A 54259-nucleotide genomic window follows, 5' to 3' on the forward strand; every position below is an offset into this window, starting at 1 on the left:
AAATCAGATGTAGTGTAGTTATACTCATGTGTAGTTATACTTTCTTATTTCTGATAGGAAATAACCTTAAATGCAAAGGTCAGAGCCAAATCTCCTAGTTCAGGGGAACAGGAACAAGATGTATCCTAGTACAGATATCCCTGCAAATTTTAATCTTTTTTCATTTTTAAGCTCAGGAAATTCTTACTGTCAGAGAAGGCTTAGTTTTCAGCTTTAAACTTGCTACAGAAAAGATTTAAAATGTGAAAATTAGATGCAAAACACTCATTGCTCCCAAGTCCAGGATTAAAAACAGGCAAATTCTTTCCTTTTACTGTAAGTTTTTATTGAATAGGGATCTTCAGACTTAGAGATAGCTATTTGGAGTAGAAAAAATGTGCATAAAATATGTGTATAGATATTTTTCAGCATTCAGTTAAAATATCCAGGGCACACTAGACAGTTTTTCACTAATGAGTTGTATTTTCAAGTGTTCATTCACTCATTGCTCACTTCATCACAACTATAAAGCCTCAAATGTTGCATTTTGTAATTACCTCATTAGATTGTGTGCAGTGCTGGGTCCTGTTCCTAAAGATACCTCTGGATAAACCTTACTGTCTCTGTGGAGGCCCCACAAGATGGATTCATGCCAGTGTGAGACTTGGTTTGTTCCTACAGTACCATTTCTTCCCACAGAGAGCATACCAACACTAAGGTATGCTATGTAAAAACAGGAAAGCCTGTTGCTACAAACTATGAAGATGTTTACACATAAGTGACTTAGCAAGACAGAATATTCACTTCCAAGATTATCATGGGATAAGTTTTTAATACACTTTGAGTCCTGGGCTTGTAATGAACAAGAAAGGATGATAAGCAGACATCTTTGAAGTGAAAAGTCTAGGATGACTTTTGAAGCTGGAAAGAGATGAGGAGCAAGTACAATGAGGAATTGCAGAGGATGAGAAATGAACCAAATTACTCTGAAATATACTGACGTGTCATTGACTTCTGTTAGCCGGGCAGGTAGTTATGGTGGTGAAAAACAAACTCACTACATGGCTCTTGTGGTGATGCTACATTTTTTCAAGTTTCACGGTCAGCACAGAAAAAAAATAAAAAAGAGAAAAATAATTCTTATAGTGGTTTGCCAGCAGTGAAGAAAAGGAGCAAATTCAGAGTGTGGCAAAGAACATTCACAGTACCAGGGCATGAGTATGTGACCATAATTATGACTAAAAAATACTGCAGTTGTCACAGGTTTTTTTTGTTATTCCTTAGTGTTTAGTAAAGAAATATGAGTTAAGAAATATACCCATTTAATATGCATTAAAATGGGTATATTCTGCAGATGTTATCATATTTGTAATGTTAGAAAAAAGCACAAAAAGAACTGTGGAATACTTTTAGAGCATCATTAAAATATCAGCACGACTGAGGGCACATCAGGAATCCTGCGTTTCGTTCTGGGCTCCTCAGCAGGAGAGAGACAGGGACATTGTGGAGTGAGCACAGCAAAGGGCCATGGGGTTGGTGAAAGGATTGGAGCATCTTTCCTATGAAGAGAGAGCTGGGACTCTTCAGCCTGGTGAGGTCCCTCACCTGAAGGGAAGGTACAAAGAAGAGGGAGTCAGGCCCATCTCAGTGATGCCCAGTGACAGGACCAGAGGCAATGGGTGAAAACCTAAAAACAGGAGGTTCCCTCCGAACATCAGAAAGGTTTGTAAAGTTTGTTTTTTTTGTTTTTTTTTTATGGTGAGAGTGACCCAGCACTGGTACAAGTTACCAAGGGAAGTTGTGAGTCTCCAACCTTGGAGATACTAAAAAATCTCCAGAACTTAATTTTGGACAATCTTAAGCATGGGGGTTGACTAGATAACTTCCAGAGGTGTCTTCCATCCTCAATCATTCTATGATATGCAACTTAAAAACAACCTAGGTTTTCAAAAACTGTTTTTTGATTAAAATTGGCTTTTTGTACACTAAGAAGTCTGCCTTCATGGAATAACAGAATGACAGTCTGCCCTGTCCCCTCTACCCCCTCCCCCCTGAAAAAAAAAAAAAAAAAAAAGAAGAAGTATTCTTTCAACATAGGAATAAATAAACATAGAAATAATAACATAGGAATAAACATAGAAAGCTTATAGAAGATTCAGTTTGGATGCCATAAGCTTAGATTAAACAGCACCAAGGCAATTTAGTTGCTGAATTATATTGTCCACAAAGAGTTTTAATGTTCTTTGGTTTCTACCCTGCACTTCTGTGGTTTTGGTACCTCAAGGGACTCTGGAGAGCAGATTTACTTTCACTTCTTAATAGAGCAGAGTCATCCTGCCCTCTCGTGGGTGAACAGGCACCCAGAGATTCTGACCAGCTGGAAATCCAATAGGGTTGAAATTTGATGTTCCTGCAGCTCACATGGTTGTGAAGCCCGAGACTTACCACTTAAAGGAAGGTTTTAGAAGTTTTCAAGAGTTTTCTTAGCAAGTCATTATTTGTTATGCAATATTGATAAACCATTGGACAAAACCTGTTTGGAAGATGATGTGTAAAATTGATAGTATATTAAATTGAATGTACAACTGTATGTTCCTTACTCTTTAAAGGGTTGAAAAACTACAGCTGTTGTTTTAGACACAAATCATGCATATCCAGATGTGTTTCAGACCTTGGGAAGACACTGGATACTGTATATCTTGTAGTGAGCAAGGTCCTTGACACAATCTCTGCTAGACAGACAGATCCACAAAAGTGATCAGAAAAACAGTGGGACCTGTGGGACCTGGGACTAACAGGTTGTGACCAGCAAACCAGCTCACAGCTAATCACTAGAGGTGTCCCTCAGAGAGAGATATCAGCACCAGGAATGTTCAGCATCCTTATTGATTACCTTGACGATGGGACAGAATGCACAACCAATGAATTTTGAGACAGAAAATCAAACTGGGGAGGGATAGCTGACCCACTGGAGCACAGGGCTGCTCTTTTAGACAGCAACAGGCTGAAGAAATGGACTGATGGGAAACACACAAAGTTCAACCCAAGGCATCTGCAAAGTGCTGAGATGGAACAAACCCATTCAGCAACGCAGCCTGGAAGTCAACCTAATGCAAATTAGCTTTGCAGAAATAGACTGGATGTGCTGGTTGACATTAAAGTGAACACAATTCAGCAGTGTGACCTTGTGACCAAGGTGACCAACAGCAGTCTGCACCTTACTAATGAAAATGTAGTTGTGGAAAGTGATTATTCCCCTGAATGCAGCATTTGTGAGATCATCTTTAGGGCACTATGTCAAGGCTTGGGCTCCTCAGCACAAGTGAGTAGGTACTGACATATTGAAGTCCAGGGGAAGATCACCAAGAGCACAGATCATACAGGAAGAGGACAAGTGTCCCTGTTTCTACCTACAATAATCTAATGAAAAGGCAGAGAGAGAATGGATGGAACCAGAGTCTTCTCAAATGAGCCCAGAAATGGGACAAAAAAAAGTAACTGTGACTAATTAGAACTTAGGAAATTTATATTACATATTAGAAAAAAAATTCCACCGTATGCATGTTCCAAAGCTGGAACATGTGCCCAGAGAAGCTGTGGAATCCCCATCCTTGTAAGTGTTCAGGTCTTGTTTGTGTGCACCCTGAAGAGGGGCTGGACCTGAGGACTCCCAGAGGTCCCTTCAAACCTGAATTATCCTGTGATGCTGTGATGTGGAGGAACATTTGAAAGTGTCCAACATCTGTATTTTAAAATTTCTGAGAAACATATGATGCTCTAACAGACACATTATCAGTTCATAACCTGCTTTTTTGACATCAGGGGAAGATAATGCTAAAACTATTGAACATGACTTAACGTATGCTAAGAATCAATATAACTTGTATATAGAGATAATAGATGAAGTTTAGAAAGGACTATTGCCACCTAAGAGCAAACAAGTTTAAACTGTGGTTACAAGAGTTGGATATGTTGCAATTTATGATGGAAATAATTTCAGTTTTTTCAGTTAGCACCTCTATATAGCTTATGTTGGATGGAAAGGAACATGTGAAAAACTGTGAAATAACTGGTCTTCTCTAACTGATTCTCAACTGGTCAGGTCATCAGAGCTTCATTCAAAAATCTGTTTTCCAATCTTAGTGCAAACTTTTGTGTTCATCATGACATTTTCAAAATTAACATCTAAGATGTAGCTATTTTTAGTCAAGTTACATATCTATTATCACACTATGACTTCTCCATTAAAATTGTATTAGTCAGAGAACTAAGAAGTGTAAAGTTTACTCTCCTTTCACTTATGTTCATGTATGACTATGACATTAGTTGAAAGGACCAATTGAACACAGCATTTTCTGCAATGCAGATTAAATCTTGAAACTTGAGAGTATTTTAAAAGAATATGAAAGCAAATAAATGTGAGAGAAGCTCATGGAAAATATTGCTGTAAAAGACTGAGTCAAAAAAAGAAGTTTCCAAACTGTAACTATGAAGACAATCTGTGAAAGTAAAAAGCTGATGACATTTTACTTTACCATTTTTTTGCTGGCTGCTAAAAAGTTTCCAGGCTGTCATATAAAATCATTATCATCTTTATGATATCTGCTTTCTTTTAGGTTTTGAAATCAGGTACTAAGTCATAAACCCAAAAGCACTGCAAAGTATCTTCTACACATTTTGAAATCAGTTATATTTAGTTAGATCCTTAGCTTACTTTCCTGGAGTTGTGCTGATTTACATTATGCAAAGGTCTAATTGTTATAGACATATGCTTCATTCTGTGATGAGGAAAACAAACAAGGTTAGACAGTAAAACACTCCAGGGTTTCTTCTCTTCACCTCTGCAATGAAAAATAGGCAAGAAAGCCAGCCCTGTGTAATCCCTCCCTCCTTTTAAGTGTAGCCTGCTTGTTTTACCTCCAAATAGTCCCCTCCAGTTGAAGTTGGGAACTTTTGCATTAGCAGTTGTCCTGGGTAAAAACCCCAAAATGTAGCTGTCACCAAACAAATGTCTGAAGATGAAAAGGGTGATATGCAAATAAAAGGATTCCTGAGGGAATGACTTTTTTCCTGATGTTATCAAACTAACTTTATTTAGAAGTACAGTGAATCATTGTGCAGTACTTAGGAGAAAAAGCATTCATGGAATTAACAACGGCAAGCATGCATTTACTTAGGAACAGGACTCAAACAAGAAATATGTCTGTCAGAAACCCCTGACTGAACCACAGTTCCAATATAACAACATTTGGCTAACAAGCAAACTCAACTAATGGCATGATGGCTTATTTAGACGTTAGACGTTAATACATACAATCACAGTGCAGCAATGGAGCTACAAACTTTTTAATGTCCTGAAAGTTAAGTTTCCATTATTATCCCCTTGAAGGGGATGTTGTCATAAAAACTTAAGAGAACTGAAGAACTTAAGAAGAACTACACAAGAACTTTTTTTTTTTTTTTTTTTTTTTTTTTTGTGTGTGTGTGTGTGTGTGTGTGTGTGTGTGTGTCTTTTGACGTCTTTGCAGAATATCGGCCTTTCAGTGTTAGCTCTTTGCACTGCCTCATTCTCAAACCAGGCAGCGGGATGGGGAGGAAGCTGTAGCAGAGGCAAAACTTGGTATGCTCAGCCCAATATACTCGTTCCTAGCACTCCGTCCTGCCTCCAGGACGCTCCTACAATGCGCATTCAGCGGAAAAGCGGAGGAAGAGGCGTTTCGGCCCAAGACAGCGGAAGGCATCACCTCCTTAAGCCTTTTCTTCCCCTGAAAGGCTGTGAGAGGGAAGAGGCGCACACACCCCACCCCTCTCCGCCTCCTAAAAAAGCCGAGCATCACTCGCTGTGCCGGCGGGGCGCACCTCGGGGCGTGCGGGGCGCGGCTGGCACCGCTCCGCTCCGCTCCGCCCGGCCACGCTGCAGCCAGGTAGGGCAGCGGGCCGGGGGAGGCCGAGGCTGGGCGCGGACACCTCATCCCCCCTCGCTCGGAGGAGCCGAGCGCCCGCCCCGCTCACGGCATCCATCCCGGCGGGTGTGCGGGCAGCCGCTCTCGCTGGCCGGAGAGCCCTCCGGGGCACCCTGCCCGTCCCCAGCCCTGCCCGTCCCCAGCTCTGCCCGTCCCCAGCCCTGCCCGTCCCCAGCTCTGCCCATTCCCATCCCTGCCCATTCCCATCCCTGCCCGTCCCCAGCTCTGCCCGTCCCCAGCTCTGCCCGTCCCCAGCCCTGCCCGTCCCCATCCCTGCCCGCCCCCAGCTCTGCCTGTCCCCAGCCCTGCCCGTCCCCAGCTCTGCCGGTCCCCAGCCCTGCCCGTCCCCAGCCCTGCCCATTCCCATCCCTGCCCGTCCCCATCCCTGCCCGTCCCCAGCTCTGCCCGTCCCCAGCTCTGCCGGTCCCCAGCTCTGCCCATTCCCATCCCTGCCCGTCCCCATCCCTGCCCGTCCCCAGCTCTGCCCGTCCCCAGCTCTGCCCGTCCCCAGCTCTGCCCGTCCCCAGCTCTGCCGGTCCCCAGCTCTGCCCATTCCCATCCCTGCCCATTCCCATCCCTGCCCGTTCCCAGCCCTGCCCGTCCCCAGCTCTGCCCGTCCCCAGCTCTGCCCGTCCCCAGCTCTGCCCGTCCCCAGCCCTGCCCATTCCCATCCCTGCCCGCTCCAACCCTGCCCGTCCCCAGCCCTGCCCGTCCCCATCCCTGCCCGTCCCCAGCTCTGCCTGTCCCCAGCCCTGCCCGTCCCCATCCCTGCCCGTCCCCATCCCTGTCCGTCCCCAGCCCTGCCCATCCCCAACCTCTCCCTCTCCCACCCAGCCGTGTTTCCCTGCCCATGGCACTGCCCAGTGCTCCCCAGAGTCACCTGTCTCGGACACCTTTGTCCAGGGCCCACGCTGTATTTTTTCCTTATTACCCAGCTGTCATAAACAGTTCAGCTCCTGATAAAGGCTTATTTCAACCCACAGCCCCTGTTGCCATCTCTGCGCTGTCCGCAGCCCTTTTCCTCACACCTGGGTGGCTTTGGAAGAGGATGGGCTCCTTCAGCGCTGTTGTAAGTGGTAGGAGCAGAAGATTATGCCTAAAACATTTGTGTATCAGCTCTCAAATGCCCTATTAAAAAAATATTAATATTAAGGACTTGCTATTAAACTACTCATTAATGCTAGCAGAAATGAATTTCTCCCATCTCCCTTTTCCATTTTCCTTCCTGCAATCAACAGTTCTCTTTTCCTTTTTCAGAAGGTTTTTCAAACTGAAATATCTATGTATTGAATCACTTGCTGAGAGAGACAACTCTGTTTCAGTGATGAATGAGATTCAGAAGAGCTGTAAGTTCAAATTGCAGCTCTCTGGAGTTTGGAAGACTCCCTCTCCATCCACTTTCCACCTGTCAAGACTTGCATAGTAAGTAAACAGCTTTGCTTATGTTCTTTGAAATTAAGACAGATTTTAATTTTTACCAGTAAACTGCAATCCTGGCAGAATGCTGCTTGGATCTAGTATGGTTAAGACAACTGTTTGCTAAATATTTTTGTTTTCTTCATCAATGCTGCGTAAATTATGGCACTGTCTGGTAATACTTAAAAAATACTTAAATTCCATAGCTGTTCTTAAAGAGGAAAGACTAGTGCTTTCCTTCCTCAACCCCCAAGATGATGTTTAGAACAGTCACATGTTTAGAAGAACCTGTTGAGGTTTTTTTTTAAAAGAAAGTCACAACCCTTCAGGACCAAATTGAGTTTTCCAAAAGTGTTGATCAAAATTAGTTATTTGTCCAAAACTGAGGATCAATCACTTCTGTGTATTGGCCTAATTTCATTCAAAAATTTTCTGGTGATTCTTGAAAAGTGGGGAATAATTTTAATGGTGCATGATTTTCTAATTCATGAGACATTGGTAATCCACTTTACAGAATTTAAACTTTTGGTTTGTTTGAAATTTTTTTGTGGTTTCACAGTGGCACAAGCATTTCAAAGAACCATATTTTATTATTAAAACTCCATCAGTGGTTTTAAACATGTATAAAACATAAATAAAATGCCTAAAGATGTTGTCACTTTGAGCCTTATAGACAACTTGTAATTTAATCAATTTTCATTGAAACTGTCATTTCCATCTATTACCTTAGAATTTTGCCCATTAGTATTTCTGTACTCCTTTATTAGGTAGAGAATCTTTGCTTTTATTTTAAAATGTCTCATTTTTTTTCTGAAAATTAAAAATCTTACTCTATTTCTCAAAGATTCTCTCTGGATTAGCTGACTTTCACTAAAAGCACTTTTCTTTTTTTTACCTTTTTTGCCCCCTCCTAACTTTTCAGTGAAGAGTATTCAAACTGTATGGCTCAAATTTTTTAGCCTACAGTAGAACAATTTCAGACAAATTGATCAGATTCAACAGCAATGAGAGAGTAAGACTGAGGTCTTGTGTCTTGATTTTTAGTAGTCATGAATCTCAAACATGGTCATTACTAAGTCACTTTGATTGTGTTGTGTGCATTCAACCAACCTTCTACTGTGTGCTGATGTGATATACCAAAAAAGAAGTGGATTTAGAATTAAAGATCTGGCATTAAATGATTCTATCTTTATATAGTGGATCATAGTCTTGTAGTCACTAACAGCTGTATTTCTTCTGAATGTGATAGGATAGAAAAGGAAAACAAAATTCAAGAATTTAAAGAGAGAGGACCTTCTTTCCTTATGAAGTGTAGGAGTTTGAATCTCCATGTGTAATAAGGAACTGAAATTGTGTGTTGCAGTATTCACCATCCAGATTCTTTTAGCTTTCTAAATCTGGATCTGCCTACCAGGCTGTATAAAAAAGGGATGTGACATACTTCCTTCATCTCCTTGCAGTGCTTTAAGGGATGATGGCACACTTGTAAAGAACAAAGAAACGCAGGGGAGGGAGGGCAGCTACCCAGTTTGGTGTCCTGCAATACTGCTGGAAATGCAGTAGCCTCCTGCCTCCAGACTCTTCAGGTCACAGGAACTTTCTGACTTCAAATCTTAGGGCAGTCTCTCAAAGTTTGTGTTTTCTCAAATTGCAACAGGTTTACCCAATAAAAAAGAAATGGATTGCTGATGAGAGTTTTTAGCAGATTTCCCAGATCTCTGAAATACATTTCATGTGTTTTTGTCTCATCTATCCACCCATGTTTGTGTCACACTAAGCAAGGTTATCTGTTTTGGATTCAGGGGTTGAACTGAGCTGATTGTGTATCTCACCTGCTTTGTAAGCAAAACAGAGGCTGAGTCTCAGAAGCAGCTCTGTCTTTGGTACCTGCTGTTCTGAGGAACCTCAGAATATGCTGTAAGCCAGTCTTAGTGGTGTTTTTCACTTGCCATTGAAATCAGTTGACTACAAATGAAGCAAGTGAATATAGGCTGCTTCTTGTCCTCCCCCTCAGTGGAAATGTTAGCACTCTCAGCTGGAGCTTATTGCCCCACAGAACAAGTTGTGAAAGAAATTACACGTCCCATTGCTTTCCAACAGGCTCAAAGTTAGCCATCAACATATTCAATCTACACCATTGTGCAGTTCTCATTGAAGGCAAGGGAAGTTTCCAGTGGCTGTTTCTACAAGGTCCAGTCTTGCAAAGTTTATTCTCTTTGTGGGAAAAAAAAGCACTGTCCTGTCCTGTGGTAGATATCTGCTGGCTCAGGATTTGAGTGCTCTTGTAATACTGCAAAATGCATCCATGAAATAAGAAAATGGCACAAGGAAATCCCGCAGTGCTTTCTGAATTTGAAATGAAATTGCAAAGAAAAATCTAGACACATGACCTGATGTATGAAAATAGCTGTTATGATAAAAATATGTATCTTCCCATTTGGAAAGCCCTCTTCAGCAGCAGGCAATAGTTACACTGCTCACATGCTCAAAGAAATCTGTTTCACTGGACTTGTGGTGAACTGTGAATCTTGTTGGTTTTTTTTAATAGGCTTTCAGAACAAGCAAGAGCAATTCAGTTTCTTTTTTTTTTTTTTTGGAGAAGAAATGAGAAGCAACTCAAGAAAATGATTCTGATGATTTTTTTAGTAACGTTGATCATGGAATCTGCCCCTGGTAAGTAAAAGTCTCCAATTCAATAATAGAACATTCAAAATATGTGCCAGCTTCTTGACAGTTGCTTGGAGTAGGACAAGTTTTGTTTTTGCAGCCAAACCTTGTAATTGCCAAGGTTTGGCAATTACAGCCCAGCTCCAGACTTGGGAAATTTGGTCCTAAACACCAAAATTATGAAATGAAAAAACAAGGATGCTACCTGGAGAAACCTGATGATGTTGTATGTGGCCATAACTGTATGAAGAGATATGGCAAACAAGAGAAAGAGTCTGCTTCTTTTTGTGCCATTCAGAAGTGTGGTCACAATAGTTGCTAATCTCTGAGAACCTCAGGAGAAAGAGAGTCTGAAGTCTGATTTTATTTTTGACTCTTAATCCTTGATCATCGTTCCTTTTCCGTACTTTTAATAACTTTTGTATGCAAAAGTAAATTTGGGAAATTTGTTTGGAAAGGCAGACTTGAAGACTAAATTTTACACACATAATCTCATTCCAAGGCAGTTTTCCAAAGATATTTGAAGTTTTTCAGAAATATATCTACATAATTATTCAGTTTTAATTAAGAAGATAAGGAAATGCAAATGTTAATTTATAGGATCTGTGCTTTTATCTCAAACATGTTTGTCAAGTCAAACCATATGTGAAGAATTTCTCCTCTCCTCTTCCATTTGTGGCAGCTGCTTTAATGTACAGTGGGGCCAGATTCTGCCTTTTGAGCCAATGTAATTCTGACACTGTTGAACTCATGTGAAATAATCATAGAGATAGGGAAATGTCCTATTTTCAGTCCTTTTCTCCTTCTGGTGTTGCTTTGGTAAGATAAAATAAAACCTTGAAAAAGGCTGTTTTTTAGCAAATATTGCAGGAATAAATAAATAAATGCTGCCTAACCATTTTGCTGAAAGAAGTCTTTTCATAAAATGCCATCAGCAAGAAAATCACTTTAAAGTCAGGCTAATGCAATTTTCTGAAATAATAAAATAATGGCTTCCTAATATATTTTTTCCCTTTTCTCTGAAGAGAAACTGTGTCCCCTTCGTGCCTCCATTGATATTCTGGAAGGAGAATACTTTTTCCTTTGTTATCTTGAGTCAAGGCAAGAACATTGTCAGGAAGAATCATATACAATAAACTGGTATAAAGAAAGTGCTGGCAAGCAGCAAGTGATAAAGCAAACACGCAGAATTGTTTCACAAATGAATTTTCTGGAGTTTTGGCCAGCTGAACTCAGTGACTCTGGGAATTATTCTGTCATTCACAGGTGGGTACACAACACAGTGGGTAAATGTCTTGCCTGTGCACATCTATGATGAAGATAATTTCTTTGTCTTGTTTTTTATAGCTAGTGGCATTCATATAAAAGGGGCTTAGGGAACTGCTTTAACTGCAGTGTCATTTCCCACTTCATTTCACAATAACTATCAAAGTAGACCTGAAATATTTACAAATATCTATAAGGAGTTTCAGCCTTTTAAGTGTTCTGTAAACCTTTTGATAAGGCAGGTAACATTTTTGCTGGCTTGTGATTAATTACCAAAGAAAAATGAGTGTCAGGCAACCCTTCTGTCCACTGCCAAGAAAAAGGAGACATTTGCTTGTCTTCTTCCCCAGACTTGTTCTTGCTTGCTGTGTTGAGTGGATCTCATGCTATGAGGCTTGCCAAATCATCTAACTGTATAGTAAAGATTAAACATAGCATAGCTGAATTCTGCTTTCTATGCAAACCTTTGCCTGCATGGAGCCATTCAAAGAACAAATGAAATAATTGGATTTGATTTCTTACTGCTATAGAACACCATGGGTTAAAAGGAGAAATGAGGATGGGCCTCCATTATTTGGTGGAAATTTTCATTGGAACACCTTGAAAGGGATTAAATCAAAAGTTTGCAGCACTGAGTTCTTATGACTAACCCATAATTCAGCATTTACATTTGAAGTAATGATTAATTTGAAGAAGATCACCTTGCATGTAATGATTTGTGCTGTTCTCCAAGTAATATTTTTAAGGTTCTAGGCAGGTTTATAAAGGGGATGGGACTGTGGATACTGAAAAAATGCTCTCCACTTTATTCCAGAAATATCTCAAGTTTGATAGTTTACAGTTCTAAGACAGACTTCAATTGTAACTTCCAAGTCAATTTGGAAGCTGAAAATGTTGGTTTTTAAAAAATTCTTCCATGTATCATTACTGTTATCTCCTTACTGGTATTATTTTAAAAAGTACTGACTCATGGTATATGAAATGCAAAATATTTTTAATTGTAGGGTAAATACTACGAAAAATTCTATTCATCTATGATAAATTCAAGAGGATTTTCTTTAGGGATGATGAATATGGTAGTCTGTCTAGTTTGTTGTGCTGTTTTGTTGTGTTGATCAGTTTTCTGTATGGTCACTTCACAAAAAAGCTATTAAATCTAAAAACTCACTCCAATGCCACCTAATTAGTGTCACAAAATGCAGACTGACTAATTTTGGCAAGGGGAAAGGTAGGTGGAGGTCATACCTGAATTGCCAGGCTATTGAAGGAGACTGCCATAATGAGTCCTAAATACTCATAAAGGGCAAAAGAGAAGAGAGCTGTGATAACCTCAGCTTTAATTCATGATCATTGTGGTTTTCTGATTACTTTAAGGACGTGGGGTAATGACAGTAAATCCACAGTAAGTCACGAGATTTCTACAAAATTTCTATGAAAAAGTGTATACCTCAAAACCAAAGGAAGCAGCCTCACGTACAGAAGGAGATGACACAAACTGAAGTAAAACTATCAAAATAAAGTTTTTTAAAATGAGGACTTGTTGGAAAACAAAAATGTCAGAATCTTTTATGAAATTTCTTGATTTACTCATTTGCTTAAGAGAGAAACTCAGAAAAAAGTTTTGTTTACATCAAAGCATTCATTTGGAATTGAGAGTTTTGATTTTCTCCTTTTTTGTCTTGTCTTCTAGAACTGTTACATGCTGCATTTTAAAAGTCAGTTTTGAAAGAAAGTATTTTTGGGGAAAAAATTTCTTATTCTGAAACATCTTTTCTTCTTTTTTTTTTTAATTTTTAAATTTTTTTTAATTTTTAGATTTCTTTGTTAGGCCCATATTTTCTGTTAGGATCAGAATGATGCCAGAATCTGGCAATCCTGTGGAAACTCTTCACAGGTCTCACTGCTGGAACAATAGGCATTAGGGGATTTTTTCATGGGATTTTAATGGGATCTTGGGTTTCGTTCATATGGTGGTTCTCAGTATTGGCAGGCATATTAAATGAGTTGTATTTCAGTAAATACAGAAGGTTATTGCAAAAACTGTTTACTGCAGAGACAGAGGACTTTTAGAAGTTTCTGTAAGGAAAAATTATGGGCTGTTGTGGGCTACTGTACTTGTTTAAGATTTAATAAAAATGCCTGAGTGGAATTACTTTAATTTCAGAGTATTTATAGTAGGTTAAAAGTTTTACTTTTGAAAGAAGATATGCTAAGTATATTTTTATTTATATTGTTAATTTTAAACTATTTAATTTAGAGTTAGGTGTTTGTAAGCTACATGGGAAATAATTTTATAACTTTAGGCAGTTTCAGGGAAAAATGTGACAATTACATATACTGCAGATTTTCAAGAAAAGAAGACAACATGTTGACAGATTTTGCAAACTAATTAAATGTAGGATTTTTTTTTGTAGGATTTTTTTTTTTCTGATGTGTTACAACTGACAGTATGTAAGAAGCAAGAGGTGAAAGTAATGTAACAATGGTTTTATGATGTTTTAACCACATTTTTTTTTTTTTGCTTAAAGAGTAATCAGAAGTTTTACAGTTAAACCAGATGTGTCCTGCTGAGACATACATAGACAGCTGAAGTGTGCATATATGTGTGTTGACATGCTCACATGTGTTTGTTAGTACACTAGACTTAGGATACAAATTCAGGAATCAATGGACATCACATATAGGCTGAATGTGTCCATCTTCAGCAACATTCTTGAAAATAAAAACTGAACTTAGAGTAAGTGTGGTAAGCAGCAAAAACTGTGTCACAGGTCTTTGCAAAGATTTGTAATTTGTATGTTTTTTTTTTTATAGCCTGTATCCTGTGGCTGTCAAAGAGAAAAACAGAGTACAAAAAATCAGGTCATCAGGTTGCTCTATTTTGGTAACCTTGAAATTGAGAGAACTTAGAGGTCTCTGAAAAAACCAAAAAACTGCAGAGGACCATGATAAACACATGATAAATTTTAAAATCCAAATATTGCTCAATTTTTCAATATGTTTAGAACAACTGAAAGCCATGGGAGCGTACATATAAAGTTAATACTGCAATTTGGAAAGTGGAGTGATAGCTTCTGCAGAAAATTGCAATATGAGATAACACTGGCTGGTTGCAGTAAAACAGCTAAGGGATTACTTAGAATTGGCTATGTATCCAGTAAGCTTGGTTTATATTCTCTGAGGGCTTTCACTTCCCTGTATCATCTTCTGAGTCAAGCTGGATTTTGTTGTTCCTTCTTGGTGGGTTTGTTGAGGGGGGAGATTGAAAAGCTGTTAAACCAGAAATGGTTTTGTTCCTGACAGAATATCACTGGAGACTCTTAACAAGTCAAAACAATGATAAAAATATATAGCAATTCAGACACTAGCAGTTTAAAAAATCCAACTAAATGGGTTTTTGTGTGTGTGTGTGTGTGTGTGTGTGTGTGTGTGTGTGTGTGTGTTGAAAACCATGCTACATGGCAGACAACTAGAAATTATGTATGAAAAAATTCATCTTTTTTGCACTGGTATGGTTTTAATACCTTCCAGGGGCATTCTCCTTGTCAGATGTTGGCTCATCAGGTAGAATATCTTGATCCCCTTTGAGTGGTTTCCCAGATAGGATCACAGAATAAATCCTCTGTGGAGTAACAGTGATGGGGAGAACATGTGGCTTTACGGACCTTTTTCTTTCATCTGCTGAATCTAGCGAGTAAAATCCTTTGCATTTCATGGCTCGGTCTGTAATTAATTCTCTGACAGTATTCAGATTAGCAGTGATGCCTAAAGAAACACACAGACTCAGTGGAATTAATTGGAATTAATGTTTATGTCCACACCTAAACTTATCTTAGGTACCTTTGCTGTCAGGGAGGGAAAGGCCTTTCTGGGTCACAGGTGATCGTGTCCTAAACAAAATATGTAAAATAGGCCCAATAAACTGCACTGTAATAGGGTCACTTCTGATGTGGTCCCACTGCTGACTGTGATTAGTAGCTCTGATTTAAATGTGTAAATAAAGTGTTTTGTAAATAAGAATAGGTGAGAAGACCTCCACCCATCGTGAATACCCACATGAGCTCGTCTCTGATGGAAAAGCTTTGGTAAGGTTTTTCCTGTTTGTGACAGCATAGTTAGCTCATTTACCAAAACCACTATGTTTTGGTTTAAAGAGTCAATTACAGCTAGGAGTAATGAACATCTCAAGTGAGTAGAGAACCTCTGTAGCTGGAAAAAGGGCTACAATGCAAAGAGGGTGAGCAGAATACATAAATACATTTGTTTCAGGAGCTTAAAAAGCAGAAAAGAAACAACCCAAGACTTGGTCTAAATTCATAATAAAAATGATGTTGTGATAGCTCTTCTGAATCTTGTACACTCAAAAGACATGTCAAGAATGGTGTTTAAGCTGATGTACTCACCAGGGATGCTTTTCCATTCCAACTCCTTTGTCCTCTTGGACTTTCTCATTGAAACAATTCTTGACTAGTTGCAGTTCTGGAAGAAATTGGTTTTTCTTTTCTTGGAGGCAGGAAGATTCAAACATATTTATGAAGACATGACTGACATTGGAGGGAAGTTCTCTGTGATTGCTGCTTTTCCTTTGTCAGGCCCTGCTTGTTCAGAAAACAAATGAGAGCTCTATGCACTAATTGCAAAATCTCACCCATTAACTGACAGAATCTCACCCACTAACTGACAGCAGCATATGGCTTTCTCTTAAGTTCTAACTTTGCCAAATAAAAGTTCTTCAGGTTCCTTTCCCTTGGTAGTCATGTATTTGGATATATCAAACAGTGAAATTACAGCTATAATCTGATTCTTTCAAGGAATATATGGATAGAAGCTAGTAGATATCTAAATAACAATGACCTATCTCATTTCTAATTTTACAAATATATTTTTCTGTCATGGCTTTTAATCTTAGCAACACATATGAAATTAAACCTGCAAATTCTTCAGCTGATTCAAGGTCCAAAATTCTTTGATGCTGTCATGTAGCTATGGATGATGTCACAGATTGTTGCATCCTTGTTCAGGTCAATGTAGCATATACTGTCATGTTCCATAGATATAATTGTATTGTCAAATGTCTTGTGATAGTGCATTTAGTTTAGGTAACCTGTTTGGTTAAAGGAAATTACACTTATTTGGGAGTGGGAAAGTGATAAGGGGAATAAATGTAATTTGCTCACTGTAGAAGTACTTTTTACCTAACAGATGTATTTGAGAATTTGTGTTTTGTAACTCACCAAGCTGCATTATTTTAGAAAGCTCCTAAAACTGATTTTGATATTTTTTTTTCTTAGCAATGGAAAACAAAATATCACAATTCAAAAGTGGACATTGAATGTACTTGAAAGAAATAAAAGCAGCTGTTTCAATGAAAATCATTTAACTACAGAAATTAAAAGTGCTGGAACTGGTCATTCACTGAAATGCAGCGATTTGTCTGTCCATGAAAATGACAGCATAACATGGTATAAGGTAATTACTGAAACAGTGTCACTCAAATCATTGGCTGTAGAAACAAAACATCTGATTGCAGGAAATATTAATTGCAAACAAATTTTTAGAAGCATCTACAAATATTGTAAAGCCTTAATTTCTCATGGGATTAGGGGGAAAAACTTTAGACAGATACACAAAACAAAGCTTTTGTCTGCTTTCCAATTTGTTTAAAAAAATACCTGTTTCAGAAGTTATTAAACTAGTAGTTTGGAATGATAAAAGATGTGATGTGCATGTCTGTTTGCTGATTTTGGCAGCAGCTGGTTTAGCCAGCTGCTACTTTGCTGATACAGATATTGTACTGATGCTAAATGAGATGCCAAGATTTTTATTTTACAGTTGGCATGTACTTGCAAAGTAATTGCAAACTTTTCAATTTTGCAGTTTCTGAACAGTGTGTAACAGATCCACTTCTGTTCATTTTTGGCAAATCATCTCTTTGGGGTGTGCTCCTTATTCCTCTCAGGTCTCCTGGTTGGAGTAACAGGCCCTGTTTACCCCAAGATCAATCAGCTTCAGGAAGGGATTTTGACTGATGTAGTACAGGCATCTGGAGTAGCGTGGCAAGAATGAGCTACAGCCCTGTTCTCTTGTCTTTGGGGGCCTGGGAGGATGGGACCATTGATGGATAGGGCCACAGGTTGTTAAGCTTTCCACAACTGCAGTATTCTCAACTTCTAATGGGTTAAATGTTCAAATGTTGCATTTAAGTGACCATGAATAAAAATTGGGCCTGCACTTCTTTTGGGTCAGATACATGTAATTGAGAGTGTGAAAAGGTGATGGCGGCACTGTTTCAAAAAAAAAAAAAAACAAACTTAATTTCTTTAATATTTTGAATGCATGTTTGCTGCAGAATAGTATTTTCTGGTTTTATTGATGCAGGACTGTAAGAATTATGAACATGAAACAGAGAGAGAGCTACATTTTAGAGCCTTAACAGTACAGAACTCTGGGATATATACCTGTAAAATTTTAATCAGTCATGAAGGAACAATATACCACAGCACAAATACAATTAAACTTGTAGTAGAAGAAGGTAAGAAAGCTTTCTGAAATTTTGAAGTGTAATTTTTGTTCACTTAACTAAGGAGATTTTAAATTGCAGTTCTTGTTTGATAAATATATACCAGGGGGAAAAAGTCTGGTAATCTGAACTACTTCAGAATAATTTGAGAAGTAAAAAAGGGGAAGTTGAGATATTACCAGTTTTGGAAAATGTATTTAGCATGTTTTCCCTACAGTTTTATTTTTTTTTCAAAATAGCTGCTCTAAGTAAGCCATACAGACTACTAAGAATTGTACACAAGAGCCTTTCCAACTATTGCAGATTGTACTCTGTATATATATGTATGTGAAAAAAATTCAACAAGACATACTGGGTTTTAAGCTACTCAGTAACACCAGAACCCAGATATTGTTCTGTGAATTGAATGGAATGTTTGTGATTAATTTTACATATGGAGCAATTATGTAACTTTTACTGTGGAAGAACACAGGTGAGGTATTACTTCAATAAGAATAATTCTATTTTAGATGCACCAGAGGCTTTCACTTTGGAGATAGTTGGACGTGATGAAGAAATTGAAACAGAAATAGGTATGAAATTAATACAAATATCTTTGAAGTAGCTACTCTACCTATATACTTTTTTCTGATTTCTTTATGGTTGATGGTCTGGATAAGTGGAATCAAACTAATTGTGCATCATCCAGTATGGGATCTAACATCACATCTGGTAATGCTTTGCCTAATGTATTCCATGATTGATACACAAGTACATTAAATGTACCCTTTCACAGAGGCTGAAGCTGAGGCTGCTGCTACAGCCTGCAAGAGAAGGTGGTGATAAAACATCTCTCCATGGCTTTCTTTTGTAGATAGCAAACCTCATGAAGGAATGTGTAAAAGATGTATGGTTTACTCAGTGAACAGCAGTAATGAGTAATCCTGCTGCTACCTGATGTGGTTGAGAATGTTATTCTTCAGGGAAATGAGGAGTGTGACGTGTGACAGCCCTGGCAGTGTGTGCATTTATATCTGTATTGTCAAGAGACCTTACTTGTGCTTCTAGCTGGAAGTAGGTTAGATAAAATGATCTGCAGGCTTCACACAGTCTTGGACAGGATCCAGTATTTTGTGATTGAGGCTGTAATTAATTTCTCTTCTCTTCTCTTCTCTTCTCTTCTCTTCTCTTCTCTTCTCTTCTCATTACCTAATCTTTCCTTTCTCCAAGTCTTACTCCCTCTATGGCTCATACCTGTATCTCATTTACCTAATTTTCCTTCCTTCCTATCAGTACTGCTTGGTAAGTCCTTTTCCCAATGGTAGTACCAATCCTATGATGCCCCATACCTCCCAACCTCCCAGAATGCCCTTTCTGCACATTTCCTCCTCATTACTGTGCTTGTCCCAGCCCTTAGAAGTCAGCAGGGTTTGGCATCAAATGCTTATGAAGTACCTGTCTATAGTAGAGGAAATGCATTGTACTTGAATATCTGTACTTGAATATCTGTGTATAGGCTTTGGCCCGGGAGGTCCTGGTTGCCCTTGATGGGCTGCAGCTGTGATGTCCTTAATTGGACTGCAGCTGTGACCAATGAAGATGACTGGGATAAAAGGGGGTGGGTTAGCTGGTCAGGGAGAGCCTTGGAGGAGCCCTGACCTGGGAGAGAACAGCATGCAGGAGGAGTCTGTGAAGATCTGCAGCTGTAAGAATGCACCGAGGAGGTATGGACTTCAGAAATCTGATAACAACAATATGAGACTCTAGAAATAAAACAACAACACCTGTCTTCCATCCCTTATCTGCCTTGATAGGATCATTTGATAAGGTCATTGAACTTCCTGCTGAGTGATGAGACAGGTGGCATGGTGGAGAGTGAAGGGAATTTAGGATGAGCTGTGTCCATGATCTTTAAAATCTATCATTGCTTAGGATAGTGTTCTATGATATTTTTCTCCATACAACTGTTGTGTATGGTGGAAATGCTAGAGTTGCAAGGCCAATGATACTAGGTTAGGTCTGTGCAACTGTAATTTGGATTTCTAAGGTCTGAATCTATGATGGCCAGTTTTTCAGCTGGCTCTTGCTTTGAAGGTTCTAGAAGTATCTGATAAGTCTTGAGAAGCTTTGTGTGCTCTTAGAGAATTGCTGGGTAGGCCTTGCTTAGTGGAAAGTGTTTGTGCATGATGGTCTGAAGAAGGAATAACATGCATTTTTCCTGGCTTAAAGAGCATTCTGGTTGCTAGAAATGATGCTGCAATAACCAATTTCCCTAGAAATGATGCTGCAACCTAGAAACTGTAGTTGCAGCTAGCTTCAGGTCAAGCTTCCCTTGGCAGAATTAAAAAATCTCACACTCCAGAGCTGCAGTCTTCTGCCCTTATTTATTCCAAGTGTATAATTGTCCTCTTAGTTTTGCAATTTCTTGAACCTATTGGAACTTTATGGGGTGGCTTCTCTCAGTTACACTTAGTGTTTTGAAATGGAACAAGTAGCTGATGCATTAAATGACTTCTTCATCTGTTCAGGAATTTCCAGTTGCGATACTGAGATAAGAATTTGTTCTGTGCATGTTCAGCAGGTGCTTTGGTTTTGTTCAGTAATCATATATAGTTTCCATATTACAATTAGTTGTGTGCAATTCCCCTTACCAGTTACTTACTTTTACCTGGCCCTGGAGCACTGGTGATAGGTTTTCCTCTTCTGTTCTCAGACTGCAGAACACAGTCTGGTTTATAGAATCATGGAATATCTCAAGTAGAAGAGACTCATAAAGATCATCAAGTCCAATTCCCTTTAGGTTTCTAAAGCCTGAAATTCTCAGGTGTATTTAAACCCACCTGGCTTTGATGATTAATCTCAGAGAAAGCAATGGATGATTGTCACTCTGCTGCAATGCATGATTGCTGAGGCCACCACCAGTGCAGGTGTAACACCTATAAAACATTGAGCAGGGGCTACAAAATTTAGAAGGGAGCTCAGCTTATAGGTTATGTTTTCTGGAAAGCTTTACTGTGCTGTGTACATGAATACTACTTCTCACTAAATCTTCGCATGCTATGCTTTTTTTTTAGGTAAAGAAGAGATATTCAATTGCACAGGTTCCTTGGGTGATTATATGCAAGAAGATGCCAGCCTCTACTGGTTAATTAACCAAACATTTCCAGAACAATGCACAGGTATCCCTGAGAATGAACCTTCAATATGTGAAGAAGAACTCAAAACACTACAGTAGGTTTCCTGAAAATGCTGCATTTAGTATGTGATAATGTCCTACACTTTGTGGAACTGCAAATTCAGTAAAAAACACACCCTGAGTGTTTTCTCCAGAAACTTTTACTCAAAATCTGCCTCTCAGGTGGTTTTAGGTTTTTGCACAGATAGTGTTGCTAATGCCATTCCTTATTGCAGGTTGGGAAACAAGTTCTATATCACAAGGCTCCTACGGATTAAAAAAGTAAGAGAGGAGGACATGCATCATAATTTCACCTGCAGGTTGCAAGCTGATGAAACCACACAGATAAAAATAGTAAAACTGAAGAAAGGTATGGCATAATCTAGAAATAATTTATTAATCAGTCTTCTCAATCCTGAGGGCATTTCAAAACACTGCTCCAAATACTGTCTGCTTATGAAGGCCCTCACACATCTAGTGCTGGACCTAACAACCCCGGGTGATTCTTCCTGCTCTCAGACAGGGAGAGGAGGAGTGCAAAGCAAAAGAAATACAGACTACAATGAGCATGTCTTGAGAATGTCTTTGTAAAAACTTCACAAAGATTTAAGTGTTAACAATCTGTTTTTGGAACTAAAACCCTCAAAGATTAATAATAATAATAATAATGAAGAAAGGCCTGAAAGAGACTAGAGCAAAAAAATGCAGAAGTATCTTGGCCAGAGATTAAATGGGACTTTAAGGACTTATGGATGGGACTGAGAGAGGGGTGAAAGGTAGATAATAAGAAGAAATAATAAAAAACCTGAAGGAAACTCATCACAAAAGTGACCATCATTTTAAGATGCTGTACATCCATGAGGATCTGCAATGTCAGTCCTGATCTCACATAACCTGCACACACACAAATGAACTGTATGTGATTTGTGTCCAAGATTGTTTCTCCTGTTTTTGCATTAAAGGATGTTTTCTAGTTTCTCTCTTAGTGTGACATGTATATGTGCTTGAACCATTAGCAGGAAAGGATTCCCATCAACATTGTGGGGTTTTTTTAGGTGATTTTTAAGTGCCATCAGTATTTGATACAGTAAACTTGCTAGATAATACTCTTTATTAAGGCTGTAATTTGCTTTTTTTCTCTCTTCCAGGGAAGATCCAAGACTTGCCAGTGCACGTATTTACCACTGCAATGGTCCTTGCTCTGCTATTTCCATTTGTTGCCATAGCTGTGGTGTTTGTGTTTGTGATGTTTAGGGTCGACTTCGTTCTATTTTACAGAAATATTTGCAGGAGAGATGATACTGCTGGAGGTATGACTTTGCTAATGCTGACATTGAAATAAGCATATCGATGAAAAATATTTTCTGGCAGGTTCTATGAAGAAATCAGCTTTGAGGAAGATAAAAAAAAATTATCTTAAATCCAGGACTAGTGTGAGAAAAAACAAAGAATATATAAAAAAGAACTTGATGGTCAGGTGCTAACATGTGTTTGTTGTATATGTGTGGCAATGACAGCAGATAAACAGAGTGGAGAAGCTACCTCTGGAGCAGGCACTGGAAGGGATGTGGTTGGATGCTGTTCAGATGAGCTCTGTTCTGCCATGTTCTTCATGGCAAAACACAAAAGTTGATTGGGTTGGAGAGGTTTTCAGTTGTCCATGAAGGTTTTCAGTTGTCCATGAAGAGGATGAACACTCTGGAGTTTTCAGATAGGCAGACCGACACAAATTCATTTTTACCTCACTGATGCCCTTCAGTGAGGTGAAGCTTAAAATATTTCTTTGGCTGTAGAGGCCATTGCACATTTATAGGTTTGTCACTACATGCTCTTAAGGAGAGCAGGAGTGCACAGTCCCAGTATCTTACCAGGCAGCATCTCTGTGGCCTTCACAGCAAGCAAACATGAAAATGACTCAATTTAAGGAATAATTTTTCTGAAAATTGTGGTGACAAAACTTGCTATATATATGGGTCTGATTTTCTTGGTCTTTCTTGGTCTCTAAATCAGCTTGAATATAACTTGAATAAACTGCAATGCTTGGAAATTTTTGGATAATGGGTGGATGTAACTGGAGCCTGCCAGTGTTGTTATCTACTTGTTGATATCAGCTACCACAGTAACTTACACTCACTCAGGGAGGGTCTCTGAGGACCTGGACTGTGCTGCCCTGGAGGAGCTGCCTGTTGGGTACTAGGCAGTGGTTTTCCTATTCCTAGAGCTCTTGAAGGTGTGGGTTTCATGGTGTTTACTTTGTGCTCTCTCTTATGAACTACATGCAGTAAAGTATTCAGAAAGGGAAGCAAAGAAGTGCAGTTTAACAAGCAAAAGCATATGTGCTGGTGTATCAGCCCTGATAGTTGCTCTGTGGTGCAGTGTGGTGGACCTGGCCTCTGGATTGGTCTTTGATTTTCTGTCTGTAAATTAGTGTCCCAACCCAGACCAGACATGCCATACTCTCATAACAAAAATAATTAACTGGTTTGTTCTCTCTTTTGCCAGTACCCATTCCACTTGATACTGTTCTACACAGTGTACAATTAATGTTGAAATCTGCAACATCACTTAAACAGCAATTAAAAAAAAACAACTAATTTTTTTCAGTTAACAGACATCTTTTTTGCTTCCCTTCATATCTTGATTTTCACAGATGTGACATTAAATGGTTAAATTAATCTGATTTTATTTAAAAAGCACCTTAATGTAGAAAGGAAATATTTTCAAGTATTTTCAAATGCAATCAGAATCTTTTGTATCAACTTTAAATTTCTTTTTTGAATCTCAAAGAGAGTGTTTGAAGACTCTTCAAAGTCTTCAGAAGAAAGATCAGGAATTTCTAGATGCTTTACCATGGAGATACTAAGTTTGGAAACCAGAATGGTGAATCAGATACTGGATTTCTAGTGGTTGATAACAAGGCAACAATTGTTGATTTATTTTCAGATGGAAAAGAATATGATGCATTTGTGTCTTACCTGAAAGACTGTGTTTCTCCTACTGAAGAAGAGAGAGAATTTGCTTTGAAGGTGTTGCCCATGATATTAGAAGAAAACTTTGGGTACAAGTTATGCATATTTGAGAGGGATGTATTCCCTGGAGGAGGTAAGTGTATTGAATATTCTTGTCATTAAATAGGCTCATCGTTTTCACACAAAGGTAGAAGTCTATAATTAGAAGGAATTCTGTCACATGTTGTGCATTGAAAGGTTACATTTTTCATTTAATCTGGACTGTGTGCATGCAAAGTTTGGTTGCAAACATTTTACACATTTTATAGTTATATTTATGAATTCATATACCCTCACACATGCATACGTAAATCACTAATTGTAAAGAATCAAGATGAAAAGATCAAAGAGCAAGCATCAAGAAAGTTAAGGTGAGGACTCAGAAGATATCACATTTTTCCCAGTAACAGTGCTTTTGCTCTGATTTTGCTGAGGGCTAATGAATGAACTCACATTTATTGCACAGAGCAGCTGATGACTCTGGTACTAGTCATTCTTAGGTAACTTGTATGTTTTCTGTATCTTCGATGTGATGGTTGAAACAATTTTCTGGATGAAATGGGTGCCATAACAAAATAGAAATAAGAAATGGAATTTTGTTTGGCCTATGGATGTATCTGGCACCTGCCTTTTCCTTGGACAAAAGGTACTATGAGTTTCCATTTAGTCCAAAGATCCAGCTGATGAATGAAATTTCATTGTGCAAACCACAGAACAAGAGGATCAGTTACCCTCCTTCATTAATCAGGATCTTGTCCCTTTATATCCATTCCTGAAAATTTTTTCTATCCTGAGAGGAGCCACAGCTCTTCCAAGCCCTTTCTCTTCTTACCTATTCTCATTCTTTAAGTATTAAAAAATTGTTTACTGAAGTGTGCAGTCTGATTCTTTCAATAGTTTTAGATTATTTCCTTTTCTCTGTTCTGATCCATTGTGAACACATAAAATAGAATATTTCCTTCTTTTTACAGGAGCCTTTGGTGTTGTAATACCCTTGTTCATACCCTCCTTTTACCCTCAGTTTTCTCTTGCTTAGGTTAGTTATGCAGTTTGCTTTGCCTTTCTCTACAAGTAATGTTTTTCTAGATCTCTGGTTTATGTAGACTCTGTCCCCTGGTGTTAAAACAAGCACTGGAAGCTGTTAATGAAAATTCAATTTGATATTTAAAGGATATCACCATTCACTTTCATTCATCACTTTTCATACCAAAAGTCAATCTAAAACACAGTTGGCACTCCTTTTGTCATCACATGCTGGTCTTCTCAGCCCTGGATTACTGGAAATAGATTTGGATGTTTGGTGTCATAAAGGAAGGTGTAACCCCAGGGTTACAAAATACTTGGAGAGAAGCTGCTGTTTGTGCCTTTCTGTGGAATCACTCCAATGGTATCTATTAGGAAAGAGCAAAGAGATGTCTGGTTGGGGGAAACCTAATTTTGCTGTTGCCTTCTGTCCATGTGACTACTGCCAGACAGCAGTCTAGGGTAGATGGAGATTATCAGTACGTTTATGTCTGCTCTAGAGAACAATCTTTCACTGTACCTGAGTTAATTTTTGGAGACTCCGAATATTTAATACATATTAATCTCTTCATAAGGACAGGATACTTACACACTGTCACTTTATAAGAGGGACATTTTTAGTACATATGTGAATTTAAAAGATAAGTTGATTTTGTCCCTGTCCTTTCAATTTAATATAACAATAAATTTATCTTTAATTTGCAGCACTTGTTGATGATATCCACTCATTCATTGATAAAAGCAGAAGATTAATCATTATACTGAGCCAGAACTACGTTTCTGACAGAGCCATATATGAACTTGAGAGTGGACTTCATAAAGCTCTAGTTGAAAGGAAAACTAAGATCATATTAATTGAATATATGCCTATAAGTGACTACAATTTCTTGCCAGAATCACTGTCACTTTTACCATCAAAGAGGGTGGTGAAATGGAAAAAAGATAAATCTCTTCCCGTGAATTCCAGATTTTGGAAGAACCTTCGTTATCTGATGCCAGCAAAGCCTATCGAGACAAAGACCAAAGGGCACTATAGTAACCTTGAATCAGGCTCAGAAACTGCTCAACCCTGGACTGAGGGCTGTGACTTTAATGCAATCATATAACAATTCTGGAGACTGAAGATGTAGCAGAAAACTGTGTTTTTCTAACTAGTAGAACTAAATAATCTAATATTTTTGGAAATAGTTGATTAAGAGGCCAGCTCTGAGATCTGAGAAGAATGCAGAAGTCATTGCAGGGGCCAGGACGTCAACCCCAATTGATAAATCCTATCCCAGAGAAGGTTTCCTCAGCAATCTGCACAAGGAACAGAAGTTTTGTTCTGCTTAGGACTTAGCACATGGCATGAAGCACAATGAAAAACATTTTTATTTCATGATTTTCAGTGATGTAGAATGATACTATTTTTACTTGCATATGCTTTTTAGGCCCTTCAATAAATAAACCAGTATTTACAATCTCTTATTATTAGGATGCTCTTTGTTTTATATTTTGGTATTTTCTAAGGATTGTAAGTAGACCCAAACAGCTCCTGCCTTAAAGAGCTTGGCATTCAGGCTTTGGGCAACATCAAGTAGAAAAAAACCCAAACCAACAGAGAAAAGGGAGGTTATAAAAAGTAGGGCAGTTTTGGACGGTTTAACAGTATTTACTACTGAATCATACATGGTGTACAACTGGGAATCATTTGAAGGTATGATGAAGGCTGTTTACATCCTATTTCACTGAGAAGATTGCAAATGCTCATTTTGACTGGGAGAAGAGGGGGGTGGGATAGAAATAACGGTATTTTGTTAATGTGTGCTGATACCACACTGGAACCAATTGCCCAGAGAGGTTGTGGAGTCTTCCTAAATGGACATATTCAAGAACTGACTGGACATAATTCTGTGCAATATGCTCTGGGATGACCCTGCTTGAGCAGGAGGTCAGACCAGATGTCCCACTTTGGTCCCTTCCAAACAGACCTGTTCTATGATTCTGTTATACCCTGAGCTGCCTTCAGCTATTGCATGTAGGGGAATTAGGTGAAAATGAGGTCTCTGGCATGTATATACACTCCTAATCCTTTGGAACCCTTGTCTTAATATTATTTTCTAAAACAATGTTAGAAGAGCTATTCAAAACTATGGTAATCCTCCCTTATTATTAGCTGCCTGACAGAAGATACTGAGCTCACATAAATTCCTGGATAAAATGGAACCATATTTCCTCCTAGCATGAGTGGGGAGAAGCCAAGGGAGAATAATTTTGGAAGATCTTTTGTCAAGTTGCTAGGAGATCATCAAGGCTCTGCCCATTCTTGTCATTGCTTTGTATGCCATTACTGCTGGTTTTGAGAAGGCATCTCTTTTACAGTGCCACTTAATTCACAGAGGTGGAGGAGCTCCATTACCTTCTCAGTGCACTTGAAAATACAATTGGAGTGTTGGGTGTCATGACAATGTCTCAAGTTTCATGGGAATGAAACATTGTTTGTCAAATATCCTTTGATCACGCATAGTTTCTGGAAGATGTTTAGATAAAAGAAAAGGCTAAGTATAGATTTCCAAAATGGAGACAACACTGTTGCCAGGTTAACCGGTAGATGGAAAAGGAACGAAGAAATAAAGCAAACATCTGTAGGGACCTTCAGATCAGCTCTAGGAGGTCTCCTCTCTGTCAGACAACTAAACAGCTATGTAAATATGGTTCATAGGCAAAAGCCATTCTCTGGTGTAAGCTTTTACTGACAAGGATTTCTCCTCTGGAGATGTGTACCTTTACATTCCAAATCTCAAATCTTTCACAATGTTCAGTCCTTCTTTACCTGTGTTTCCCATGTTCTCTAGTCACAGAAAGTTTTAACATTCTCTGTCAGCACAGAAATGCCATCAGACATACCAGGCACATCAATTTTCTGGCCAAAGATCTTACAAAAGTGGTAGTAATTTTCCTAATACTTAATTGAAGTATTAAACTTTCTCCTCAGCCATGTAGTTTTTCATATACTGTCATCAACGTATTGCCTAAAACATTACATGTCAAATGTGTTTTACTACTCATGTGACTGTGGATGGTGCCCATGGTTTGTTAATAGGTCTGGACCAAGCCTACCCTCTATGAGAGTCAGCTGCTATAAATTGAAATTGAATTTGCCATGGATGCCCCCTCACCTCAGCTTGGAGAGACAACATGACTGCATATACCTGCTAGACCTCATGAAGACATGCCCTAAAGCCTGTGACACCATACAGAATTTGTCTGCCCTGAGATTTTACAGATTAACAGAGGATTATACATAAGGAAGGTTGAAAGCTAAATGGCATTAACTCCCAAGTTTTCTGAATGCCAGCAAAGCAGATGCACATTGAATGACTCAACATCTGTAAAAGGGGAAGTGTTTTTGCACAGAGAGGTATAATGACACAGACACTTTATAGATGATCCTCACTGCCCATGTTGCAGTGGTAAAGGAGGACAAGGGAAATTAAGGATATACATACTCATACTAATGCCAGATGTTGTTCTTATTGCTCTTGTATCCTGAATTACTGACATTAATCAGACCTTGGAAATGTCTGATTTTTGTTTGGCAGTCCATAGAGAAAAGGAACTGCTAATATTTCCTTTATAGATTGTAGTTGTAATGACTTGCCTCATCATGTATAAGTGAATTCACATGATAGTTGGTTTGAGGTAATGGGTCATTTCAGCGATTTATACTGTGGCTTTTGTTCACTTTTGCACTTAATAAAACTATATTTCTCCTTCTCCACATCTGTGGCTTCCATTTTTGCTGCAGCTAGACAAGTAATATCATGAATGAGTGCTTTAAGGTTGCTTATAGAATCACTGACATATGTATTGGCAAAAGTAGATTTAATATAAAAGTGAAAGGAAGAAAAAAATTAATTGGCAAGGTTCATTCTACTACTTACTGGACAGCTAAAGCACATAGAAAAAATCAGATTAAAACCTAATATCAATCAATCTTACCCCAAAATCAACCCAAAAATTATCTATGAGAGGCTGGAGGGGGAGTGGGGGGAAGAAAAGAGCTAGGGTAGGAAAAGGTAAGGATAAAAAGGAATCAGGAAGATGCTCCCATTTAGGTACAAGGTTCAGAGCCACAGCTAAATTTATCCAGTCTTGATCAACAGTTTAGGCCCAAAGGTTTAACAGCACTTAAAAGCACTTAATTGATAGCTTAAATTAAACAATTTAACAAAAGATTTATATAGAATTTACTGCAGCAAAACAGTAACTCATTTACAAGCCTAGCTTACAAACGTAAGTCTTTTAGGAGAGCAACATTCATAGCACATTTGCTATTAAATATTCACACTTGCATGCACACAGACCTGGAGAAGTATGTATCAGATATCTCTGTGAAAAATGCCCCTTGAATTCAGTGAAGTGCTCCCATCAGATGATTTTGGATCTTCTCAGTGGACAAAGGGTTGAGCCTCGAGCAGTGGGGGCATCAGCCCAGGATCTGTCATTGCCGGGTGGTCCTCCAAGTGTGGCAAAGCTGGGAGTTCACTGGCTCTGAGAGGGAGGGTGCTGGCTGCAGCCCACTGTGGTCCTGGAGAGCTCAAAGGGTCCTAAACAGGACTGCCTTTTATAGGGTTGCAAGAGAGTGAGCTTTAGTCATAGTAATATCACATCCTAGGCACAATTTGGGTTGGAAACTTTCCTCAAGAGAGCTCAATCGTGGTGCTGTTCAAGGCCGAGGCCTATTGAACATTTCTCAGCTCATAGTGTGACCTGAGGTGCTGGAGGGAGGGATGCACCATCACAAGCAAGAGTCAAAACTCAAGGGTATGAAGAAAAATTGCAGGAAAAGCAAATGTGGTTAGACCACAAGCAACGAATGTCTCATTTGTAATTTAGGAAGATTAAAACAAAGCCAAATCCAAAAAAGCTATTGAAATATGTAATTTCCCTGAGGAGAACACAGATGGGATCAGTAAGGAGACAGCTGTTGCAAGCCACCAGTCTTGAAATTTCTTGTCTCTCTTTCTATGCACTATAACCTAGTAACTGGCTGTGAGAGCATGGTCTGTCTGTGCATTTTTTTAGTGTTGCTGGTTGACCACTTTCTACCAGACACAATACAGGCTGGAAGCAAAACAGTATCAAAGAACTCTTCTTGTCTATTGATAATTGTAACATAAACATAGGAAGAATTTGGACTATTGTGCATTATTGCTGTAGGGTAGTACTGTGTAAGGGCAATTACTGCAAAAGGTTTGGCACTTCAAGGGTTTTTTTCCTACTAGAAGTGCTTCTGTTCCTTCATGACCATCTACATCCTTTAGAGATATTGGAGACATAGAACTTGTGAAACAGGAATAAATTCCCCCTCCTAAGCAGCTGTGTCACTCCGAATCCAAGCATAAGGGAGTACATAGTACCCTATGTAAGGGTACATAGTTGATTTATGCAAAATGGCCCAGAATTTTATGTTTCACATCCAGAATTCCGTAGATTGAGTCCTCAGATAATTAAAAATGGATAGAAAACAGAGATTAGCAGTTATGAAGATAGATGCGTGTTTCTGACCTGGAAGGTTACTCTAGAACTGTGGTTATATATTGAAGTTGTCCTTTTCTATCTTGATTTCTCAGAGAAAGTAAAAAAAAGTCACTTTCTTTTTAGCGACAACTCTGGTCAGGCTTGCAGACTTTAAGAATGTTTGAAACTGGCTTGCAGGCTTTAAGAATGTTTGTTGCTTTTCCTAATGAGATGCTTGTGATGTACTTAAAAAGCATTCAATATTTTGAAAAAGAAAATTTGATTGCATTTTTTGGGAAATAATTTTCTGAACTAGAATTAGATTGCATGTCTGGGTAAAGCAGCAGTTACCAAGCTTTCTGCAGTATCCACAACTTACAGCTTCCTGTAGTTCAGCAGTCCAAATTTTCTGAATTTCAGCAAAAGCAGCTGCAATTAGGCCACAATAGTATTTTTTGTTTGTTTGTTTTGTCAGCTAAATATATAAAAAAGTCATTACAGGGTTTTGTCTCTTATTGTTTGATCTCCCATCTGGCCTTTATATGTGTAATAATGTGTAATTCAGAAAGACAGTCCAGTGTAATATATTTTTTGCTTGTAACCTATCAAATACAAAAATAATAGAGTTCAGTACATTGATGCCTTAAGGTGTTTCTTAAAGACAATAAAATAGATTTATGGAGTATTGCTGTATTGCTTTCAGCCACTACCATAACTAAGCCAATTTCAGTGGTGTGCTGGAGATCTCATTTTACTATAAGGTTACAAAACACTTTTCTATTCATTGCTGGAAAATTGTAGCTGTTTTAGGGGTTTTGACAATGGTGAAGGAATGCTGCTCCATAAGAGGTTCCAAAGCTACTTGTAATGCTGTACAAATCCAACTTTTTAGAAACAGTTGGGCAAATTCAGAAGTAACTGTCTAGTTTTGAAGAGCAGGCAGTACATACTAGAGATTATCTGAAAATCACTAGCAAAAAGATCTCCTGAGGACTTCATTACGAGACCTCCTCTTTCAGGAGCCTTGAAAGTAAATATTTAGCTCTCAGCTGTGACAACAACATCTCTATTTGCGCATATTGGGTTGATAAGCCATACATTAAGCATATTTATTTATGTAATACATAAGGAAGATACTGCCTTTATGGACTAGCAACAAAAATTCATCTACAAGGAAGGAACTCATACACTGGAAATGAATACTTGTGACAATCTCAGGAGTGTCTCCAGCTTCCAGCATGATGAAGGAAAGACAAATACCAATGAATTGTTCCAGTGAAACAAGACCTTGAGACCTGTAAGGCAGAGCCATTGAGGGTCATCAGGGGAGCCATGAAAAGGGATCGATCCTAGAATAGTTTAATTGTCTAGGTTGGTAAAATGACCAGGGAAAGGAATTGTTACCAAATGCATACAGGAAAAGAAAAGCACTAGAAAGAAGAGCTGTTCAAGCTAAGGAATAACATGCATACAAGGATGTGTCATTGAAGAAATGTATGATAGGCTTTAAAGCCATTATAAGAGTAAGGTCTCCTGTGAGAGTAAAGGAGAAACTACTCTGACCTGCTTTTAAGCTGGAGTACAATAGGTTTCTGAAAGAAAACCAAAAATTTGGCAGTGGTCACCTCTGTCAGGTTTATGTTTCTTGGCTTGCAGTAAGCAGGCTGGGCTATCATGGAAGGCAAGAAGGAATTGTCATGGAATTTGAGGTGCTAGAAAATAATTTCTAATTAACTGCTAAGAATTGTGAGAGTTAAAATTTTTGAAAGGCTTGCATGATGAGAATTTGCTTTGCTCTTTCTCTGTGGCATATGGCTATTCAGTTATTGGTATATTCATAGTACCTCTGTGGCTCTAGACATTAGTCCTTGATGCCCCAGGGGGAATTCACTGTAGTGCAGCAAATTGATGGTAAGTAACACCACCTTCCTTTATTTCACAATCACCCACAAGTTCCAGAAACCACCTGTGACTGTACATTATTTCACAAGGTGCATAAACTAGTACAAAATGGACAGAGGTTCATGTTTGAACATTGTTCAGACGCCTCCCGCAACAGCAGAACCAGCACCACTGACTCATTGTAGAAGATCATTGAAGTGGAAAATTTCTTACCCACTAGGTGTTAACCATAGCTGGGCAGAGGAGGAGATGATGTGTAAATGTGTTAAGCCAGAATAGTGCAAGAATAGTGAAAAAACCCTAATCCTCTCAACACTATAAGACTACACTGCATACACACTGAGATGGTCGGTTTTCCCCACTTGAGCAGAAGTGAGATGGACAAGGTAAGATAAAGCCCCCAAACTTGACTTTCCACAGGGGTGGGGAGGTAAAATTTTCTGGAGATATAGCATAAAATATGCTAAATTTTAGCACAGTGGGAGGGTAAGTAAAAGGGAGGAGAGGGCGGGGAGGATATTCTGGAGTTGGTCCTTTACCCTCTTCCTTATGCACTTTGCCTTGCAGTCAAAGATAAATGTGAACCTTGGAAGTGCAAGTGTGTGAGGCTGCTTTTTTAGTGTCTATATTGTTTTTACAGAAGACAAAGGGGTGAATTGGAGAAGGGGCTATATACAAGATTTTCATCCAGTGTGGTAACCAGCATGACATACCACTCAAACTTCTGGTAGCATGACTTTCAAAACTCTGTGTGACTGGTGTTTCTGTTGTATTTCTAAAATGCATTTCTGATATAATAGTTGGACTGTTATGTTTAATTTTTTGATTGTGGTAAGCCTTATTACTTGGACACTACAACAATTTATACTTAAAGTGAATGAAGTATATTTTACGTCTTTAAATTCCATGTCTGTGAAAGAACCATTTTTTTTCTGATAATCTGAGTTTGAAAGAAGAAGGGCTTTGACTTCAGCTGTGTTGCACTCTGTAATTCCTTTAAGTGAAGAGGGAACAAAAGGGCTTTTTTTCAGTCAGACAGGACACCTTCAAAAGCTTAATTCTTTATACTGAAATTTCTAGAGATAAATTGGAGCCCTTTTTAATTTGTAAATCAAACATGTATTTTGCCATGGGGCAAAACATTGACTATTGTTTAGGAGAAAATCACCAAGGTTGATCACCAGTGGGCTCAGGTCTGGAATAAGCAGGGAGCTAAAAATGCTCAGAACCCAACAGAATCAAGCATTCATACTGGTCATTGCATAAAGAAATGTGTGCATAAACAGAGGCAACATTGAAATCCCCCACTTTGAGGCAAACAGCCTTTCTAACCTTCTTGTGGAAATAGAGTGATTGACCCAATGTGCAGTGAAGATAGAGAACTTCACACAAGAAAAGAAAAACAAGTTCTACTGTTCTTGAAATAAGTCTGTTGCAAACTAATGGACAAATGTTTACATATCCTCTATTTGAATAGGGGTCACTGTGATCTGAATAGATGGCAAAGTGCTCTCACATGCTTTTATGTAGTTTGGGTCACTGTGCAGTCAGTCTTTTATGGGTTTTACATCCAGGCAGGAAGCTTGAAAGAGGGGCAGGAGTGTGTGGGACTGTGTATGCTGAAGGGCTCTGCCTTCCTAGCAGGTCCAAGGAGGGCAAGTCACAGATGGCTCAGACTCAGCAGGGCTTCTCTTCCCTCTCTGCCAAGGCTGTGTTTGCCTAACTAGTGAGGCTGAACTAGGAGCACACAGATGGGAGGTAACAGCTCCCACTTACAGTGGGTGGGGAAGGTAGCTGGGGACATTGATTCTTACTGTGAATATTATTTTATATTGGAATAATCTTGTAGATCTCAGGTATTACAGATTTTTGTGAACTGTTTTAAAGCAGCATATCGAAAAAGATTACCCTTCTTAGATGAAGCAAACTAAAAAAATCCAACACAATTTTGCACACAATGCAAATAGAAGATTTTAGAACCCAAGAAGCTTTGATCTCTTACTAGGGGGTGTTTCCCCTGTTTTTTTTACGAGAAAGTGACCCAGAAATTTTCAACATAATGAAACTAAACTAAGAAAGGAAGGGATGATGACTGTGAGGTAGAGGAAATTCCTGTAAAGGAAACAGACTCAACACAGTGCACAGCTAGAGCTAACCACAATTCTTACTTGCACATCCTACCCACAATCCATGTTGGGTAGGATGTGCAAGTAAGATCTTGAGATAATTTTTTTTTTAAATTATATGTCTTAGCTTTAGATTTTAGCCCTCCCTACCCTGTCTTCTTGAAGGTGAGTTCATTTTATTGCCTTTGAATGTGCATTTTAAAGTAAAATGGCTTTAACTGCTTGGTCAGGCAAACAGTAGTGTCTTAGTAATTAGCTTCAATAAATATCCTTTTCCATTTTGTAAACAAGATAAGCTTTCTTCATCTCCTGTGTGGCTATTACTAATCTTAGTCCTAGAATCAGATTATGCTTGCCCTTCCACCGATATAAGTTGAATACAAGACACAGGAATTGGTAGTTTTGATGGTGAAGTGATTTTCATCAGAATCAGAATAGTATGATGGTAGGATTGTGGTATGCCACTCTTTACTAGACTCTAGAGATATTGTGAAACTTGGCACAGCTCTCAAGAAACTGATTTTGGTTTTTTTGCTTATATTTTATGTAAAAATCTGAAGAAGAGGGTGAAAGGAGACCTCATCACAGTGTACTACTGGTCTCTTCACTGTGGTGACCAGTGACAGGACCTGGGGGAATGGTCTGCAGTTGTGTCAGGGGAAGTTTGGGCTGGATCTTAAAAAAAGGTTCTTCACCCAGAGGGTGGCTGGGCACTGAAATGGGCTTCCCAGGGAAGTGGTCACAGCACCATGTGTGACAGAGTTCAAAAATGATGATTCTTATAGGTCCCTTCCAACTCAGCTTATTCTGTAATACTGTGAAAACTCTGTGAAATAGAAATTTACTCTTTTCTTCTAACAGTCCTTTAGGAGTTGAAACATAATATAATATAATTATATTATAGTCAATATAATACAATTCCTATTTTTCACTTGTATTTTTAGCACAAGAAATTATGTGAAGATCACAATAATTTCCTTTGCACATATGATACTTTCCAATTAAGTGGCACTCTAAATTCCTAGACAAAGAATATGATAATATGGATGTGTACATGGTAGGAAAAGGTGGAAAGACTTTTGATAACAAGTTGCTTGGAGTAGAGTCCTTTCTTTCTCTGGTAGATACTGATAAAGAGAAATGAGTCCTTGAGTAAACCAAGTCACCGAATCACCTGAGTGCACCTGAAGTGCAAATGCACCTGAATGGTGATTGCTGTCTGCTTCTGCTGTGAATTTCCCTCTTCCAGTCAAGCACACTTGCAAGATGACAATGATTAATTTCCCATCCTACCATACCTTTTAAACACTATAAAAATGCAAAGACTACAAGAGCCTCTAATAAAAATGTTATCAGTTAGCAAAAAAAAAAAAACAAAACCAAAACCAAAACCGAAAAATCCCCAAAACGGCAGTGGCACATTTTCCCATGCCTAGCTAAAGACAACAGAAAAATTGAAAAGATTGCTAACCAAAACTGTAACATTCATTAGTCAACCTTCCCTTTGGCCCTCCTTTCCCATTTGTGGTGACCTTTTGGAGCTTAAAGAAGGTATCATTAGTATGGCAGCAAATTGCATAACAAAGAGATTATACATCACTGGCATTATTAAATGCTTCGTGAACAGTCACTTCACGTAGCTTCACTACATGTGGCCTGTATGTACCCAGTTACACACAAATGGGAAGCTGAGAAGTAAACACTTGCACTGCTTATCCTGTGCCAGGTTAGGCACTCTTCAAATAGCTTCTGGTGGCTTAACAGAGTCACAGGTGGCTTAATGAGTCACCAGGAAGGACCAGAACTGTCACAGGAGAGAGACTGGACCATTTGCCTGGGGTCAAGTGGAGTGCAGAGGACAGATAAATAGATAATAAAATCATAGAATAAGCTGAGTTGGAAGGGACCCATCAGCATCATCAAGTTCAACTCCTGGCCTATACAGGGCACCCCAAGAATCACACCATGTGCCTGAGAGTGTTGGCTGAACACCTCTTGAACTCTGTCAGGTTTGGTGCTGTGACCAGTTCCCTGGGGAACTTGTTCCAGTGCCCAACCATGGTCTGGGTAAAGAACAATTTTCTGATATCCACCCTGAATTTCCCTGACACAGCTTCATTCTGTCTCCTTGAGTCATGTCACTGGTCATGAGAATGAAGAGATCAATGCTTGCTCCTCTGCTTTTGACAGCAGCAACACCTGCTCACCCACTCAAGGGACTAAGCACTGAACCACACAAAAGGCCCTTCAGTCTTGATTGCTACTGGCACCAGCATGCCTTGCCATGTGGGCTGTTGGATGACATAACTCAAAATACCATTCTTGGTTTTATACACAATTAACATGGCTAGAGATGCAGCTTCAGTGAATGCCTTGAGCAAGGTCTTTACAGGTGTCATAAACCCAGATTTGAGAGTCAGGATCCATTGATCTTTTTGCAGCAGACAAAAAAGTTGGATAAACTTATGGAGGGCTTTTTCCCAGTGCTGGTAGCAAACTCACTTTATTAAGGCATACATAGAGACTTGGAGTTTAATGATGATTTAAAAAAAATACATGGGGTGATGACAGTTAGCAGCCAACCTGTAACAAAGCACCAGGATGAGGTCAGAAAAATGAGTTAACTTATTTCCTGTGGCCTCTGAGCATAAAAATAGATCATTTGCTTACAAGGAATGGAGACATTTTGAAGAGAATGGTGACTAAAAGTTCTCCCCTCTGCACAAAACAGCTGCCTGGAAAAGTGCAGCGTGGGAGTTCTCATCAGCTCTCTCTCTAGCACAGTGTGCACTGGAGGCTCTGCTGATGCTAACCAGTATGAGTAGTGTCTGATTTGCATGAGGTACCAATAGACAAAGGAGTAGCCTTTTCCCAACCTCTCTGCTTTTCCCTTGGGCTGACTTAGTGCCTCTCTGACAGCACTGCAAATGCAGAGTCACTCTGTGGCCAAAGGAAAGGAAAAAAACCCCTTGAGGCCTCTGTTGCACAACGCACAGCTGTGCAAATTGAACAGCAGCAAAGTGCTTTGCTCCTGAACCAGGCACTGCCCCTTTACTCCTGGAGCAGATGCTGCAGACATGTCAGTCATTAGCATTGGGTATGTCCTTACTAAACACCCAGGTTAAGCCATGGCCATTGAATACGCACACTGGGCATATTCAGTGTGGCTGAGAAGGCTATGGGATGCAGATCAGAATTCTTAGTAGAAGAAGGAAAACATAACAACATGGTTTGGGGTTTGACCTTGTACAGGGTACTGTCATATAGGGGTCTGATGCATCTGAGTGCTTTGTGGACCTGCTCCAAATCCCTTGGTGTTCCCAGTCCCAGAGGGCATCCCACAGAGCTGGTCCCTTTTGCTGGTGTGGGGGTTACCCTTCTCAGCAGGGCCCTGCCACAGCTGTTCAAGCAGTGCAACACAGCATTGTAGTGCAAAAGTGAGGCCTGATGCTGCACACCCAGGTACACCACAGAGGAGGAGAAGGGGTTTTAGGTTGCTCTGCTGGCCCTAGTAGACATCCTAAGTATGCCCATTTTGGCTGGTAACAAAGCCCACTAGGAGCACATCTCTTGGGTGAAAGAGAGGACCAAAGACACGTGCCCACACAGGACATGCTTTGAGGGCTTTACTTCTGCATGGGTCTCCAGTCACATGGCTCAATGCTGTTTGCAGCTGCAGCACATCTTCAGATTTGGTTTAATCCCAAAGGAGTCCAATCTGAGCCTGTTGACCTTCAAGCTACAACAGCACTCCATGGATTTTTGGTGCCATTTCTGCTGTCTCAGTTTGTTGCTGATAGGCATCATTAGCTGAAGGGTGATGATATTTGGTATCTTACCTCTCATCTTAGAGAACATGCTCTTATCAAAGGAGGAAGGATCTGCATTTCCACTCAAGAGGTGGAGTTCTGCATTGTTGGAGGTATGACTTGGAAATCCATCTGTAAGCAATTCTATGCAAGGTGTATTTAGAGACACTGTTGCATATTCTTGAGTATTGTCCATCCTGCATTTTTGTGAAATAGAGCAGGAAAAGTGCTGCTAACCCCATTTTTAAAAAAACACAATATGCAGAAAATAATGTTTGCAAAGTTTTACAGAGGTACACAATATAATATGCTATTATCTATTTTATTGGACTCTTATTTACAAAAAACCCCCCTGTTTTCCTCTTATACAGAAAGCAAGATGATTCTTAAAGAAAATGTCTCCAAATATCAGCCAAAATTGATAAAGAAAATAATGCTCACTTTGTGCTGGATGCTAACAATATTTATCAGTGGGGTAGAAGTTAGAGAGATTAACTTGCCAGGTAAGAATCTGCTCCAGTGATGTTTGGTGTTTGTGGTGCTTTCTGAAGACTTAGGACATCTTAATTTTTCCTTGCTTTTGTGAGTTTTTCCTGTACATGTACATGCTTGTGTCAGACAAATAGCCTTTCTGCAAGCTTCTGAAGTATTGGTAATACAAGCTACCCTGAATTTGACTCAAAAGTCAGTTCCTCAATGAAAAGGTTAAATGTAAAGGAGAGTCTCTGAGGCCTAAATAAAACAAATGGATTGCATCTGTGACTTAGGTCTCCAGTGTCTGGTATAGTGAGGCAGGGACTGGGGAGAAGGAAGACAAAAACAGAAGGAGAGTGATTTATCAAAGCCTTCCACACACACAATATACCTAGAGGAGCTTGATCCAGTTTAGTGCACAGAGAGACAATGGAACTGTAAAGGGTTTCCCAGGTGGGCAGCTGAGGAACAGATTTCATGACCTCCCTTCTGCTGGGGTGAAATCCTGCCATTCTTTCAAAGGTCACAACAGCCTGATGGGCAGGATGGGCATTAGGATGGCTGACCACACCTTTCAGAATTAAAAAAAATTGTGTAATTTTAGAGACAGTTACTGAAACATTAAAAGATAAATATTTATAAATATCACTAACACAATAATGCTTGTCAATCTTACCTTAAATAGGGCATGTGGTGGGCAGGTTCTGCTTCCTCAGGCTTATGTCAGTCCCTTCTCCATTAATAGGAGATCAAGAATAGCTGAATCTGCTTTTCTACACAGTTGAGGTTTAACAGGTTAGCACGCATGCAAAAGTCTACACATCACAAAAACTCTTCATGTTAAGCTTTTGAAAAAAGGCCTAATAAACCTTTGGAAACCTTTGGAATAAATCTTCAAGAAGATTGGCAAATTACATATTACATTTAAAACCTATTTTGTATTTGTCCACGTTCTGATCACATAAAGAAATATTCAACACAAGAAAGGTAAGGTTCTATTTTTGTTCCTAATTTTTATTTTTAATTTTTTCACCATGACTTTGCATTTTTTCAGATGGTACTGATATCTTACTGTCCTGCTTTTCAGGATGTTCCCATGTTGAACCTCAAATATGGTATCGTGCAATTAATGGTGAGGAGTTTGTTCTACAATGTGCTTTACCAGATAGAGATGCTACCAACATTTATAACAACTCACTTCTAAATCAACATAAGGTGAAATGGTTCTGGCACCAGAAAGATAAAGAGACACTGAAGGCTATCAATGAAAGCTCAAATCTGACTTTCCAAGGGGATGCACTTTGGTTTAAACCAATAAGGGACAGTGCTTCTGGAGTGTACATCTGTAGGATATGGTAAGTAATGGATTAAAGGAGTAAAAGGTTTCTATTTCTATAGGAGAATTACTGTTTTGGTTTGGTTTATGTATTAAATGTTTAACTTTTTTTTTCTTTTCTTTTCTTTTTTTTTTTTTTTACATCACTCAGGGGGAAAATCCCATGTCTCAAAATTGTTTTGGATGTTCAAACAAAGAAGGCAGCAAAATGTTCAGGTTATGATACCAATATTCTATATCTGCTTGCTGGCAGTGGGAATTCAATAACCTGTCCTGGGACAAAATGTTTCAACCACGTAAAAAAGCCAGATGTGAAATGGTACAAGGTAAGAGTCAGCCTTGCTGAGTGGAGGCGGAGCTTCAGGTCTAGTTAATGTCCATGTGCCATAGATCTTGAACCCTTCTTTGTCAGGCAATGCCAAAGAAATTCAATCCAAAAGTAGAATCTTGGACTGATATATATCAAGTATTTAAGGAAGAGTTTTGAAGAAATTTGCCACACCCAAAACATTATTATAAGAAACAGAAGCCAAGAAATCCTTGCTCTTCAGCTAAGAAATTGAAGTAATTGAGAATTAAAATAGTTTTTTTTACAAAACTGACATGATTGAAATGCAACATTTTAAGTTTTGTTTTGACATTTCAAATTTTGAAAATATCCAGTATATCAAGGAAAAACTGGCTTTGTTAGACACAAAATTATTTTAAGAATAATGTTTCAAATTGTTCTTTCCAAGACTCCTGTGTTAAATGAAACAATATTCTACTGAACCACTACTGAGTCAGTATTTGTAAGGATAGTAATTTAGCACCCAAACCTATATAAATGAGCAATGGAAAATGACTAAAATTTGCAATTGTGCATTTTCCTGCCTGGTATTATTTACATTATTTTATTCTATCAAGTAGAATTATGATCTAGTCAAAGTTATTCTCCATTTGCTTTAACATTTTAAATGATGTTTATCTTTACCTACATCTTGATCTGGAACCCACTGAAGCTGAGGAGTGTCTTCACATTCGCATTACTGGATTTTGTCAGGAACTTGATTTAAGGAAAATTCTTGCTGGTTTTGGTGGAATATGAATATATTAAGATGAAAAATAATGGTGCTTTTCAAAAATAGACCATTTTCATGCTTCTAAAAGTAGTGACAGTGTCCTCGACTTCAGACCATCTAAACTCATGGTTTACTTCTCATAAAATAACTTGAAAATATTTTCAAAATTATTTCTTTACAAAACAAAAAATACCTAGTCCATCAAAAAAGTGATCCTTTTTGTCGCTCTTTAGTAATAGGAGTTTAATTTAGATCAGCTTCATTATTTCATATTTTTGCATCAACCATAAATTTTAAATATTTTTTTAAAAATCAAGGTTATTCACATATTTCTTAGTATAACTGAAAATTGTCCTCAGACTCCTAATACATCTCATTTTGGGCTTCAGTGGAAAGACTTTGGTTTAGCCCTTCTGCCATGAAAATCCTGTCCAAATATATTAAATTTAATTTAGTAACAGCAACAACAGCAAGAAAAAAAAAACCAAACAACTTTAATTCTTAGATATTATTTTCATTAGGATGGTCACCAGATAAAATACAGGAAAAGGAGACCAAGCCTAAAGCTTAAGCAGAATGAAATCTTCTTGAATCCAACCTATGACAAAGATGCTGGAATATATGTGTGTGATTACACTCTGTCTGACAACACTACCGAGTGGACAGTGAGAACAGCAGTAACAGTAGAAGTCATTGGTGAGTAGTATAAAAACCCAGAATAAAATATCTAAAGTAAAGCATGTTTTCTTTATTATGTTTATTTCTGTCTTTTGTTCAGGCTCTTGTTCTGAAAACCCATAAACTGAATTAGCTACAGGATCATTCAAATCCTCTTCCAAGTATTCTGAGGACATGTTTGTACACCAACTAGAACATCCAATAGTAATAGCAGTAGGTCCTGTAGGAAAGTATAAATCTGTTCTATATCCTGAACTATATGGATGCAGTACAGCTGTTTCTGTATGAAAACAGCACAGGACTATTCCTCAGCATCCTGGTGGAAGATCGGCCACTCTGTGAAAGGGAGAACAGGATTTAGGGAGCAAAAGAAATATGTCAAGTGAGGCAATCTGGTTCTATGGTGTAGTGAAGAAACACTCCTTTGACATTTCATGGTCTAATGAGGATAGCACTTTTCCAAAATAGGTGATCCTTTTCCCCCCAGGTATTTTAAGCATTTGTTTCTAAGACTTCGAGGGGAAAATGTATCCATCCCATTAGAACAGGAAACCATGTCTTACCAACCTGTGAGAGCTCTGTGTGGTGGCTTAAAATACCTTTTGCTCTTTCACTCTTCCTTCTGGCTTTATTCCCACGTAATTCTCCAGGCAGGCTTGGACTAGCTCTGCTTTTATTCTGATCTGACTCTATTTGAGCTAACACATTGTCCTTCTCAGTTCTTCTCCCTCACTTTGTAGAGCAGTCAGAAAAACACTTAAAAGGCACCATATACATCCTACCCTAGAACCTTGCAGACTGAGGGGAGACCCTCTTGCATTGGAGGTCTACCATGTGAGAGGAAGAGAAGGGACAGGCACTGATCTCTTCTCTGTGGTGATCAGTGACAGAACCCGAGGGAATGGCCTGAAGTTGTGTCAGGAGAGGTTTAGGTTGGGTATTAGGAAAAGGTTTTTCACCCAGAGGGTGGTTGGGCACTGGAACAGCTCCCCAGGGAAGTGGTCACAGCACCAAACCTGACAGAGCTCAAGGAGTGTTTGAGCAACATTCTCAGGCACAGGGTGTGACCCTTGGGAATGGTTCTGTGCAGGGCTGAGGGCTGAACTCGATTCTGTGGGTCCCTTCCAACTCAGCTTGTTCTGTGATTCTGGGCTATATTTCTCTGCTGTGACCTGGTTAAAAAAAACCAAACCAAAACAAAAAACCAGAACCAAAAGGTGCTATGTGTGGCACTATTTCCCGCAGTATGGGACTTTCCTAGAATATCAGAACTGTGGGTTTTATTGTACAACCCGTGGGTGTCATTATCTGTGCCCTTTGGCAGCCTGAGTTTTGAAAACAACATGGCTATTTTGGTACAAGTATCTGTGCTTGTGAAAATGGAGTGTGCATGTGCTCTGTTTCTGCTTACTGGGCATGAAAAAATGTTTGACAGGGAACTGGTATGAGGATTGCACCCTTCAGGGGGTTTTGCAAGGGGGGGGTTCCTAATTTTTTAATCCTAAATAATTTAAAGTTCACACTAGTTGCTGAGCTCCTCAGCTCATGTTAGAGGACAATGCCTCAGAATAAGTGAGATAGCAGGTGTTTGAGTAGCTACACAAATTTTGTTGTCCTCCTCTTGGACTTAGGTGTCTAAATTCCACCCAAATCTTGAAAAATAAAATTTTAAGTTATTTTGTTTGGTTTTCTGCACTGACAATAACTTTATACTTAATGATATTCTTGTTAATTGCAGCAAAAAACACTATTCATCCACCAAACCTCTTGTATCCCAATGGTGTTGTGATCCTTGAAGTAGAAGTTGGTAAGTTTCAATTCCTCCTCTAGAAGCAAATGAAAATATTTAAATGAGGTATTGATAAATAATGACAGATCTTGATAAAGCAAACCAGGTTTGCTTTCTAGGCTATTTAAGAGAATAATATTCTGCAGGCATTTGTATTCTGTGTTCATTTGTTCCAGGCAAGCCACTTGAATTGGAATGTCGTGTACAGTTTGGGTTTGAAACAGTTTCTCCAATGAGGGTAACATGGAAACGAAACAACGAAGAGAATGTAAATGAGAAATTGAATCAGGAAACAATGTGAGAACCTCCTCCCCCATCCCTTCCAATATTCTGGTTACTACCACCACAAGCAGCTGTATAAATCCTTCTGTAACAGTTTTACTGAATACATTTTATTGAAAAAACTTTAGAAGGCACTTTTCTATCACCTAGTAATGCATATGTCCACAAGCGACAGGCATGTGACCTTCACATACAGAAGGACAAATTGATGGCCATAAAATCAAGAACTCAAACTCTGCATAATTTTAGCTCTTAATGCTTTATCTCACAGACAGCTTCAACATGAAGGGCTCCTGGTTGCCTGTCCCCACATCAGCTGTTTTCAAGTGTTCTTGTTCTCAAGTGTTCTTGAAAGCACAGTCTCTGTTGTGCCTTGCTAGCAATTCACACAATCTGCCTTTGGAAGCTGCCTCTTAGTGGAGAATGAATGAGATCAGCAAAACAGTCCTGTGGACATGGAAAGGAGTTTGTGTATCTCAGAAACTGAGGTGTTACAGACTCGGTCTGAGGGCTTGCAGCACTGAATTTCAGGACATTGAATTTTGGATTTTTTCTCCCTGGTGAGAATTAACCAGACCCTGCAGAGAAGAAACATGTAGGGAAAAGGTTTCCTGTGACCTGGGGACAGCCCCTGTAGTGATTACTCTTCCCTCTCCTTCCTGTTTTCATTCACCTATGCAGTGTTCAACTTGGGCAAGCAACAGAGTAGAGGCAACACAGGCAACTCTGTCTTTCACCGCACAGCCCCGAGTCAACTTTATGGGTAAACTTTCTGTACACTGGGGGAAGCAAAAACCTGCTGCCACTGCTAAAATCAAGCTCATAATAGGAGTCATATGGGGAAAAAAAGAATTATGATATCACACACACTCATGAGATAGACTGGAAATTGCATTTTCATAACTTTAGAATGTTTAGGTTTGGAATATTCTTGTTAACAAGTTTTTACCCTTTTTCATAGGTAGAGTTTCTGTTTATCTTTTAAAAACAAACAAATGAAACTTCCCCAACAGACTTTGGTTGAATCCTTGCCTATGCTCACTCCTACATATCTTAGGTAGAGGTAGCAGAGGTAGAGAGGTAGAGCCATGGGACACTGTCATTTTGCAGTGGCGTGATGTGAGATGACTTTTGGGATGACCCAGAGATGCTTATACTTGTGGCTTTCAAAGGGGAATGCTGAAACTCAGAAACCCTGGGTATTCTGGAGTGATTGCAGATACAGATCTGTTTCCCATATCCTTCACTCAGCCCTGAAGGGATTCCTCAGTTACCTCTTCATTTCCTATACTTCTGTCCCTTATTTCTGTCTTATTCTGTTTGCCTATCCTGTCTTTGGGCTTTTTACCCCTGTGCAAGAGGCTGAGCTGCTCAGTCTTTTGCCCAGCTTGTTGTCTCTTGGGGTTCCTTTTTGAAGTTTCATTTCTTTGCATTTCTGCCAGGTGAATATTTTACATTTTAGAAAACCACAAGTAATCTTATAGAAGTAAATCTTAATCTTTCAATCTTATATTGAAAACTAGGCAAGTCAAATATTTTGTTGAGTAGATGAATTAAGGATAAACCTTTCAGTCTTCAGACTTATCAAAGTGTTTTCTTACAATGTTAGTTAGTTTTTTCTTACAATGTATAAATCAAGTGAAGGTTCCAAACCAGAATATTGCATTACTATTAAAAGTTCAAGATGAACAAGTTGCAAGCTCCTCTGTTTTTGTGTGTAAGACATTGGGAAATGGTGTGAATGAACAGCAAAGGTATCATGCAAATACACATTTTTTTTCTCTCTAGTGTCTATCCAAAAGGTTTAAAGGGGCACACACTTCTTCACGTTGCAACTTTGAAAGAAGTTACTGAAAATGACCTCAGAAGCAACTTCACATGCTTTGCTCAGAATTCAGTGGGGAATGCCACTGCTGTGATCCAGCTGAAAAGAAAGAAGAGAGGTAAAGCTATCAACTGGTGACCATTTACCCCTGAAGACACATTTTGATTTACTCTACTGCTACTAATTAATTCCCCATTGACACTGGCTTTTAGCCAGCAGTAGAAGTTTCTTGAACCTGAGAGGGAAAATCTGATTTGTCAGATGTCTTGAAAGCCAGGTATTTTGAGGATTACTCAGGAGAACAGGGCTGTCTGGGGAATTACTGCAGGAAGGTGAGTCAAGTGGAAGTTAGAGAGTAACCGGAAGGAAAAAGAGGAGAGTGTAATCTCTGAGCATTAATAGGAAATCTACCAAACTGAAGCAGAGAGGCTGGTGAAAGCAACAGTATTCCCTGATTTTCATAAGATATTTCTGTTTATTTTCCCAGTCATTAGCATGCATGTTTCTGAGAAGTTACCGTACCTGATATGATTGTGGCAGCCTTTCAAGTCCCAAACCTGAATCAGTGTGGAAATTAAAGTGTTAAACTGTAGTTCACAGTGGAGGTTCATCACTGGAGTGCAACAGGAAGCTGCCAGAAGGGCACTGGGTGCAGCTGTGTCTGTTCTGATGTAGCTTTTCCATCTCAGATGATGACTATTTACAGCATTGCTGAGTGTACCAGAGACTATTTTCTCTGTGCACTCTGTCATAGATTGGCTTTTCATATCACCAAAGAGATGCCATGCAAAAAAGGTCACTGATGGTAGACTGAAATTCTATGACAAAGTTTGTGGCTACATGAAATCTTGACTTCCCTAAATTTTGCCAGAGGGATAAGGAAAAAGTTTTTGTAAGATGGTTTGTCCCCATTTCTGGACTGATTTTTTATCTAAGTGACAGTATTATTTTGGAAACTTAAGTTATGACAGACTCTTTTCTTTCTGCAGTGTTGTTCTTATATGTACTATGCAGTGCCATTTCTACTCTATTTGCCTTTGCCTTGTGCACTGTCTTTATTTACCAGCACTGGATTGAAATAGTGCTGATGTATCGAAGTTATCTGGTCCACAACAAAAGTACAGAAGGTAAGAAACCTTGTCTAATATGAATTTGGTCTAGTTTTTCTACTGCCTTTTGCCATGTGGGATAATCTAATATGAATTACTCATTTAATTATTTTCTTTTAAAGACTCTGTTCTCTTTGAGCCAATAAAAAGTCTACTAAAGCTTGCAAGATGCCCAGTGAATGCAGATGGAAAAAAAAGTCATATAGTGTGAAAGAAATATCTGACACCAACAGAAATGTCAGTAAGATTTTTACCCTAATTTACCCATAGAAGTTAAGAGTAGGAAGCTGAATTTTGGCAGTCCATATGCAGGGAATAACTTCGCATCTCCAACATTTCAAAATCATTCTCTGGAAAAATTCAACAAAACCTTTGGACAAGAACGAAATGACCTTGCATAACAAGGTGAAGGATTCCAGGGTCTGTTGTACCTTTCACTTGAAGCCAAAAAGTTTCTCAGAAGAATAAACAAAAGAGAGAAACAAGATGATGAAGGGCACCAGTTGACAAATGAATGTTTGGGAAATATTCATATTTCCTTTCTAAAATCTTTGAAAACCACTTGACATTTGGACCCGAGTGATTAGCTTTTGATTTTTCAAGTCTCTATAGTAGCATTGTCCCACCACCTCAGCTAAAACAGGCCCCTAAAATAGTAGACAGAGTAAAAATGTATCAGGAATCACTATGACTACTTCAAAGAACTTAAAGTATGATTTTCTTAAATATGTTGAAAGAATTCTGATAGTTTGTGCCTGAGAAAATTTTTCTAAAAATTCTTGCATCTTGATGCAGTTTGAGATAGGGGTGTTTGAGTCTGTTTTTGTGTTTGTACATGTATCTTATATGTGAGTGTGAAACAACTGTATCTAGATACCTTTGAGTACATGCACAATTGGAAAATTAACTGCTCTTCTGGAAAATATTTTTACAAGCACTAAGGCATTTGGCAAAGGCAGTTTGGGAAATAACTCAAAATTTCCCCACTACCTGGTGACAAAGTGATTTAAGGACCTGTGGAAAGTCCCTTTAGAGCACACCCTGCATGTCAGCAGGACAGACCTGCCAAGGCCTGTGCACTGAAGTTGAGGACACCTTGGGGTTTCACCATGACAGCTCCTGTCCCCTGCCTGTCCCCTGTTTCTCAGGTACCTCGTGCACACAGCTCCATTTGCAGCATGGGGGTACAGGGGGTGTGCAGACCAACTGTACACACCCAGAGAGTTTTCTGTCCAAGGGAAATGTGTTCTCACCTGCAGGACTATGTCCCTCTCACTTCATGGATGCATATCAAGTCACCTGAGGTCTGGAAGGACTTGCTCATAAAGCAGCAAAGCAACAGTTATGACTTGATTTTGCTCTTTATTCCTTTCTATAATTTCTCATGTCCTTCTCAGCACAGAATCGGACAATTGAAGAATCCTACAAGATTGGAAGGCACCCTGGGCACCTGCTCAAAGCAGAGCCAGCCTAGGTTGTGCAGGACCTTGTGGAGAGAGAATCCACAACCCCTCTGGGGTTAATTGGCCTCCTTAGCCAATTCAGATATATCTCTCAAAACTCCTGCCTTCTTCCACATGTAGAAAAGAAATAATGCAGGAGATTTGATACTAACATTTATAGAACATGTATGCCATCACTTTGCTTAAGTCGGGTATTCTTCATTTCCTACACTTTCCTACATTGCTTCTTAAATGCAGCACCAAAAGTTCCTCAGCTTGTAATTTTCCTGTACAATTATGTGAAAAAATGGCCTAATGGTGCTTATTTTGTACTTATTTTTAATTTGCTATTGTAATAGTAATGTTATAAAGGTATGTGTTTGCTAGTGGTTGTGGTCTAATAAGATTACAGTGACCTCTGTGGGTGAAATGAGGAATACCTGGCTTGTAGTGCAATTTAATGTTATTTAAAATCTGTTTTCAAAGGAGCTTCAATTTGGGGTATAAATGAAGCTAAACCAATCTAGTGAACCTCTGGCCCACCTTTAATTCCCACACAGTCCTGTGTGCCTACTGCTGATGATTCACTCTTGGGGGCCTGAACTGACTCAGGTTGGCAGAAAAAGAACTCAGTAAAAGACAGTGTGTAGCCAGCAAAGTGAATCATCTTCCCCTATTATCTCAAGAGCTTATCACAAGAATTATAACCAGTAGAAGGATGGGATTGAAAGTGTGTCCAGGAGCAGAGCGGAGGAGCAGAGATGCAACATTTGTTGTCTGATAACATTCTTGGCTTCCAAATCAAGTCTGCACACCTCTGTTTTCTTTTGATGACATACTTTCTGCTATGTGCTGGTTCTGAATTTAAGTGTTCAGCCCCAGCTCATCCATGTTAGTTTTCTGAATTTGCTTTACATACAGGCTCTTCTAGATCCTGTAGGAACTTGGTGACTCTAGCCTGTGTCTGTGGTCCTAATCTCACATCCAAGGATAGAAATAGGGAAGTTTACACCAAGGCACGTGGCTCATGACACTCAGCACTCAGGTCTCTGTGCTGGATGTGGGTGTCTCAGTCCCCAAGCAGTGAAGGTGAAGGTACAGCCAATATGGTGGAATCCAGAGAGCCTCTCAGCTCACCCTGCAGCAGCACCCTGCTCTATACAGGGGAATTTCTTTCTGGTTCCTATTCATTATATTGTCATGTGATACAATTCAGCTAATTGAACATTGGTGCCTGATGGTATTCGGGCTGCCTGATGATGTCCTGCCATTCCAAAGTGCTTGAGTCTCCAATACTTCCCCTGTCAAATCTGGCAGTCTTAGGATAACTTAAATGGCCTCAAGTAACTGTGAAACTGGACTGGGTTCACTGTGACTTTTGCTTTCACCAGAAATTATTTTATTTTATGTTCCTTCTCCCTCAAGTGTAGTTCAAAGTTTATTCAGCAGATATACTTTGCTTCTGCCTTGTAGTTAAGAATGCATCTAACTCGGGACATTGGTACCAGGGTGATCAAAGCTACGAAAAATTCTTTACCTATGTTTCATCTGCACTGTACAAACGTTCTTTCAAGGAGACTTTAAGTTCAGTAACTGGTCAGTACTTGGTGTCAGAGCTGATATTTTGATCAGACTTAGCCTTTGCTCCTTAACAGAGAGACACAAGTTTCTATGTTTACAGACACAACGGTGTATGAAAACAACATATCTTTTGCAAGCAACTGCTATACAAGAACATTGTTCCTTTAAGCTTTATTATATTTTAAAATAAGATTGGCCATTGACAAGTTTTTTTTTAATCAGAATTTGGGCAAAAGAGAGAAAAGATTGGGACTCACTCCCTACCACATGGTTTTTGCCTGGAAAGGACCAAATCCCTAAACTACCTTGCACTAAACCTCTCTAGCTGGCTTGTTTGCTTTGGTAGCATGTCTACAAAATTTGCAAGACAGTGAAACAGCAAGGTTGTCTTTGGTGACTGGATAGCTGTAATCTATGAACACATCATAATTTCAGGTTTCTGTGTGCCTACTTAAACAGATATAAATGGAAACTGGGCATTAAGAAAGAAGCTGAAATGCTTCATCCAGACTTGTTAATGTATATAGTAATTTATTTATTAATTCATTTATTTTAGATGGCAAGGAATTTGATGCGTTTGTATCCTATGCAAAACTAAACTCTGCTGAAAGTGACTCTGCTTTAATTAGCGAGGAAAAATTTGCCCTGGAGCTTCTTCCAGATATGCTAGAAAATAAATATGGATACAAGTTATGTATTCTTGAAAGAGATATTCTTCCGGGAGGAGGTAAGTTCCTGGGCATGATAGAAAATCTTCAGTTTTTATAAAATTGTGCTTCACTTAAAAAATCCCTTTTGTGCACCAGAGCAACAAATTGCATAATTAGGTAGTGGAATTTATGTTGAAATCTCATAATGTTTTGATCTTTGTGTCTGGTCCCTGTGCCTGACGCACACACACTTTGGAGTGAGGTCACTGTGAGCTACTAGGCTGAGACAAAGCTTCTTGTGCAAGAATTTCTTTGCAAGCAGACTCCTTTTCCTGGAAACAAGACTTCAAATATTTCAGTAGTTACTTTCTGAGCAACTTTAGCCAGTGATACATCAGTAATTAGAACGCCCTGTGGGTGAGATGAGGACAAGTCCAAGTGTCCCTTGAAACCCTGCTGAAGTGTGCTGAGGTCTCAGCTGTGCCCTGCATGTCCTGAGCAGAAAGTTGTGTTCTTCAGTTGTATAAGAACAGCCATGGTACCCCTTGATAGCAAACTCATTTCTAGGTGTTGTATGATTACTTAGCATTCCTATTCTTGCCTTTCCTTATTTCAGGGTTTTAGCTGCTGATAAAGAAAGTGATAAGATAAAAACTCCTTTGCAGAATGCAGTAACTCTCACCATTTCCTCTCCAGCCTACACAGATGAAGTTGTAACTGCTATTAAACACAGCAGACGGGTAATAATCATTTTGAGCCCAGCCTATGTCAGTGGACCAAGCATCTTTGAACTGCAGGCAGCAGTGAACTGTGCATTGGAAGATAAAGGGATCAAACTGATACTAATAAAGTTCCAGGATTTCCAGGAGCCAGAGACTTTGCCTCCAGTAGTGAAGAAAGCACTTCGGATTTTACCATTCATTACCTGGAAGTCTTCAATTTCTGCTGCTCCACACAAGAAGTTCTGGAAATACATGCATTACCACATGCCAATGAAAACTACTAAGAGGCTGGAAAGTTTCAGCCTCAAGGGCTTCTCCCAAAGGTTATTCAGACTGGTATAGATAGGAGAAATTTCACAGAGGGATGGCATCAGGCTCAGGAATGGTAACACAATTGTCAAAGACCTCTTCTGTATTGTCTGACAGCTGCCCACTGTCACTGCAGCCAGCAAGAGCTTGCTCTGAAACAGTCAGAAGGACTGAAGTGTGACAGTGCACAGCAAAACTGTGCCACTGCACATAACTGTAATATATAAATATTTAAAAACTGTAAATATCTTTCATAAATTAATATTTTATTACCATTTTCATTATACCATTTTTTTACTATTTATTATACCATTTTGCTCTGATTTTGAGACATACAATGTTCTTTGCACTGCATTTCTTTCTGGAATACTTTAACACTTGTTTTCTAGAAAAATATCTTAAAAATGGAACTCCAGAGGATGCTTGCAGTTTAATTTTCTGATGCAGTCCAGTGGGACATACCCAAATTCTTCAAGTGAGCTACCTCCTCCAGTGGGAATGTCAAGAAACTACCATGAGAGACTTCTACAGCTGGGTGTGCCAAAGGGATTCAGAAAAGAAGGACCACTCTGTAGGCTTACCCCAGGCATCTCCACCCTTCCTTCAGTGAGGGGAAGAATTCAACCAGTTGTAAAACAGTTCACACTCAGGGACACCTGCACCTGATCATTGCTGATCCTGGCTGGTGCTGGTCACTCAATGCCCACTGAACCTGTTGGCACTATGGGTGTGTTGCAGGTGTAAATCAAAGCCCTGATTGTCACAACTAGTAGACTTCAAGGGTCTCTAAATCTTTCCCTTGCAGTCCTCTGGCTGCCAACTCTCCAAACCATCTTGCAGTCTGTGTGTATGTCTGTAGCTGAGTGAAATGCAATGGTCAGTACTAAGCAATCTGAGTGGTAGGGCCTCTTCTCTGTTCTGCTCGCTTTATTTGGCCTTCAAGTTAGTAAATCCTTGTTTTATAATGCTAATTGAATATCTCATCTGCCAGATTCCTTGTTGGAAAGGGATTCTAAGAAATACTACTGTTAACAGGATCAGTATACTGGAAAAAAGAACTCATTTGCAAGCAGGCTGAGTATTATCTACCTAATGTTATATTGGGTTCAAAGCTTTTTTGGAAGGACTGTTGGTGCTGTGAGGCTGACAGAAGATACTGCTTCATGTAGAACATAAAAGGGCATCACTGACTGTACTGTGGAGTTTTAACTTCTTTTTTGTTAGGCTCGGTATTAAATGTGCAAGATGGTATTTTTTGTTTGGATTCAGATGTTTTCTAGTTTTTATTTATATTACAGTCTCATAAACTGTGAGTTTTACAGTACTTAAACAAACTAAAAAATGGAGCCGTATCTCTCACTTTACAAGGTTTTTTTAAGGATAAACTGTCTAATTAAGAAATGATACTTAAATTATTTTTACTTTTAACTTAATAACTAACTACTCGCGGCTCATAATGTGGACTTTTTTATTTAATTACACAATACTACCCAAACCCATAAAGAAGAAGGTGAAGAAGAACGATTAGTTTCTGCTCTAAAACTTATATTTTGTTTTATATATATTACTATATTCTAAACCTTTAAACTCTAAGTTTTCTATTATGTGATATTACACACTTCTATTCAAATTATACACTTACAATTTTAGTTCTAACATTAATTTTGGAAGCTTTCTCTACAGCTTCAGGTTAAATGTAGTGTTCTTTTGGGGGTCAGCACAGAAAGTCTAAAATTCTCAGTAACTAGGGTTCTAACGCTGTACCTCAGAGAATTTTGACATTGCAGCCGCACCTGTGTTGGAGATTTGGTTCAAATAATTATCATTTTGATGCAAATTTCCCACTTGTCACCACATGTCACCTTTTGTTTTGCATTATAGACCATCACAGCTGCACACACTGTATCCCTTCCACAGGAAGTCAAGTGGAAGATATTCTCTACCCATGAAGGGACATTCAGTCTATAATGCCAGTTGCTTTGAAGGAATCCCCTCCCAAGCACATGCAGTGTGGTTTCAGGGTTCTCAGAACTAGTTGTTTTGGGTTATCACATCTGTTCTCACCATCTGCCCTATCTGCACTGTCTTCTAACACAGTCAAATCATCGATGAATTTGAATAATTTGTCACTAAATTAAATGCACTCAGTTCTAAGATAAGTAGTACAGGTTTTAGAACCTTCTAATTAACAGCACTATGTTTGCACACCCTTTTTTCCTTATACTAAACGTGGTAGTTTTTGTGGAGGAGAAAATATGCTGGCGTTTAAAAAACATGATCCACAGGAGCAGTTGGAGGAGGATAATGTATTTACCCAGTAGGTGCCTTACTGGTATGTGTAAAACAAATGCCAAATACAAGACAACCCAAGATCCAATATCAGGCAGGCGGTGTGACTCAGCCCTTCCTCATTATATTGATATTTCCTGCTAATTACATACACGTGTTTAAGGGAGGGAGCCCCTTCCCAAGCGAGGCTGTAATTTGCGCGGTCCCCCACCAGATGTCCCTCCCGGGAGCCCTGCACAGTCCCTTTATTTACACACTGGGTAGTTTTGTTACCAGGTGTGACAGGACCAGGGAGCCGTGCCAAGTGTGGTGCCCGGGGTGCCACTTGCGCTGGGGAGGCAGATGGGGAGCGAGGGCAAGAGAGGAAGGCACGGAGC

At 39.1% G+C, this 54259-nt stretch overlaps 2 protein-coding genes across 2 annotated transcripts; both read left to right on the forward strand.

The window, feature by feature from the left end:
• The first annotated feature begins 9982 nt into the window (after positions 1-9982).
• Positions 9983-26458, forward strand: IL18R1 (interleukin 18 receptor 1). Its single transcript, XM_066571589.1, has 10 exons — positions 9983-10031; positions 11051-11291; positions 16583-16760; positions 17670-17823; positions 18321-18383; positions 20865-21021; positions 21202-21335; positions 22114-22275; positions 23909-24067; positions 25702-26458. The coding sequence occupies exons 1-10, from the start codon at positions 9983-9985 to the stop codon at positions 26100-26102; spliced, it is 1698 nt and encodes a 565-aa protein (XP_066427686.1). The 3' UTR covers positions 26103-26458.
• A 12256-nt stretch (positions 26459-38714) lies between these two features.
• Positions 38715-51626, forward strand: IL18RAP (interleukin 18 receptor accessory protein). The gene is made up of 10 exons (XM_066571590.1): positions 38715-38838; positions 39897-40164; positions 40297-40471; positions 41728-41902; positions 43623-43691; positions 43850-43970; positions 45744-45898; positions 46770-46907; positions 50469-50639; positions 51259-51626. The coding sequence occupies exons 1-10, from the start codon at positions 38715-38717 to the stop codon at positions 51624-51626; spliced, it is 1764 nt and encodes a 587-aa protein (XP_066427687.1).
• Positions 51627-54259: the final 2633 nt, after the last annotated feature.

Source organism: Molothrus aeneus, chromosome 2 (assembly GCF_037042795.1).
Source record: "Molothrus aeneus isolate 106 chromosome 2, BPBGC_Maene_1.0, whole genome shotgun sequence".
Classification (NCBI taxonomy): Eukaryota; Metazoa; Chordata; class Aves; order Passeriformes; family Icteridae; genus Molothrus; species Molothrus aeneus.

Coding starts and splice junctions, on each gene's coding strand:
- IL18R1 (XM_066571589.1), top strand. CDS start 9,983: ATGATTCTGATGATTTTTTTAGTAACGTTGATCATGGAATCTGCCCCT. Junction 10,032..11,050: donor GATCATGGAATCTGCCCCTG/GTAAGTAAAAGT, acceptor TTTTCTCTGAAG/AGAAACTGTGTCCCCTTCGT. Junction 11,292..16,582: donor AATTATTCTGTCATTCACAG/GTGGGTACACAA, acceptor TTTTTTTCTTAG/CAATGGAAAACAAAATATCA.
- IL18RAP (XM_066571590.1), top strand. CDS start 38,715: ATGATTCTTAAAGAAAATGTCTCCAAATATCAGCCAAAATTGATAAAG. Junction 45,899..46,769: donor GCTGAAAAGAAAGAAGAGAG/GTAAAGCTATCA, acceptor TTCTTTCTGCAG/TGTTGTTCTTATATGTACTA. Junction 50,640..51,258: donor AGATATTCTTCCGGGAGGAG/GTAAGTTCCTGG, acceptor TTTCCTCTCCAG/CCTACACAGATGAAGTTGTA.